This window comes from Aethalodelphis obliquidens, unplaced genomic scaffold (assembly GCF_003676395.1).
Source record: "Aethalodelphis obliquidens isolate GAN/ISIS:26980383/991018 unplaced genomic scaffold, ASM367639v1 scaffold5, whole genome shotgun sequence".
Classification (NCBI taxonomy): Eukaryota; Metazoa; Chordata; class Mammalia; order Artiodactyla; family Delphinidae; genus Aethalodelphis; species Aethalodelphis obliquidens.
In genome coordinates, this window is record NW_020837949.1 from 4,252,533 (window position 1) to 4,324,621 (window position 72,089).

Consider the following 72,089-nt stretch of genomic DNA (forward strand, 5'->3'; position numbering starts at 1 on the left):
CCCAAAAGATTCGTGTGAAGATTAAATGAGTTAAAACCTATAAGTAAAGCTGATGTTCAAAGTTCCTGGAACATAGGAAAGAATAGTTCGATTTTTATTACTTTATTATTAGTAACATCACGATAAGAAATTATCACTTTAAGAATCAATGTTGATGTTGACGGTGCATCGCTAAGGCCTCTCACTGTTTTGGCCTCTCCCGTTGCGGAGCACAGGCTCCGGACGCGCAGGCTCAGCGGCCATGGCTCACGGGCCCAGCCGCTCCGCGGCATGTGGGATCTTCCCGGACGGGGGCACGAACCCGTGTCCCCTGCATCGGCAGGCGGACTCCCAACCGCTGCGCCACCAGGGAAGCCCCATCGCTAAGATTTTAAAGGAATAAAGTAGACGCATGGGATTTGGCTGACATTAAACTCTATGTTAGTCAACAACCACAAAAGCTAATCTGACCTTAGATGGTCTCAGTAGAAGTGTTTCATTCAGATTGAAGAGGAATCATCCTCTATTCCTCTCATAAGATCGCAGTGCACCTGAGGGAGTACCTCTGTGATGCCTCAAAATTAAGGAGCATTAGCAAATGGGAGCATGATCCCATGAAAAGGACAATAATCCGGGTCCTAAACACTGGAAAACAAGACACATAAACGGTTGGAAAATCCGGAAATTTTCTTTTTCACCTCGAGAAAAGAGCAGATCAACAGCATATGGTTCAGAGTCACAGGCAGCGTGATGAGAGAAAAGGCCATTAAACTGCCCCATCCTGAGTCCTACTTGTGTCTCTTGCACGGACATGCTGTGTGACCTTGGGCAATTTACTTCATCCAGCTGAACTTCATTTTTCTCATCAGTATAATGACGCTCAATTCCTTCCAGCTCTGATATTCCAGGATGCTGAAGGGTAACATTGGCTTTGTGTCCCAACTCCTCCCATTTACTGGCCCCCTCTTCTTCTCCTGCTCCAGAGCTCTGGCTGCTCAAATATAAATACAAACAGCTGAGCCCAATGGGAAATATGATAGCAGCTATACTGATGGCCAAGTAGTTTGGAGAAAAAACTTGGCACTGGTATTGAAGCAAGGGTTATAACAACTCCTTTGCCCCCTGAACTGAAGCCAAGGGCACAGACCAGACCTGATCTTTCTACTGACCTATCCACAGGCTGACAAGCCTGAAAACTGGGAGAGTCCAAGGGCCCAACGAGAAAAAGCAGGCACATTTATAACCTCCCTCTCTTAACAGACTGTGTGCATTCTCACAAGAGGGAAGACAATCTCCTTCTGTTCCTTGGAACATTACAATGTCTTACTGTTCTGAGTCCTTTTGCTGGGAAAAGTGTGATGATGTAATGGTATTTTGACTTATTTCTGAGATTCAGCACCGCACTTGCCAAAGACTCCATCATTGCTTTATTAACTTCTTGATGATTTCTTATACACGGTGACATCACTGTGATCAGATCCAGTGCGTTAATTACGCACCCTTTATTCATGGGTGCGGTGTAACGTGAGGAGTAATTGGAAGAAATAACCTATTCTAGAGAATCCCTCTAGGAAGAGTGTAAAAACAACCTAGTAAGTTATTAAACCTTTAAATAGGTGCTTTTTCTCTTCTGTCTTCTTTACAGGAGAGCTTCCTGACTATTTAAAATTCTTCAGCCCAGGTAAATTTATCACAGTGCAGTGAAAGAAATCCAAAGCTTGGAATGCGAAATGAAGACTTATTGTCTTCTCACACTAGGTATTTTAATACAAGTTCTCCATCAATCTTTCCAACGATCTCATGATGTAAATAGCATTTCCCACATTTACAAATGAGACACAGCCGTAGCTCTCCCGTGGCCAGTAAGTCAAAGAGCTGCATCTGAATGTGGCTTTCCCTGATTCCAAAACCCATAGTCTGTCTCACCAGCGTTTCCCTGATTGCATCAATACGTATTTCACTACTCACAGCATAGCCGTGAAAGAAAAGTTGCAACTCAGGATAGAAGTGTGTATGAGGCACCAGAACACCTCAGAACACATGCACAAGTGCTGCTTTGAAAACATATCTCAGATGCAGTGCTTCAGTGCGTGCCCCTCGCTGGTCGAGTCATCAGAGGCACCCGATCTGTGTTCCAATCTTAAGTCTTTAGCACCGTGCCCAGCACCTTACAGGTCCTCCAAAAAAGGTTTGAAGGGTACAATTGTTAGACTGCCTTGATCCTCACAAATGTCACTGTGAGTTTCTCATGCTGCCAGCGTTGTCTCCCATGACTAACCAAAATCAATCTACTTGCTAGAGGGAAGATGGACAAAGTGCTTCTGTTGAAATACAAATGAAGTTTCTGTGATATATTACATGGCAGGATTATCCCATTAATTCAGAAAACTTAGAGAGCTGTTAGAGTCCTAGAGATGTGAGGAGTCACAGGCCAGGCTGAACAGCCTTGGCCGCATCGGAGCACGGATGGTGAGCTCTTCCCGTGAAGCCCTACATCTATCCGTGATCCGGGCAAGAACTTAAGCTGTCTTTATGAACCTCTCTGTTTCAGTTCTGTGCACAGGCCCCTGATTTGCTGTATAATAAGTGGTAAGACATTCTGGGCTGGAGGGAGAATTAAAGAGGAAGTGACAGTGACTTCCTTTCAAATTCTTAGACTTAAGAGCCTCCACTGCCATCTCCATTGCTGATCAGGATTTAGTGTCATTTCCCAAAAGAGTGAGTTTCATCCCTACCCTTCCCTGCCCCCAGTACTTAGCGGTACCCCTTTCCCTTCATAATCAGAATCAAATCACCCAACCACAAATCACCCTTGAACTCCCTTTTGCGTCATTTGCCCAACGACACAAAGATTCCAAAATTGCCAGGTATTAGTCTCAGCCTCCAAATGAAAAGAACCATAACTTTGTTTTTTGTTGAAACGTGTCTTACTTTCTAAAACCTCTAATTCAGCCAAGTTCACAGTAGTGGAGCAAGAAATACAAAATAGCTGCAAATGGGTCTTCAGAAATAAGTGTGTGAGGACCCACCTTAATGTTCATCATTTGATCCCTAGACCAGCATATTGTGGCTATGATGGAAAGATCACTACCTATTCGTCCCTGTTTCACTGTATCAGAGTTTGTGTGTCATTCTGAAGGACAGTACCTCAGACTTATACGGTAAAATCTCCTTGGCATCATGCCTAGGTCTTTTTTTAATTTAATTTTTATTTTCCATTGGAGTAGAGTTGATTTACAACGTTGTGTTAGTTTTAGGTGTACAGCACAGTGACTCAGATATATACATATTCTTTATCAGATTCTTTTCTCTTATAGGTTATTACAATATATTGAGTAAAGTTCCCTGTGCTGTACAGTGTGTCCTTGTTGGTTATCTATTTTATATATACTAGTGTGTATGTGTTAATCCCAACCTCCTAATTTACCCCTGCCCCCTCCTTTCCCTTTTGGTAACCATAAATTTGTTTTGTATGTCTGTGGGTCTATTTCTGTTTTGTAAATAAGTTCATTTGTATATTTTTTAAGATTCCATGTATAAGTGATATCCTATGATATCTGTCTTTCTCTGTCTGGCTTACTTCACTGAGTATGATAATCTCTAGGTTCATCCATGTTGCTGCAAATGGCATTATTTCATTCTTTTTTATGGCTGAGTAATATTCCATGGTATATATACACCACATCTTCTTTATCCATTCATCTGTCGATGGACATTCAGGTTGCTTCCATGTCTTGGCTACTGTAAATAGTGCTGCTATGAACATAGGGGTGCATGTATTTTTTTTTAATTATAGTTTTCTCCAGATATATGCCCAGGAGTGGGACTGCTAGATGATATGGAAACTCTATTTTTAGTTTTATAAGGAACCTCCGTGCTGTTCTCCATAGTGTCTGCACCCATTTACATTCTCACCAACAGTGTAAGGAGGGTTCCCTTTTCTCCACACCCTCTCCAGCATTTATTATTTGTAGTTTTTTTGGTGGTGGCCACTCTGACCGGACTGAGGTGTTCATTTATTCCATATATTTTTTCAGGCAGAACCACACTGGGTTTGTCACTCCATCCCCAAATGGTGCTTAGTAACACGCTTATTGAATGGCTCAACTCCCTGTGTTTTTTAGAAAATACATGGTCCATTGTAACCAGTATTTCTGGGTGGTGAAGGTTTTCCATGTAAGTTACTCCACTGTGTTCCCAGACACAGATGAACGCTCACTTTGCACACCCAAACCTTGAACTCCCTTTTGTGATTCCACTGGTGAGTCAATGCCTGCGTCGCTAAGAATAGACTTCTCAAATGGCTCTCATTAATACATAGGTGACAGATGATGAATCATCAACTCCATTATTTCATTTATCCCTGAAGAACAAAACCCACTTCCATCCCCTTCCACAGTGTTTCTGTGAAGGTATTTTGTAGACGTGGTTAATCATTAATCACTGAGTGTCCAGTCTGCCAGCACAGAGACCAACACTGAGCCATTAACATAGCACCATTCCCTGGGGTCGTCAGTCAGCAGGTTGACCGCACTGGACCACTTCCATCCTGGAAGAGGAAGTGCTTTGCCCTTACTGGAATAGACCTTTAACCTGGATACAGATGTGCCTTCCCCATGCAGTGCTTCTGACAAAGCTACCATCTGGAGTGCCCTATCCACTGTCATGGTACACCACACAGCACTGCTTCTGGTCAAGGAACTCACTTCGCAGAAGACAAAGCATGGCAACGGGCCCACGCCCGTGGAACTCACTGGTCTTACGATGTTCCCCACCATCCTGAAGCAGCTGGCTTGACAGAAAGATGGAATGGCATTTTGAAGACTCAATTACAGCACAAGCCAGACGGCTGATACCTTGCAGGGTGGGGCAGAGTTCTCCAGAAGACTGACTGTGCTGAATCACCGTCCAACATACGATGCTGTTTCCCCCAGAGCCGGGATTCACATGTCCTGTAATCAAGACACAGAAGTAGGAGTGGCTCTAGTCACTATTAACAGAGGTGACCCACTAGCAAAATTGTTGTTTCCCATCCTTGTGACCTTAGGCTCTACTCCTCTAGAGGTCTTAGTTCCAGATAAAAGATTGCTTCCATCAGGGGGAAGAAAACAATGATTCCATTGAAATAAAAGTTAAGATTGCATCCAGCCACTTTGATCTCCTCATCCCTCTGAATCAACAGGCAAAGAAAGGGTTTGCTATACTGATGGGGTGAATGACTTTGACTCCCAAAGGGAAGTTTGGTAGCTTCTACACAACGGAGGTAAAGAAGAGCACATCTGGAATACAGAATATCCCTTTGTGCCTCTTAGTACCATCATGTCCTTAAAGTCAATGGAAAACTACCACCGTCCAATTCTGTGGAGAGTGCTAATAGCCCAGATGCTTCTGCAATGCAGGTCTGGAGCACTTCACCAGGCAAAGGCAAAGAACCACAACCAGCTGAAGTGCTCGCTGAAGGCAAAGGGAATGTGGAACGGGTAGTAGAAGAATTAGTTATAAATACCAGCTACAACCATGGAAACTGTTGCAGATACAAGGCCTGTAATAGTTGTAAGAACTTCATTATTTTGTTCTCTTTGCATATACATTACCCAAATATTTTCTTTGCTTTCCTCTATTGTCCCCTTATCATCTCACACAAAATGTATTAATAGTAGTGAACGTTACAGCATAGTGTTTATGCTACAGGATGTCGAGGAATAAGAGTGGGCTTCACTCAAGGACTGACTCTGCATCCCCTTCTGGGGGAAGGGCTGGCCTGATTTTGTTGTACACAGAATAGTTGTGTCGTGTAGGGTCGAAGTATGACTTTGTTATTGTCTTTAGTTAGAAATTAAGTATGGTTTAAGGAATTTTGTATGGTACCAAGTTCACAAAGGGGTGCACTGGACAGTGACGGTCTATTGGTGTTGGCTTAGCTGCAGTCCCATCACGCAATGAGACACCAGTCTAGGTGCTCCTGGGAAGGTATTTTGGTCACACGGTTTTAGCTGGTGTTTATAACTACCTTCTTTTACCGTAAGAACTTTTTATTCCAACATGCTTTTCAAATGACTTTGATATTCACTATGGCAGTGTATCCTGGATACGTCCTGAGTTATCATCCTCAAGTGATGGGTAGGTAGACAGGAAGGAAAAACGAGTTTCTCAGAACTGCAGAGACTGAGACCTAAAAGCAATAAATATATCTCTATAATTTTGTTCATTCTGTTCATTGGCAACTTTAGCTAAACGTGAGGGAAGCGTGATGGCTCCCCTTCCCTCTCTGACCCTCCCTCGAGCCTGACAATCTCACCACAGAGGGTAGTTTGCCTTGACATTAACTATCCTTCAGGAAACATTTTTGTGTAATTAATAACCTTTAGTGCTTACTTTGTTAGCTACAAAACCAAATGACGGTCATTCGTAACACTTAACCTCATCAATTCTGACATTCTCTAAGGCTTTGATTTCTGTAAATGCCTGGTGACACAACGGTATTCGATAGAAAAAGTTGGCATAACAAAGTTGCCGAGTCTGGGACTGTGTTAAAACTGACAGTTCTGAATGTAAGAGTTTGATCCAAAAGTAGAATTAACAGAGAGCCGGCAGAAAGCAAGGGAAGTTGAACAAAAAATGGGAGATGACTGGTGAAGGATAATCAGTTGATTCTAATTTGAGGGAAAACTGACACAGAAAATCAGGCGACCACAGCAAGCCTTTGAAGACGGTAATAGTCACATAAACGTGGGCTCCTGTGAAGAAGAGGAAATTCAAAGTTCAGCCTGGGGCTCTCCCCACTCAAGAGGCAGCTCGTCACCCATGTGATGACTTGTCAACTCCACTACTTTTGCCTGAGAAAGTGAAATGAGCAATTAAATTTTCCCAGCATGTATACTCACACTTCCATCCATGTGCATAAATGGTACCTAATTTATCTCCCCACTAAAATTAACTAGAAAACTGGGCAAATATATATGAAATAGTAATTTTCAGCCACAGGACACTGACAGCACAGGAGTATGATTCCTGAAAGAAGGAAAAAAATAAGATGAGCCTGACAGGTATCCTGGATTACAACCTGAAGCAGTTTCCGGTTCACAGCACAAGAAGGGAAACTAAAGAGACCCCTGAATGAGGTGGTGGAGACCCTAGGGCTACAAATGTGATAAAATTTCGTAGAATTGTGTGCCCCCCAAAATGAGTGCGTGTAAAAACCAGTTGAGTTAATAGTATTTTTGTAATGTCAGTTTTCTGGCTTTGCTAAACCTGTTATATAATATAATGTAAGATGTTGTCATCGGGGAAAGCTGGGTAAACGGTATATGGAGCTCTCTGTATTAAATTTACAACTTCTGTGTGAGTTTAAAATTATATCCAAATAAAAATGTTCTTTTAAATAGAAGCTAAAGGTGTTTTAGAGGAAGAAACATTAAGTGAATTCTCATTGCTACCAGATTTTTGTTTGTTTTATTGAAGTATAATTGCTTTACAATGTTGTGTTAGTTTCTGCTGTACAATGAAGTGAATCAGCTCTATGTATACATATATATCCTCCCTCTTGGACCTCCCTCCCACCCCACCCCCCATGCCACCAATCTAGGTCATTACAGAGCACGGAGCTGAGCTTCCTCTGCTCTACAGCAGGTTCCCACTAACTAACTATTTTACACAAAGTAGTGTGTATATGTCAATGCTAACCTCCCAGTTCATCCCACCCTCCCCTTCCCCCACTGTGTCCACATGTCCATTCTCTACGTCTGCATCTCTATTCTTGCCCTGCAAATAGGTTCATCTGTACTATTTTTCTAGAGTCCACATATATGCGTTAATATACGATATTTGTTTTACTCTTTCTGACTTACTTCATTCTGTATGACACTCTCTAGGTCCATCCACGTCTCTACAAATGACCCAATTTTGTTCCTTTTTATGGACGAGTAATATTCCATTGTATATATGTACCACGTCTTCTTTATCCATTCATCTGTCGATGGGCATTTAGGTTGCTTCCATGACCGGGCTATTGTAAATAGTGCTCCAATGAACACTGGGGTGCGTGTGACCTTTTGAATTATGGTTTTCTCTGGGTAAATGCCCAGTAGTGGGATTGCTGGGTCATATGGTAGTTCTATTTTTAGTTTTTTAAGGAACCTCCATACTGTTCTCCATAGTGGCTGTATCAGTTTACATTCCCACCAACAGTGCAAGAGGCTTCCCTTTTCTCCACACCCTCTCCAGCATTTGTTGTTTGTAGATTTTCTGATGATGCCCATCCTAACTCGTGTGAGGTGATACCTCATTGTAGTTTTGATTTGCATTTCTGTAATAATCAGTGATGTTGAGCAGCTTTTCATGTGCCTCTTGGCCATCTGTATGTCCTCTTTGGAGAAATGTCTATTTGGTCTTCTGCCCATTTTTTAAGTGGATTGTTTGTTTTTTTGATATTGAGCTCCATGAGCTGTTTGTATATTTTGGAGTTTAATCCTTTGTCTGTTGTTTCATTTGCAAATATTTTCTCCCATTCTGAGGGTTGCCTTTTTGTTTTGTTTATAGTTTCCTTTGCTGTGCGAAGGCTTTTAAGTTTAATTAAGTCCCATTTCTTTATTTTTGTTTTTATTTCTGTTACTCTAGCAGGTGGGTCATAAAAGATCTTGCTGTGGTTTTTCAAAGAGTGTTTTTCCTGTGTTTTCCTCTAAGAGTTTTATAGTGTCTGGTCTTACATTTAAGTCTTTAATCGATTTGGAGTTTATTTTTGTGTACGATGTTAGGGAGTGTTCTAATTTCATTCTTTTACACGTAGCTGTCCAGTTTTCCCAGCACCACTTACTGAAGAGACTGTCTTTTCTCCATTGTATGTTCTTGCCTCCTTTGTCGTAAATTAGGTGCCCACATGTGCGTGGATTTATCTCTGGGCATTGTATCCTCTACCATTGAGCTATATTTCTGTTTTTGTACCAGTACCATACTGTCTGATTACTGTAGCTTTGTGGTATAGTTTGAAGGTCAGGGAGCCTGATTCCTCCACTCCGTTTTTCTTTCTCAAGATCGCTTTAGTTATTCAGGGTCTTTTGTGTTTCCATACGAACTGTAAAATTTTTTGTTCTAATTCTGGGAAGAATGACGTTAGTAATTTGATAGGGATTGCATTGAATCTGTAGATTGCTTTGGGTAGTAGAGTCATTTTCACAATATTGATTCTTCCAATCCAAGAACATGGTATATTTCTCCATCTGTTTATGTCATCTTTGATTTCTTTCATTAGTGTTTTATAGTTTTCTGAGTACAAGTCTTTCACCTCCTTAGGCAGGTTTATTCCTAGGTATTTTATTCTTTTTGTTGCAATGGTAAATGGGAGTGTTTCCTTAATTTCTCTTTCTGATTTTTCACTGTTGGTGTATAGGAATGACAGAGATTTCTGTGCATTAACTTTGTATCCTACAACCTTACCAGATTCATTGATTAGTTCTAGTAGTTTTCTGGTGGCATCTTGAGGATTTTCTATGTATAGTATCATGTCATCTGCAAACTTTTTCTTTTCCAATTTTGTTTTTGGTTTTGGTTTTTTTTTTTTTTTGGCGGTACACGGGCCTCTCACTGTTGTGGCCTCTCCCGTTGCGGAGCACAGGCTCTGGACGCGCAGGCTCAGCGGCCATGGCTCACGGGCCCAGCCGCTCCACGGCATGTGGGATCTTCCCAGACCGGGGCACGAACCCGTGTCCCCTGCATCGGCAGGCGGACTCTCAACCATTGCGCCACCAGGGAAGCCCTTCTTTTCCAATTTTTATTCCATTTATTTCTGTTTTCTTCTCTGATTGCTGTGGCTATCAGGACTTCCAAAACTATGTTGAATAAGAGTGGTGAGAGTGGACTTCCTTGTCTTGTTCCTGATCTTAGTGGAAATGGTTTCAGTTTTTCACCATTGACTGTGATTCTTGCTGTTTGTTTGTCATATATGGTCTTTATTATGTTGAGGTAGGTTCCGTCTGTGCCCATTTTCTGGGGAGTTTTTATCATAAATGGTGTTGAATTTTTTCAAAAGCTTTTTCTGCATCTATTGAGATGATCATATGGGTTTTATTCCTTAATTTTTTAATGTGGTGTATCACATTGATTGATTTGCATATATTGAAGAATACTTGCATCCCTGGGATAAGTCCCACTTGATACTTTTAATGTGTTGTTGGATTCTATTTGCTAGTATTTTGTTCAGTATGTTTGCATCTATGTTCATCAGTGATACTGGTCTATAATTTTCTTTTTTTGTGATATCTTTTTCTGGTTTTGGTATCAGGGTGATGGTGGCTTCATAGAATGAATTTGGGAATGTTTCTCCCTCTGCAATTTTTTGGAAGAGTTTGAGAAAGATAAGTGTTAGCTCTTCTCTAAATGTTTGATAGAATTTACATGTGAAACCATCTGGTCCTGGACCAGATAATGCTTGAACTTCACCTTGATGCCAACCAATGAAGGAATTGTGCATGAGCTGAGAACGCACCCTGCAGACCCCCCCGTCCCACTGCCTTAAAAACCCCTTCTCTGAAAGCCATCAGGCACTTCAGGTCTTTTGCAGATGAGCTGCCCATTCTTCTTTCTTGGCACTGGCAATAAACGCTGAACTTCTCTTCACCACAACCTGGTGACAGTAGACTGGCTTTACTACGCACGGGTGAGTGGACCTAAGTTTGGTTTGGTAACACGGCCTTCCTGCCCTCATCCTTCTTACGACCCTCCTTCTGACCCCCACTTCCACCCTGAGGTTTAACAGCACAAAGTCCACTTGGAATCTCTCTCAACCTTTCACTCAGCGCTCAGCTATGTCACCTGGTCTCTTCTCCTTCACGGCAAACTTTCCCATCTCCAGAGCCACTAGGAAGCCATGCAGACCCCTCTGGAGGGCTCGCACAGGAGGGCTGAAATGATTGCCCTTCATGGGGCCAGTGGGACCCGCGCCCCAGGTGGGGATGAGGTGTGAAGAAGAGCGAGTCTCTATGGGAGAGAAACGGAAGGGAAGGGAAGAAAGCAGGGACAGGAAGGGGGAAACGAGACCAAAAGGTGAGGCTGGAGGAGAGGAAGAGTGTGCCGTGACCTCAAGTTCAAGCTTTCAAATATTCATAAATTCTCTCCTCACCCTCTAAAATCAAACAGGTGCATTGGAACTTAACTTTGGAATTCAAGTAGGAGCTCAGGCTGAAAGAGGCAACATGTCAGAGTTAGTGGGATAATCGTTTAAATCGTAGGAGTAACCCAAACTCTACATTTTAAAAAGCAAAGAATTAAAACAAGAAAATGTCAAGGCTTCTCTTTTCTGAATTGTAGATTTAGAATAGTAGATACCTAAATTGTACCTTCATGCTTTTTTTAATCAGAGAAGTGAAAATAATCACTCTTTCCTAATAACAGGCTTTCCATGGGTAGGTAGAGGACATTTTCTGCTCCATTCAGTAAGTGGAAGAGGGAGTAAAGGGCGTTCTTGACAAGGGAAATAAAGCCTCTGGAAATTGTCTTAATAGCAGGCTGGGAGTTCAGGCAACAGGGGTGACCTCAGCTTTCCTGGGGCTGCCCTCACCCCCTCCCACCCCTGATCCGTTTCACCATGACTCAAGGCTCCCCAGATACTCCAGCTGCTGGTGCCTCTTCTCCAGATACAGAGGGTGAAGGTCATTACCAGCAGATGACACACTCGTGCCCACTCATCCTGTAGGTCCCACCCCAGTTGCCAACTTCTTCGCCAAGTTTCCCCAGGTGAAGGGCACACTTTCCACTTTCTATTACAGGTTTTTGCTTGCGTGTTTGTGTCCTCAGCGGACTCCTTTCCTGCAGTTACGGGAAACAGAGAACTCAGTTTTAACTCTCAGCCAGAACGGAAAAGAATCTAAGATTTCAAATGTCTCTGAAGCTGAGATGTTCCAGAGTCAAATGTATCCTTTGGGGAGGGTTTCTGATCTAAAATCAGAAATTGAGAGTGATTTTAAAGAAGTGATCCCTTGAAGCTGGAAGAAAAACAGGGTTAGTTTAGGCAATAACTTAAGGTGATTAAGGAAAAACGGGATACCTAAATCATACCTCTGTGCTTTTGTCTCCCTTTAAATAATCTTTTTTTTTTCTCAAAACAGTAATGTTTTATATTCGATGCTTAGTTACTTAAACAGATTACAATATCAGTCAGGGGCCCACCTGGAAAGAGAAGGCATGTTCCTATGGGATTCTGGAGAGAGCTGCCTATAGGGACTTATGAGGGGCTGCGGGGTTAAGCACATCATCTGAGAAGGTCGGCGCACCCAGAAGTAGCAGTCATGGGGAGGGGTTGGCATTCGCAGACCCCAAGGGTCAAGAAGAAGAAACAGAGCACCCTGGTGAGGGCTTGAGCTGTGTGGGAGGCGGAGGGGGTGGGGTGCAGGCGCCCAGGAGAGCTGAGCTTCTCCGAGAGATGAGCTGCTACTGGGACAGAAGCCAAAAGTGGGCGTAAATCCCCGCCCTCTCCCCAGCTGCGCCTCTGGCTGAAGCAGGGGGTACAGCCTCAGGGCAAACAAATACATCCCCAACAGGCTAGCGGAGAAGACCAAGAAGGAAGAAGAAGAAGGAGGGGGAGGGGGGGGGGAAGGCAGGGATGAAGAATAACCAGCATGAATATTTTATTTTATTTTTTTAGAAAGTATATTGGTAGGAAAGGCTGCTTAATCTCCCTCCTATTCTGTCTGCCACACTTATCACCTCAATTCAGATCAAAGGAAAAAGTCAAATGCAACAGCAGTTACCTAATCGGAGTTCACACCTGTACCAAGAACATAATCAGAGCCAAGCATTGATTTTTTCAATGGAAACCTACAAGACAACATCAAATATGCAAGGTGGGGGGAGAGAGAGAGAGAAAGAGAGAGAGAGAGAGAGAGAGAGAGAGAGAGAGAGAGGAAATGAGAGGAAGAGAGGAGTCTGTGATGGCCAACAGAGTATAACCAACAGTTTTCTCAGATCTGAACCTCGGTGCTGTAGTTTACTTGGCAAAGCCCTGAATTAGCAGGAGACCTGTATTTTAACACCCTCGCATGAGGAAAAACTAATTTGCATTTGGTTAAAGCTATTTAAATGAAACAGGTTAATTTTTTCTAACCGATGTTTGAATAAGTGCAGCAATCTTGATGGTTTCCCCTGGGAGGAGTACAGTCCTGGGAGGCTGACGTTCACTTCCTGCCCCAGAGAGGTGACTGCCTGATCCTGGATCACAAATATTCAGTCAACGGGATATGAGCTGCATCTCACGGTGAATCTCTACGGAGTCTCCAATCACACTAGATCACACATCCCTGTGTTGTTTTATTGGCCGTCTTCCCCCATAGAATGTGAGCCCCCCTAGGGCAGAGATGGCTGTCTCTTTCACTCCCTGCTGTTATCCACACCAAGAACAGCGTCCAGCACATAAAAGGTGTTCAAAATCTATTCATTCAGTGAATGAAGAAGTGAATGCATGACTAGTGAGCCCTCAGGTCTAAAGGAGACACATTGTCTGTAATATGTGTTACGTAGATTAGATGCAGCGTCCATTTCCCAGACCCCTGGTGCTGACTCCCCAGAATCCCATCTTTGGGTCCATGTCACCAGCAGCCTCTCCTCCTCATTAGACCCAATAAGCATGTGAAGAACCAACAGAATCAGGCAGTCAGGCTTTCTCTGGATGGGACTTCCTACCCCCACTAGACGGAGGACGATGGAAGACCCTCTGCTTGTTTACACGCTCATAACTTAGATTTCATAAAGAAGACATTGCGAACATTTTGGAATAGGAAACATGTTGGAGGAGGTCATCGAGAGGACGTGACCACCAGCTGACCCTCAAGGCGGACCCAGGCAGTGGAGGTTCCTCATCCCATCCCCACATTTGAAGGTGCATCTGCCCACCATTCCACAGCGAGAGCCCTTCCAAGGACGCAGCCTTGAGAGAGCGAGCTGGTGCTGAGACCACCTAGTGTGGACATCTAATCATCTGTGGCCCCCAAGACGAGCCTCATAGGTAAGTCCCCTCGCTTATTAGAACTGCCACCTGCCAATCTGGAGTGTCTGCCTCTTTCTTCGCTCTCTCTTTGCCCTCCATATATGGGGACCAGTTTGCAAACCAGCAAAACATTTATTCAGCAGTTTTTGAGCATCCGCTTCTAGTGAAGCTCTGTGGCCCTCCTGGACTGGCCACTGGCTTAACTGGAGAGAAAAAGCAAGTGCAAAAGCAGTTCTTATTCCACAGGATTGTAAGACTGTAATAAGGATCGTAATCCATGTGCAAATTTCTGCAAGTTCTATTCTGGTCTCCTAAAGCGCACACGTACACACGTGGTTCAGATTTTTACCCATCTCCCTTCTAATTTGTCTCATGTATTTCACATCAATAGGTCAACGAGAAAATAACAAGACACAACAATATGTTCCTTTGCAAATGTAATTAGGGAATCTTCCGGCAAACAAATAAACTCCTAGCTAATGCAAAACTTGTTTTCAAAATGCTTTTTCTCTTTTTCTGCCCGGAGCAGGCTTACAAATAAATATTGGGTGTGCCAGGAAGTTGTTCAATTATTCATGTACTGAACTTTGTAAGCGTAGCTAAGAAAGACAGTCTCCTTGAATTTACCTGCTTGCCTGAAAGCTGTGTGTTACTCATTGGCAGGGAAGAGGTTTCTCCATATTCATTTCATTTACCTGTCGGTAGCACGTCTTCAGGTGAAGTATCTCAAAAGCATTTTAAACCACTTAATTTTACCCCAGTTAGTGTCTGTCTTCCTTAAGCCTGAACTCAAAGGATTCTGCCCCATCAATTACTGGAGCGGTCAGAGATATCCATTGTAAGCATCCATGAGCAGATACCCATGCATCATTCACTCCACAGGTCATGAGGGAGGAGATACAATGAAGAAAGGGCACTGCGGTCAGGGCGGGGAGATCCTATTTCTTGCCAGACACAGTCATGACCTTGGCAATCACTTTACACCTCTGAGGCCCCATTTCTTCCTCTTACAACTTAAACCTCAGAAAAGCAATATTTGCTCTGCCTGCATCACCAGGCTGAGGTTATATATATTAAAATTTTCTATCATTTAAGAGATGATTCAATATGCCTATGAAAATCCCAACTTTCCCTAAAGTAGGAATTTGCATGCATCTCCCAGCAAAGCAGTAAACATCCCTGACTGAGAGAGTTTTCACGACTCAGAACGTATGGGCCATTCTTTTATCTGATCATTTCCCAAACGCTGATTTCAGGACTCCATATGGCCAACACCAGCGGAAGATACTGGGAATGCAAGACCCTCCCTGCCGTGGCTGAGCTCACAGAATGTTGAAGGAGCTGGACAGGAAGGAAAGAGGGTGGTAAGATGGTAAGTGACAAGCTATTCCAACATTGGCGACGCCAAAACGTGAAGATATGACATCATGAAGGTGATGGAATGGACGACGGAATAGGAAGTGGAGTGGAGTGGAAAAGGACCAGCTGTATTTGAGGGTGTTTCTGGCTTGGCTGGGATGACGCGTTGGATAGTGGCTGATCCTGGGTAATGTAAGAAAAGGTGTAGCTGAGGTGAAGGAAACATGCAGACCTAAGGTTCGTGTTGGGTGGTGCAAACCTATGGCTTTTATTGAGTATGGAGAGGTTGCCATGGGGACACACACACCCAGAGGACACAGTCTGAAGGACCCAAGAAGGCAAGTGGACGAGGAGTGTGTAGGGGATATTGAACGAGTTACTGGATGAATGAAGCATAGTTCTTTTTTTTTTTAACATCTTTATTGGGTTATAATTGCTTTACAATGGTGTGTTAGTTTCTGCTTTATAACAAAGTGAATCAGTTATACATATACATATGTTCCCATATGTCTTCCCTCTTGCGTCTCCCTCCCTCCCACCCTCCCTATCCCACCCCAAGCATAGTTCTTACTCCCGAGAACCTTACTATCTAGCGCCCCCTGACGGGGGTGGTCAGGGATAACTGGGGAGGGTCAACGTGAAACTAACCAGGCCACATCCCTGAAGCGTCCACAGACAAGCCTCCTCGTCCACGATGCAGGCCGCTGTCCAGGCTGTAAATCGAGTGGACGGGCTCTCCACCCATTTTGCACTCTCAGCTCAGACAATGTGTTACTATTATTTTTAATTTTTATTGGAGTATTGTTGATTTACAATGTTGTGTTGATTTCAGGTGTACAGCAAAGTGAATCTGTTATACATATACATACCTCCACTCTGTTTTTTTTTTTTGGCGGTACGCGGGCCTCTCACTGTTGTGGCCTCTCCCGCTGCGGAGCACAGGCTCCGGACGCGCAGGCTCAGCGGCCATGGCTCACAGGCCCAGCCGCTGCGCGGCATGTGGGATCTTCCCGGACCGGGGCACGAACCCGTGTCCCCTGCATCGGCAGGCAGACTCTCAACCACTGTGCCACCAGGGAAGCCCCCTCCACTCTTTTTTAAGATTCTTTTCCCATATAGGCCGTTACAGAGTATTGAGTAGAGTTCCCTGTGTTATACAATAGGTTCTTATTAGTTACCTATTTTATACACAGTAGTGTGTATATGTCAATCCCAATCTCCCAATTTATCCGTCTCTCCCTTACCCCCTGGTAATCATGCCTTGAGGGCCATGAGGCAAATCTCTAGGTGCCTTCACATAAGAAATTTACTCTACCCTATAAGGTCTAAAACAGTCAAGGAAGAAACGTGAATTTCACATTCACAACCATTTTTTCCTTTCAAAAACATGCATCCGTAACTGTGTCCCTGCCTTCAGCAGAGTTCAACTTTACATCTGCGAGTGAGTTACACACGGGGAGTGGAGGCTCAGACAGAAGTTATTTCTCAGCGACAGACCGGTAGGAGGGCCGACGTGGAAACCTGGTGCTTGCCTCCGAAAGCAGCGTCTTAACAAAGGTCAGATGCTTTATGTATTAAATCACTCACTGGACGACTTGTCAGTTAAGCACACGCCGGATGCTAGGAGAGAGATGAAGAGGCAGTAGCCCTGCCTTCAGGGAACTCATTGGACTAAAGCATTGAACGTCAGGTGTTTTCTGGTGAACCAGGCAAATACCTTCTGGAGGGAAACTTCAATCGCCACCTGCCGGGGTGGGGATCCTCTAGGCTCCGCTTAAATGCTTGCGATCAGAACACCCCAGGGTGGCGACAGGTTCCTCCCTACATCGGAGTGGGAGAGAAAAGCCCTCTTTGTCTCCACCTTTCTCTGTCTTCACACCTCCCACAGGTCACCCGAGAACTCACCTCCGATCCAGGCGGGACCTTCTACCCTTGCGTCTGAGAAGAGACAGCACTGCCTCCTGGTGGCCAACTCGAGGCTCTACAGAGTGGCAAGCCGGCCAGGGCCACCTTCTCTGGATCGATTCGGAGAGGGAAAGGGGACAGGCTTCCCCCTGTTCTTCAGCAAAAAGGTGAGCGTAACTGAGACCGAGTGTGGCTCTGGCGGCCAGCATCCTTGCCATGACCCTCACCTGCACCGGTGATGCTGCAGCACCCTCCTCCCACTCAGGGTTCATGCCTTCCAGCCCTCTTTCCCCCACGTAGGAAGCTTCTCCCAATGAGGACCTAGGAGCTGTCACTTCTGGTTGCTATTGAAGCCATAACCCATGCGGTTCACACCAGGAGAACTCTGTCACAGGGATTTTTTAAAAAACATTGTACAAACAGGAGGAAAACAGGAGTCTTTATTTGTTACAATATTGCTTCTGTTTTATGTTTTGTTTTTTTGGCTCTAAGGCTTGTGGGATCGTAGCTCCCCAAGCAGGGATTGAACCTGCACCCCATGCATTGGAAGGCGGAGTCTTAACCACTGGACCACCAGGGAAGTCACTCTGCCTTACCCGTTTGAATGGTACAAAACCCAGATGAGTCTTGGAGGAGGACTGTGGGTTATCGCACACTTAATCAGGGGCTCATGTCCATCATAACTGTAGTTCCACATGTGGTATCTTTACTGAAGCAAATCAACATTGCTCTACCACCGAGTATAGGGCTGTTGACCTGGCATATATTGATAATTTTCCCCATTTCTGTCAGTAAAGATGATCAGAAACAACTCAATCTCTTGTGGCAGGAGCATCAGCACCCCTACATCATCCATCGCTCCTGCTTTGGTCCTAAGACAGACTAGAGGGAATTGAATGTCTTAACATCACATCAGGTACCACATCACGTTGATGACGTTTTGCTCACTGGAGCTGATGAGAGGAAGTAGCAAGGGTGAGAGGGTAAGAGATAAGCCCCACAAGAGTTTGGAGACCTAAACTCTTTCACTTTCACTCTAAAGTGAAAATATACTGTGACACTTTGTAGCACCCATTTCAAAGAAATAGACATAACTGTTGATGGACTTTTTGCTTTCTGAAGGCTACATATAGGATATGTAAGCATGATCTTGTAATATGATTATTGAGTAACGCTTAAGATGGCCAGTTTGCACGGGGGAGCGGGTGGAAAGAGTAAAGAACAAGAAGGTCTACTGCTTAGACTTCCGTATCATGTCCAAGAAGTAGTTCAAGCTGTCTTGTCACTTATGCTGTGTGTCAAGATATGCTACGGTATTTCCTGTGTGAGAGGCAGATAATATATTTTAACAGCAACTGAAAAATCCCAAAGAAAGAATCACTGCATGGTCCCTTGGGTTTGGGAATGAAGCCATGCCGTCTTCTGCCAGTAACTAGCCTCAAGCTGGTAAGCAGTTCCTGGCCTCCTATTGACCCCGGTGGAAACTTAGTGCTTGACCCCCAAGTGATTGCCCATCATCACTGTTTTTTTTCCAAATCCACCATCCCTGTGTGGAGCTGTAATACATTTGGTTATCTATGTGTGTATTATGCAAATCCATCTGCAAACCAGACCTACCCTTTTTGTTAACTTTTCATAGGGAACCCTCATGAGGCCACAGGTGTGTGTTGAGGGCAAAGCGGTAGACACAGAAATAGGCACAGTTTCCAGGTGAGTAAATGACCCAGCTACCTGTGCAATTAACTTGTGCCTGTTCTGATATATACCATTTCCAAGGGATAATTTAATATTACTGTTAATATCCAATCTTATGATTTGGAATATCAGGAAAAAACATTCAGTTGATGGTGGGCAGCTCGGGGTGGCTAACATTTTATCTTTCAGGTATTGACATCACTCAATCTATACGGCAGCTCATGGAACTTTGTTGTCCCCAGCATTGAGAACACATTTATTTTACTTGAATGCCAAACAAACAGGTGAGTGAAGCTTTGGAGGGGACAGAAAGAATGAACAGTACTGGACACTTTCATTATACCATCCAAACCCACCCTCTGCCTTTCTTCCATCTGCCTCTACCCTGGGAGGCTGAACTGGCTGGACTTCGTCCATGGTTCCCTTTGCCATCTGGCTTCTGGTTGTTTCGCATAAATGGGAAGCATTGGTGGAGACTGGACTGGAGAACAGAGTGAGATCAGGGTACTTACTTATTTCCTGGTTTCCTCTGTGATGGGTCGTTATATGTTGAAGTAAGTTTCTCTACCAAGACCACAGCCCCTGTCAGGAAACCCTCTGCTACAACAACAGCTACTATCTCTGGGTTCTGGTCAACTTTGCCCCTCCTTAACCTTCAGTCCTGAGGGTAGTAATGGCTCCTCCATCTTGCTAGTTTAGAGCATTTCAACCATCGCTCTTGGTTTCCTGTAACCCTGCTTACATATTTATGAGCAGCCTCTTCATTAAACCTTCCTCCATTACCCACTTGAGTACGGCATCTGCTTCCTGCTAGAGTGTGAGTGATACACATTCAGATCAGATTCTCAGAGCAAAACTCCAAGTAATTAGAAATCAGCAACAAGCACAGACTTAAATGGACTCAAATTACTCAAGATAATAAGTTATTCACGTAGGAAACTAAGACATATTTAGAATCGAATACCAAAAAGTGTACTACATCATAGTCATCTATAGTAGGACCAAGAAAAAGGGAAATATGTGCATTAATAAAAGAAAAAGATTAAAAGTAAATGTCTGAAGAACTTAAAAGCTTAGAATAAGCTTTTAAAAATAGGGCAGACATAATAGGTAGGAAATCAATAAAATGGAAAAAGAAAAAAGCAAATGAGCTTCAACAAAAGAAAAATTTGCTTTTTAAAAACCTCTAAGAAGAAAGATCAAGACGAGAGAAGAAAAGGAACAAAACATTTCTTACTAGTTATCAAGACTTACAAAACTGTAGTAATGAAAACACTATGATATCAATGCCAACATATATAATAGAAAAGAATGCCTATTAATTATAGAACATTGATAAATGACATTGCAAATCAGAGAAGAAAAGCTAAGCTATTCAATAAATAGAGCTGGGAAAATTGTTTACGCATACATTAAAAAATCTGATACCTACCTCACACCACAAAAAGAAAACAATTTTAATGAATTAACTATCAATATATAAAAATCAAACCCCCAAATCTTACCAAAAAATAAAGACAGTGCCTTGGGGAAAAGAAGCAATTATTAAACAAGTGACAAAAATCACAATCAATGAAGAAAAAGATGGATAAGTTTAAATTTATATATGTACATGTAAAGCATGACTAATATATATAATGTTTACAGAACTGTACATGTATTATATAATCATCATAAAAAGGTATTTATTCATCCAGGAAAGTAAGCCACTACCGTGTGCCAATAACTCTCCAAACTGCTGTAGATACGACAGCAAAGCTGACGTGATCTCTGCCCCAGACCGTACGTTGGCAGGTAAGCAGACAGGTTGAACAACACTGCACTTAATAACACGATGAAAATATTACTTTTACTATCATCCACACCATCATAAAGGAGCTTCTTTCCAGGCAAATTATTAATCAATGTATCAATGTAGTCGTGGTGAGATATGGCAGACCGGGGGGTGACCGATTCTCCTAAGGCATTTATTTACCCTGTTTGTTTAGTCATTCAGTAGTATTTATTGACTGACCCTTGAATGCCACTGTAATAAGCCCTGGGATAAAAGATGAATACGAAATAATTTCTCCTCCAAGCAGAAAATCCCTGAGCTCACCGCTGGGTAGAAGCAGACGCATAAACTGGAAGGTCCAGTATCTTGTGATGGGCATTATGGTGGGGGATCTTATGGTGCTGTGGGGGCATATTGAAGCGCCTACCCCAGACTCTGGGGAAAGGGGTAGGTGGGTTTACGGGGGTACTTCAAAGCCCAACAGTGAAGGCAAGGAAAATATTTTAATTCAGATAACTGGGTGAATCATAAGTCAGAATTCTAAATGCATACACTGCTATAAAATGATAATCATGTGTTAAAGGCTGTCATTCCAATTTTGAGCCAAGAAAGTTCAGAGGTTCAGAACAAAACAGGTATTTCAGAGACCTCAACAACAAACGTTGCTACAGCAGGAGTTTTCTGAGGTAAGGACAGTGCAGCAGCAGAGTAACTATTGTTTCTTGGAAAAGCATAAACTAAGAGGCAACAATCTTGGGTCTCTGTCCTGATTTTGCTGCACACTCACTCTCTAAAGCCTAGAGTAAGCCAGTTATCCTCCAGAGTTTGGGAATAACATCACAAACGTAATGTGTTTATCATGAGAATTAGAGCGTAAAGGTTAAAGTGCTTAATAAAGCAGTGCATGAATATCATTATTAAGTGGCATGTGCTTATGAAGACTCTAGCAGCATTTCTCACTGATGGAAATTACATCATCTTCATAATTGCTTCATTTTGTCTTTACTGAGGTATAATTTTCATATAATAAACTGCACACATCGTTAGTGGATCATTCACTGAGTGTGGTAATTTTATACATCATATAACTACAAACTTCAAAACATCAAAATGTAGAACCTTACCCTACCCGTCTTCCCATAAATTAATTCTACCAAAAAAAAACCCGAAAAAAAACCCCACTACTGTCCTTATATGTAGAATCTAAAATAGGACACAAATGAACCTAGCTACGAAACAGAAACAGACTCACAGACATAGAGAACAGACTTGTGTTTGCCAAGGGGGGAAGGGGGAGGCAAGAATTGGGAGTTTGGGATTAGCAGATGCAAACTGTTACATATAGAATGGATAAACAACAAGGCCCTACTGTATAGCACAGGGAACAATATTCAATATCCAATATTCACAATGGAAAAAATATGAAAAAGAATGTATATATAACTGAATCACTTTGCTGTACAGCAGAAATCAACACAACATTGTAAATCAACTATACTTCAATAAAATAAATTTTTTTTTAAAAACTACTGTCCTGTTTATGTCACCATGCTTATGAAGGATTTTAATCTGTATTTTTCTTTTCTAGTAATATCCCTGTCAGATTTCTGGCCTCATGGTTATACTGGCCTCATAAAAATACTGAGAAGTGTTTTCTCCTCCTCCCCTTCCTGGAAAAAAAATGTGCAAAAATGGTAATATTTCTCTTTAAATGTTTGAAGGAATTCACTAGTGAAGTCATCCTGGGCTCAAACTGTCTTTGTTGATGTGTCTCTTTTAAAATTGTAAATATATTAGTATATATATGTTTCCAGGTTTCTTATTTCTTCTTGCGTTCATTTTAATCGAACTTATTTCACTTATATTGTTGACTTTATTGGCATATGTTCATAATATTTCATTTTTGTCTTTATTTTGTCTATATTTATTTATTTATTTTTATTTTTTTTGTGTGTGTGTGTTTTGTCTATATTTATTGATAGGTCCTTTTAAATTTTCTCATATTGATTACTTGTGCTTTCTTTCTTTTTTATTGATTAATCTAACATGGAGTTTATTAATTTTGTAAATCTTTTTTAACATAGCCACTTTGATTTTGTTGATTTTTGTCTAGTGTTTATTTCATTGATTTCTGCTCTTAATTATTTTCTCTCTTCTATTAATTTTGAGCTTGAGATGCTCTTCTTTTCCTAGCTTCTAAACATGGAAGTTTGTTGGAAATGGGGGAAAGTAAAAAAATCAATACTATAAATTTCCTTTCCTTATAAATTTATTGGAAAACTATGAATTTCATTCTCAGCACTGCTTTAGCTGAATATAAATTTTGTTATGTTGGGTTTTCATTATCATTCAACTCCAAATATTCTTAATTTCCGTTGTGATATCTTCTTTGACGCATAGGATTTTCTTGTTGTTGCATAATGTTCCATTTGAGTTTTTCTAGAGATTGTATTATTGTTGATTTCTAATCAACAATAATGTGTGGTCAGAGAATATACTTTCTATGATGTCACGCCTTTAAAACTAACTGAGACTTATCTTATGGCCTAGCATATGGTAATGTTCATGAATGTATCTGTTTTTGTACCCACTGTTCTATTCATGTTAGGTTAAGTTGGTTGAAGGTTATGTTCAAATCTCCCACATCTTTATAACTTTTGCCTAGTTGTCTTATTAATTACTGAGAGGGGTTTAAAACCTCCAACTCTGGTTATGGATTTATATATTTCTTCATTACTTCTGTCAGTATTTGTTTTACATATTTCGAAGCTCTGTTATTAAGTGCATTCAAATATAAAACTGCTATGTCTTATTTCAATCTTAGAATTTCCATCATTTTTTTATGGCTTTCATTTCTGATGAAATTCCTCATCTGCTTATGTATGTCGTTCACGTCTTCTAATATATACTTTAACACATTTATTAGGGTTATTTTATAGCCTCTGTCTGCTAATTCCATAATCTATATCTTTGGCTCTGAGTCTACTGACAAAAATTTTCTCTTGATAATGGATCACATTTTCTTGCCTCTTTGCTTGTCTCTTTAATTTTTAAAATTTCACTCTGTACATCCCACGTAAAAGAATAATTGAGAATTAAACAGGTAGTATTTGCCCCTGAAAATGGTAGGACGCTGAGTCAAACGTATCTGTAATTGGGCTGAGTCTGGGCTTTGTTGCAGCTTTAATTAGACTCATTCTACCCCTGGCTTCACATACTTTGAGGGCAGGGTCAAGACTGTCCCTTCAGCAAGGCTTAAAACCTGAGCACTGGAGAGACTCTGAGGCTCCAGACTTCACACGTGAGCAGCCACTCCCTGAGCCTTTGGAGATCGCTCTCCGTTCTTCTACCAGAGGAGCAGGCTTTGATTTGCTGCGGCCTCGCATCCAGGAGGAGCCTCCTGTGCCCTAGGAAGCTCCCTTGGCCATCCTGCACATCCCCAAGCCTCCAGAAGGGCCCGGCCACGTACTTGGTCCAGGTACCGCGCACATCGGGAGGGCTTACCGGCCTTGGTGCTGCTACCATGCACCCAGTGAAGGTCCCGTGAGAAGGATGTGGTGTGGATTCACTCCAAGCCTGGGAGTCCTCAGAATTCCAAACCTTCCTCTCAGCCCACACGCGGCTGATGAAGAGTTGCCTAAAAAGATGCACAACATGAGAGTTCTGAGTTAAGTTTTATTTGGGGCAAAATGAGGACTATAGCCTGGGAGACAGCCTCTCAGAGAGCTCTGAGAAACTGTCCCGAAGAGGCAGAGGGAGGTCAGTATAGATGTGATTTTAGTGAAGGGGGAACGTGCAGTCAAACATGCATTTTGGGGGCCTCCCTGGTGGCACAGTGGTTGAGAGTCCGCCTGCCGATGCAGGGGACGCGGGTTCGTGCCCCGGTCCGGGAAGATCCCACATGCCGCAGAGCAGCTGGGCCCGTGAGCCATGGCCGCTGAGCCTGAGTGTCCGGAGCCTGTGCTCCGCACCGGGAGGGGCCACAGCAGTGAGAGGCCCACGTACCGCAAAAAATAAATGAAAAAAAAAAAAACCCCATGCATTTTGGCAGAAGGTGGCTGCTCGTCACGAGGAGCAGATGTCTCCATTAATGATTTTAGTGCTTTTCTAGATACAAGGAGATGCAAGAATTGGGCTCATAATATCTCCTGAGAATATCTAACTATCTGAAGGCCTGTTCTGCCGGGTTTTCCCAGAGCACAGAGGGCCTCCTTCCTGCTCTCCACCCTGAGCTCCTTTCGGGGGGTGCGGAAGGTCAGCGGCTGCAGCAGTTCATGATTTAATCCTCGTAGAGGCAGATGGCAAGGGCCAATCTGTAGTTGGCAGACGTTTAAAAGACAGGTGGGTGCCACATCCCACACATACTGAGTAAAGAAAAATGCGGCAGGGATGAAAGTACCCATGGTCTCTGCTAGGAAGGGCTTGTCTCTTACTGGAATTCAGTTCAGTGGGATTTCCCTGTGTTCCCAGTTCTGGGTTGCCTTTAAACATGCATATGATTGTGTCACTTCTCTGAACTATTCTGATTTGTAAGGTGGGACCTCCTGCAACTCAGTACATCCCAGCTGCTGAAGTGTCCATTTGAAGCTGTGTTCGTGTCTGGGGTGTGGATGTGAATAAATCACCCTTGGGGTCAGAAAGAAATAAACGCCACTTTAAATAGTTCTCTGGGTTAATTTTGATTTCATCGGTTTTACACACACTGAAAATAAATGGTCTTTGCTACCGCCCATGTTTCCACATGAAGTGATGCAGACCGTGTACTGCCCGAAGCTTTCAAGCCTAGGAGACAAGTGGAGGTTGAAACACAACCTCAGCTTTTTTCTCCCAGTTTATCCTCTCAAAGGAAAATCTGTTCTTAATTCATCCATGGCTCCGTGTGCAAAGGCGAGCAGCGACCCCAGTATCGTTGCTCTGTCTACAGATCGATAAACTCGTCCCCCACATCTGGGTCCCCCACATTATGGCTACTTGCAAGAATATTGCCTAAATTATCTAGAATAACTTGTCATATTCCAAGGCCAGTGTTGAAAAGAAAAAAATTGACAAAGATAGAGAGAAGACCCCAGGTACTAATGGAGGAGTCGCTGACCTCTTTAGGAAGTTTCATGCAATGTAGCAGAAGCGACCTTTCTAAACAAGTTTCTTTTTCAGTTTGAACTTTTTGACAAATTCTTTGCAATCTCATTCCTCTGAATGAGTGTGAGTTTTTCCCTATTTATTATTTTTTGGAGCATACGTCCACATAACTATGAAATAAAACTTGATCCAAAATCTTCACTTAAATAAGATAAAAATGAACTTATTTAACAACAACAACAAAAAAAACCAGACTCACTGACATAGAAAATAACCTTATGGTTACCCGGGGTGATGTGGGGGGAGGGGGAAGGATAGATTGGGAGTTTGGGATTGACATGTACACACGGCTATGTTTAAAAACGATAACCAACAAGGACCTACCGTATAGCACAGGGAGCTCTGCTAAATACTTTGTAATAACCTAAATGGGAAAAGAATTTGAAAAAGAATAAATACATGTATGACTGAATCACTTTGCTGTACAGTTGAAACTAACACAACATTGTTAATCAACTGGACTCCAATATAAAATAAAAATTAAAAGAAACACGAACACAAAATCATCACTTCAGTTCGTTTATGTGTCTGTGCACAAACACATTACATGAAAGCCTGTCATTCGTTTTCTTTAACTGGTTCCATCAAAAAATATTGAATGAGTTCTCATAATCTCTATTCACTGTTGCTTCCCCGGTGCCTAAATAATTACCTGGCACAAAGTCCCTGTGCCTACTTTCTAGTGAAGAGACATCTACGAAGGATACGGAAAAATAAATAAACCTCATTTCTAGAAGTGATAACTATGATAATGTTATAGTTTCTATTTCAACCAGAACACTCGAGAGTAATTAATGATTACATGAGGAAAGCAAGTGTCCCCAGGGATGGCCTGGGTGTAAATAAGACATAAGGAACTTAGGGGAAAGTGCTGTGAAAAAAAGGACATTGGGGTTATGGCTTGGACTTGAGAGGGAGTCGAATGGAGTCTGAGTGGGTGGGGAGCAGACGTTAACAGGGGCTAAGGGAAGCCCCGTGGAGGGGTGGCATTCAGTCCTAATCAGAATGATGACAGTGAGTCACTAACCAAAGCCTGGAGGAAGGGCAAGTTCGGGCAGGGCCATGGCCAGTGCAAAGGGCCTGAGGAGGAAACAAACCTGGTGTGTTCAAGACAGAGACGGAGACAATGGGCTGCCACCAAGTGAAGGAGGCTGGAGGTGATGGGAGACGGATAGAGTCAGAGACTCGAGCTCTGCCGTCCTTACGGGCCCTGCTGGGAGCTGGCAACTCCACACAAAGGGGTGACTCGGCGAAGATCCAAATGAGAGGGATAAGTTCTCATCTAGTTGGGGGGAAATATTCATGAGAGTCACGTGCTAAGGTGATGCTCTTAAAGCAGTCTAAACTCAGCAGTCAGCTAACTTGCTATCTCAAGAAGTGTCAAGGTGAGGTTTTTTTCCCCCCACTAAAGTGAATTATTTTACAATGAGAATAATGCCTTACCTTTGCAAAAGTTTTCTCGCGGTGTTATACGGAACTACATTTTTATCTTCTGTGTGTAAAGCGTTCTGGAAGATGATAAGGCTTTGGAAGGGTTGTCTGGGTTTCCAGGTCCAGTCCGAGTTCAGCACAGAGTGCTGTGAATGCCTGGCGGGGAGAGGTAGTTACAAGGAAGAGGAATCAGGACAGGTGGACATTTCATAGGCCAGAAAGCATTTTGCCTATTAGTAGAAAGGCCCGCATGAAGTTAAAAAAATCAATTGCAAAACACAATAGAGGAGGTGAACCTTGACAACAGAATCAACTAAAACCTCCCCCGTTTTGGCGGTAAGTTCAGGATGTGATACCTTTCCTTAGATGTCAACGCTGCCTCAGAGGGCAGTCCTTCACTCGGACTCCAGTGAAAGGCCAAGCAGCCAGGTATCTTTTTCTGGGGTTGCAATATCTTCTCTCTAAGGCCAAAAAGGAATTTTTATCATTTTATATTTCTCACTAACAAGTAAATATAACAATTTCCCTCCAGAGAAATCCTCATGGATTTGGCCCGTAGATACTAGCTAGGGCTTAATTCAATCACAACAATCCTTAGAGAATTGTGCAGGCCAACTGAGAAGCAAAGATACTGCATTTATATGCGTGACATCTATCAAACCTATAGCTCTTAAGAGATTAAAAGCTCTATCCTCAGTAATACAGTCTCAGATGGATTTTAAATAAACATTAAAAATATATGTAGACAAACTTCCAGTTACAAGAGTAACAAGTCCTGGGGATCTCATGTACAGCACAGTGATTATAGTTAATATTGTAGCATATATTGAAAATTTCTAAGCGAGTAGACGGTAACTGTTTTCAACACAAAAAATGGTAATTATGTGACGGGATGGAAGTGTTAGCTAATGCTATGCTGGTAATCATTTTGCAATATGTAAATGTACCAGATCAACCCGCTATACACCTTAAACTTACCCAATGTTATGTGTCAATTATGTCTCAATAAAGCTGCGGGCAAACCTAGGGGCAAGATGGGAATAAAGAGGCAGACCTACTAGAGAACGGACTTGAGGATACGGAGAGGGGGAAGGGTAAGCTGGGACAAAGTGAGACAGTGGCATGGACATATATACACTACCAAACGTAAAATAGCTAGCTAGTGGGAAGCAGCCGCATAGCACGGGGAGATCAGCTCGGTGCTTTGTGACCGCCTGGAGGGGTGGGATAGGGAGGGTGGGAGGGAGGGAGACACAAGAGGGAAGAGATATGGGGATATAAGTATATGTGTAACTGATTCACTTTGTTATAAAGCAGAAACTAACACACCACTGTAAAGCAATTATACTCCAATAAAGATTTTTTTTTTAAAAAAAGCTGTGGGCAAATAATTTAAAATACAGAAATGATTTAAATATATATGTAGAAAAGAAAGCCTACAAGAAGTTATAAACAAAGAAGATTTGAGTAGGTGCTGATTATTTTTTAAATGGATAATAATCCCTATTCCAAGGCAACGATTAAGCATTAAAAATGGTAGCTTAGGTGGAAAGCATGTCTTTTCTAAAAATGGCCGAAAAAGTATCTCCTGTTTGAAATGCTCTTGTAAGAGAGGTAGAACCTGCTTCTGCTCCCCTTGAACCTGGGCAGGCTCGAGGCTCACCCGGAACCAGCAGACTCACTCAGAACCGAAGGCTGGCATGGAAGCTTCCGGGTGATTTTTTCTGCAGTGATGGATAACTGGGCCTGGAGGTGTTGTCCTCACTCCCCACAGAGAAATGAAATAACTTTCCCAAGGACACACAATTTTATTAAATGCCAGGTTAGAAACCAGATCTCTTGATACTTAAGCCAACGTTATTTCCACTACGGCCTCCCCTGCCACGAAAACCCTTTGCAACTGATTCCTCCGATGTTTACCACTGAATTAACTGGATGTTAAGTTGTTACCTGAGCGTTTGAGCAATACATTCTCTTGCCATACTTTGTTGGCCGTATGTAAATTTTATGCAATGATAATCCATTATAAATAGGGGGGATTAAAAAAATACATCATTGCCTTAGTTCTTCCATACATTTTTCCCCAAAAGAGTCCCATGTCCGTCATTCACAATAAAGCTCCGTTTTGCCTTTATCATAGTTCCAGTGAGTTGCTATTAATTTTTAAAAAGCAAGACATTAACCTCTCACCTTTTGAAATGAAAGAAATGGGAAGGAACTTCAAGATTGAAAATGACCTCGATGGAATACATTAAACAGAATATGAAACGGCCAGACTTTAACAAATGTAATTTAGAGAAAACTGCTGATCAAAACATATCATTTCTCCTATTGATTTCTTCCTTTCTTGATGCTCTGTTTAGGCAAAGGAAGGAAAACTGGAACAGGAGAAGCAGAGATTTCAAAGAAGGGCTAGCTTGAGGCAGAGGTGAGCTACAGTGTGTTATGACAGGTGAATGTCAACAGAGAAAAAGGAGAAAAATAGCCAAAAACTAAGAAGGAAAAGCAACAGACCCGGAACGAGAGATGAGAAATGTCAACTCTATGCTTTGTTTTCTTATTTACAATAATTACAGACATATATACGTATACACATATATACGTGCATATACACAGTCTATACACACACACAGACTGAAGTTTCCTTTATGTTTTTTCATTTTTACTGATTTTAATTTCACATACATGTACTGTATTTTATATACAGAAACCTGGAGTGAGTATTGCTTGTTTGTATCAACTGTATTTTTTTAAAAACTTCCTTGATTTTATTTTTTTTAATTTTATTGGAGTATAGTTGATTTACAATGTTCTGTTAGTTTCAGATGTACAGCAAAGTGATTCAGTTATACATATACATATATTCATTCTTTTTCAGATTATTTTCTCATATAGGTTTTTACAGAGTATTGAGTAGAGTTCCCTGTGCTATACAATAGGTCCTTGTTGGTTATCTATCTTATAATATAGTAGAGTGTGTATGTTAATCCCAAGCTCCTGATTTATCCCTCCCCCCCCCCCAAGTTTCCCCTTTGGTACCCATAAGTTTGTTTTTGATATCTGTGAGTCTGTTTCCGTTTTGTAAATAAGTTCATTTGTATCATTTTTTAAATTAGATTCTACATATAAGTGATATCATATATTTGTCTTTCTCTGTCTGACTTACTTCACTTAGTATGATGATTTTTAGGTCCATCCATGTTGCTGCAAATGGCATTATTTCATTCTTTTTTATGGCTGAGTAATATTCCATTGTATATACGTACCACATCTTCTCTATCCATTCATCTGTCAATGGACATTAAGTTGTGTCCGTGTCCTTGCTATTGTAAATGGTGCTGCAGTGAACATTGGGGTGCATGTATCTTTTTGAATTATGGTTTTCTCCTGATATATGCCCAGGAGTGGGGAAGTTTCCTCTAAATCCCTTCATTCAATGAATGAGGACACTGGGCCTGCAGGTGATTTGAGTCAGCGGCCCCCAATCACACTGCTATTCAGTGGCAGCTAGAGAAGATCCCATTCTCAGACTGGTGTGCTCTTGGCTTCACCGTGGTCTGGCCAAGTGTGTTATCTGTTACTAGAAAATGCTCCAGCCCTGCTTCCTCCACTGGCAAGGGTCTGTGGGCGCCCTGGGCACAGGACTCCATCCCTGAGGGGAGGCTGTATGTGCCTCAACCCTGTTGTTCTTACCCTCATCGGTGAGGGTCCGTCTGTGTGTTTCTTTTTCTGCACCAGGGCTACCACACCGTCCAGCATGGTAGGAGCTTGACAAGCATTTGCTTAATGGGCTAATAAAGTAAACAGCTCTTTCATCTACATTAGTGTTTGGCTGAATGTCTGACACCAAGTAATGGTGGAGGAATAGAGTTATGACCAAGACAGAGTTGCCCATAAATGTCGTCTTCTGCCTCTGGCCTTACAGTTTTTCCAGCTCAGAGCCTTTCCATGTGCATCCTGAGGGGAAGACTGAAATTCAGTGATAATGGAAATAAGAATATTACTTCGGAAAAGACAAAATCTCTAATTCAAAAAGATACATGCGGGGGGACCATGAAGATGGCGGAAGAGTAAGACGCGGAGATCGCCTTCCTCCCCACGGATACACCAGAAATACATCTACACGTGGAACAACTCCTACAGAACACCTACTGAAGGCTGGCAGAAGACCTCAGACCTCCCAAAAGGCAAGAAACTCCCCACGTACCTGGGTAGGGCAAAAGAAAAAAAAGAAAAAACAGAGACAAAAGAATAGGGACGGCACCTGCACCAGTGGGAGGGAGCCGTGAAGGAGGAAAGGTTCCCACACACTAGGAAGCCCCTTCGCGGGCGGAGACTGCGGGAGGCGGAGCGGGGAGCTTCGAAGCTGCGGAGGAGTGCACAGCAACGGGTGCGGAGGGCAAAGCGGGGATATTCCCGCACGGAGGATCGGTGCCGACCGGCACTCACCAGCCCGAGAGGCTTGTCTGCTCCCCCGCCGGGGCGGGCGGGGCTGCGAGCTGAGGCTCTGAGGCTCGGGTTTCGGTTTCGGACGGAGCGCAGGGAGAGGACTGGGGTTGGCGGCGTGAACACAGCCTGCAGGGGGTTAGTGCGCCACGGCTGGCCGGGAGGGAGTCCGGGGAAAAGTCTGCACCTGCCGAAGAGGCAAGAGACTTTTTCTTACCTCTTTGTTTCCTGGTGCGCGAGGAGAAGGGATTACGAGCGCTGCTTAAAGGAGCTCCAGAGACGGGCGCAAGCCGCGGCTAACAGCGCGGACCCCAGAGACGGGCGGGAGACGCCAAGGCTGCTGCTGCCGCCACCAAGGGGCCTGTGTGCGAGCACAGGCCACTCTCCACACCCCTCTTCCGGAGCCTGTGCAGCCCGCCACTGCCAGGGTCCCGGGATCCAGGGACAACTTCCCCGGGAGAACGCACGCCGGGCCTCAGGCTCGTGCAACGTCACGCCGGCGCAACGTCACGCCGGCCTCTGCCGCCGCAGGCCCGCCCCGCACTCCGGGCCCCTCCCTACCCGCCGGCCTGAGTGCGCCAGAGCCCCCGAATCAGCGGCTCCTTTAACCCCGTCCTGTCTGAGCAGAAAACAGACGCCCTCCAGCGACCTACACGCAGAGGCGGGGCCAAATCCAAAGCTGAGCCCCTGGGAGCTGTGAGAACAAAGAAGAGAAAGGGAAATCTCTCCCAGCAGCCTCAGGGGCAGCGGATTAAAGCTCCACAATCAACTTGATGTACCTGCACCTGTGGAATACATGAATAGACAACCAATCATCCCAAATTAAGGAGGTGGACTTTAGGAGCAAGATCTATGATTTTTTTCCCTATTCCTCTTTTTGTGAATGTGTATGTGTATGCTTCTGTGTGAGATCTTGTCTGTATAGTCTTGCTTCCACCATTTGTCCTAGGGTTCTATCCGTCCATGGTTTTTTTTAAAAATTTTTTTTGTTATAATTTTAATTTTAATAACGTTATTATACTTTACCTTCATTCTTTCTTTCTTTCCTTCCTTCCCTCCTTTAGAAAACGAATCATCCGAAATTGAGGAGGTGGTCTCTGACAGCAAGATTTATGATTTTTCCCCCGTTACCGCTTTTAGTGAGGGTGTATGTGTATGCTTCTGTGTAAGATTTTGCCTGTATAGCTTTGCTTCCAACATTTGTCCTAAGGTTCTATCCGTCCCTTCTTTTTTTCTAAATAAGAATTTTTTAATTCAATAACTTTATTATACTTTATTTTATTTTTACTGTATCTTCTTTCTTTCTGTCTTTTTTCCTTCTTTCCCTCCTTCCTTCCTTCCTCCCTCCCTCCCTGCCTCCTTCCTTTCCTTCTTGCCTTCTTTCCTTCTTTGCTTCTTTCTTTCTTTCTTTCTTTCTTCCTTCCTTCCCTCCCTCCTTTCCTTCTTTCTTTCCTCATACTTCTACTAATTCCCTCTACTTTTTCTCCCTTTTATTCTGAGCCGTGTGGATGAAAGGCTCTTGGTGCTCCAGCCAGGAGTCAGGGCTCTGCCTCTGAGGTAGGAGAGCCAACTTCAGGACACTGGTCAACAAGAGACCTCCCAGCTCCACATAATATCAAACGGCAAAAATCTCCCAGAGACCTCCATCTTAACACCAGCACCCAGCTTCACTCAACGACCAGCAAGCCACAGTGCTGGACAACCTATGCCAAACAACTAGCAAAACAGGAACACAACCCCACCCATTAGCAGAGAGGCTGCCTAAAATCATAATAAGGCCACAGACACCCCAAAACACACCACCAGACGTGAACCTGCCCACTAGAGAGACAAGATCCAGCCTCATCCACCACAACACAGGCACTAGTCCCCTCCACCAGGAAGCCCACACAACCCACTGAACCAACCTTAGCCACTGGAGACAGACATCAAAAACAGCGGGAACTACGAACCTGCAGTCTGCAAAAAGGAGACCCCAAACACAGTAAGATAAGCAAAATGAGAAGACAGAAAAACACACAGCAGATAAAGGAGCAAGATTAAAAATGCACCAGACCTAACAAATGAAGAGGAAATAGCCAGTCTACCTGAAAAAGAATTCAGAATGATAGTAAGGATGATCCGAAATCTTGGAAATAGAATGGACAAAATGCAAGAAACAGTTAACAAGGACCTAGAAGAAATAAAGATGAAACAAGCAACGATGAACAACACAATAAATGAAATTAAAAGTACTCTAGATGGGATCAATAGCAGAATAACTGAGGCAGAAGAACGGATAAGTGACCTGGAAGATAAAATAGTGGAAATAACTACTGCAGAGCAGAATACAGAAAAAAGAATGAAAAGAACTGAGGAGAGTCTCAGGGACCTCTGGGACAACATTAAACGCACCAACATTCGAATTATAGGGGTTCCAGAAGAAGAAGAGAAAAAGAAAGGGACTGAGAAAATATTTGAAGAGATTATAGTTGAAAACTTCCCTAATATGGGAAAGGAAATAGTTAATCAAGTCCAGGAAGCACAGAGAGTCCCATACAGGATAAATACAAGGAGAAATACGCCAAGACACATATTAATCAAACTGTCAAAAATTAAATACAAAGAAAGCATATTAAAAGCAGCAAGGGAAAAACAACAAATAACACATAAGGGAATCCCCATAAGGTTAACAGCTGATCTTTCAGCAGAAACCCTACAAGCCAGAAGGGAGTGGCAGGACATACTGAAAGTGATGAAGGAGAAAAACCTGCAGCCAAGACTACTCTACCCAGCAAGGATCTCATTCAGATTTGATGGAGAAATGAAAACCTTTACAGACAAGCAAAAGCTGAGAGAGTTCAGCACCACCAAACCAGCTTTACAACAAATGCTAAAGGATCTTCTCTAGGCAAGAAACACAAGAGAAGGAAAAGACCTATAACGAACCCAAAACAATTTAGAAAATGGGAATAGGAACATACATATCGATAATTACCTTAAATGTAAATGGACTAAATGCTCCCACCAAAAGACACAGATTAGCTGAATGGATACAAAAACAAGACCCTTATATATGCTGTCTACAAGAGACCCACTTCAGACCTAGAGACACATACAGACTGAAAGTAAGGGGATGGAAAAAGATATTCCATGCAAATGGAAACCAAAAGAAAGCTGGACATATCAGACAAAATAGACTTTAAAATAAGGACTATTAAAAGAGACAAAGAAGGACACTACATAATGATCAAGGGATCGATCCAAGAAGAAGATATAACAATTGTAAATATTTATGCACCCAACATAGGAGCACCTCAATACATAAGGCAAATACTAACAGCCATAAAAGGGGAAATCGACAGTAACACATTCATAGTAGGGGACTTTAACACCCCACTTTCACCAATGGACAGATCATCCAAAATGAAAATAAATAAGGAAACACAAGCTTTAAATGATACATTAAACAAGATGGACTTAATTGATATTTATAGGACACTCCATCCAAAAACAACAGAATACACATTTTTCTCAAGTGCTCATGGAACATTCTCCAGGATAGATCATATCTTGGGTCACAAATCAAGCCTTGGTAAATTTAAGAAAATTGAAATTGTATCAAGTATCTTTTCTGACCACAACGCCATGAGACTAGATATCAATTACAGGAAAAGATCTGTTAAAAAATACAAACACATGGAGGCTAAACAATACACTACTTAATAATGAAGTGATCACTGAAGAAATCAAAGAGGAAATCAAAAAATACCTAGAAACAAATGACAATGGAGACGCAACGACCCAAAACCTGTGGGATGCAGCAAAAGCAGTTCTAAGGGGGAAGTTTATAGCAATACAAGCCCACCTTAAGAAGCAGGAAACATCTCGAGTAAACAACCTAACCTTGCACCTCAAGCAATTAGAGAAAGAAGAACAAAAAAAACCCAAAGCTAGCAGAAGGAAAGAAATCATAAAAATCAGATCAGAAATAAATGAAAAAGAAATGAAGGAAACAATAGCAAAGATCAATAAAACTAAAAGCTGGTTCTTTGAGAAGATAAACAAAATAGATAAACCACTAGCCAGACTCATCAAGAAAAAAAGGGAGAAGACTGAAATCAATAGAATTAGAAATGAAAAAGGAGAGGTAACAACTGACACTGCAGAGATAAAAGAGATCGTGAGAGATTACTACAAGCAACTCTATGCCAATAAAATGGACAACCTGGAAGAAATGGACAAATTCTTAGAAATGCACAACCTGCCAAGACTGAATCAGGAAGAAATAGAAAATATGAACAGACCAATCACAAGCACTGAAATTGAAACTCTGATTAAAAATCTTCCAACAAACAAAAGCCCAGGACCAGATGGCTTCACAGGTGAATTCTATCAAACATTTAGAGAAGAGCTAACACCTATCCTTCTCAAACTCTTCCAAAATATAGCAGAGGGAGGAACACTCCCAAATTCCTTCTATGAGGCCACCATCACCTTGATACCAAAACTAGACAAGGATGTCACAAAGAAAGAAAACTACAGACCAATATCACTGATGAACATAGATGCAAAAATCCTCAACAAAATACTAGCAAACAGAATCCAACAGCACATTAAAAGGATCATACACCATGATCAAATGGGGTTTATTCCAGGAATGCAAGGATTCTTCAATATACGCAAATCTATCAATGTGATAAACCATATTAACGAACTGAAGGAGAAAAACCATATGATCATCTCAATAGATGCAGAGAAAGCTTTTGACAAAATTCAACACCCATTTATGATAAAAACCCTGCAGAAAGTAGGCATAGAGGGAACTTTCCTCAACATAATAAAGGCCATATATGACAAGCCCACAGCAAACATCATCCTCAATGGTGAAAAACTGAAAGCATTTCCACTAAGATCAGGAACAAGACAAGGTTGCCCACTCTCACCACTCTTATTCAACATAGTTTTGGAAGTTTTAGCCACAGCAATCAGAGAAGAAAAGGAAATAAAAGGAATCCAAATCGGAAAAGAAGAAGTAAAGCTGTCACTGTTTGCAGATGACATGATCCTATACATAGAGAATCCTAAAGATGCTACCAGAAAACTACTAGAGCTAATCAATGAATTTGGTAAAGTGGCAGGATACAAAATTAATGCACAGAAATCTCTGGCATTCCTACATACTTATGATGAAAAATCTGAAAGTGAAATCAAGAAAACACTCCCATTTACCATTGCAACAAAAAGAATAAAATATCTAGGAATAAACCTACCTAAGGAGACAAAAGACCTGTATGCAGAAAATTATAAGACACTGATGAAAGAAATTAAAGATGATACAAATAGATGGAGAGATATACCATGTTCTTGGATTGGAAGAATCAACATTGTGAAAATGACTCTACTACCCAAAGCAATCTATAGATTCAATGCAATCCCTATCAAACTACCACTGGCATTTGTCACAGAACTAGAACAAAAATTTTTGCAATTTGTATGGAAACACAAAAGACCCCGAATGGCCAAAGCAATCTTGAGAACGAAAAAAGGAACTGGAGGAATCAGGCTCCCTGACTTCAGACTATACTACAAAGCTACAGTTATCAAGACGGTATGGTACTGGCACAAAAACAGAAAGATAGATCAATGGAAGAGGATAGAAAGCCCAGAGATAACCCCAATGAAATTTAAGAAAAAAAAATGTCATGAAGAACCTAGGGGTAAGGCAGGAATAAAGATGCAGACCTCCTAGAAAACGGACTTGAGGTTATGGGGAGGGGGAAGGGTGAGCTGTGACAGGGCGAGAGAGAGTCATGGACATATACACACTAACAAACGTAGTAAGGTAGATAGCTAGTGGGAAGCAGCCGCATGGCACAGGGATATTGGCTCGGTGCTTTGTGACAGCCTGGAGGGGTGGGATAGGGAGGGTGGAAGGGAGGGAGACGCAAGAGGGAAGACATATGGGAACATATGTTTATGTATGACTGATTCACTTTGTTATAAAGCAGAAACTAACACACCATTGTAAAGCAATTATACCCCAATAAAGATGTTAAAAAAAAAAAAAAGATACATGCACCCCAATGTACATAGCAGCACTATTGACAATAGTCAAGACATGGAAACAACCTAAATGCCCATCAACAGATGAGTGGATAAAGAAGATGTGGTACATAGATACAGTGGAATATTACTCAGACATAATAAAGAATGAAATCTTGCCGTTTTCAGCAACATGGATGAACCTAGAGATTATCATACTAAGTGAAGTCAGAGAAAGACAAATATATGATATCACTTATAGGTGGAGTCTAAAAAATAATACAAATGAACTTATTTATAAAACAAAAATAGACTCACAGATAGAAAACAAACTTATGGTTCCCAAAGGGCAAAGGAGGGGGTGGGATAAATTAGGAGTTTGGGATTAACAGATACATACTACTGTATATAAAATAGATAAACAACAAAGACCTACTGTATAGCACAGGGAACTATGTTCAATATCTTGTAATAACCTATAATGGAAAAGAATATGAAAAAGAACATGTATATACAGATGCACACACGTACACACATAACTGAATCACTTTGCTGCACACCTGAAACTAACACAACCTCGTAAATCAACTGTACTTCAATTTTTTAAAAAAGAAGAATATTAGGCTGCTGCAGCTCTAGCATCAACAGGAAAATCTCCAAATACTTGAAAATAGCTTAAGGAATTTGTGGTCCCCTGATGACATATAAACACAATCACAATGTATGTAGAGTGTACGAAAAAATACGAAAACAGATACCCTGCTATTTCCTCCAGTTGGTTGTGTGTCAAAGAGACGGATATTAGGTAAAACCCATATCTACCATTTACAGCTCTCTGTTCCTTACCTACCTCTTTATTATACACCTACAGCAGGCAGTTCGGAGAAGCTCTGACCTTGGAAAAGAGACATCACGGAAACTACACACATACACACCAAAAACCCAACCACAAATAGATTCTGAATTTCCTTTTGAAAGTCATTGCATATTTTCCCTGAATCCCCTTGACATTATATTTACACTTATAATTAACATGTTATAATGTACAATTAACTGGAGAAGATGGGAAAATGGTTTCCCCAAATCCAATATATTAAATTGAGCATTTCTATCCAGTTAGTGCAGGAAGAAATGTTACTTATAACAACCGGCATCGTATCAAATAATGGATTCTGCAACATCTCCAAGTAGGAGAAAAAAGTTCTTTAGGGAGAAAGTAGAAGTTTAAAAGTGTGATGGAATAACCTCCATGATTACATTTCCAGGAGAAAACATTTCACTTTCTTTAGGTTGACAGAAGCAAGATGCATTTCTGGGAGTAATGAATCTCTCCTCCATCTGCCAGATGCTTGCCTAAACAGGGTTAATTTTCTTTCTTACCTGACAGTTACATGGCTGCATAATTAGGCAGAGATGCTCCCAAAGGATCAGAGACACTGCAGAAAGGGGGATTAGGGAGATATTACCAAGTCCCTGGCTCTGGAATGCCATGCCGGCCAGTTGGCTGCACTGTTTTGCCTTCACCCTGATTTCCACAATCCTCTTCTTGTCTTTTTCCAGCCCACCATTCCTGTTTTAGCCTTTATTTTGCAAGCTCAGGGTTATTCCTTATTACCTTGGTCATGAGCCCCTGGCTACCTACTTAAGCATCTCTAAGATGGCTGTAAGAGACCCTTTGTACAGGACACGTTTTTATTCCATAATATTCCACAATATCAACCTCATTCCTCAGCCATCCCTAGTTTCCCTTTCTTCTATTGAGGCAGATTTAATCTCCATGAACTCCTGACAACTCCAGCTATGACACCATGTTGCTCAGGTGACTTATAAGGCAGAAACTCCCTGGAACAGGAGCTATTAATAACATTGTGGCTAAGCTGCCACCTTTCAGGGGGCGTTCTAGAAAACTTCTAATAGTGGGAAGTACTTCGTAATACACGTCTCCTGAGATGGCCTACTTCTCACGCTTCAGTCCTAATTGTCTGTTATGAATCCATGGCTTTATCTAAATCCTACTTCTTCATTTACTTCGTTGCCACACTCAGAAAGCATCATATCCACGTCATTTCATGGTCGAGACGAAGAGTCTGACTCTTTGAGCTGAGAAAGGAATTAAGAATTTGGGAGACAGAGGGTATTCCCCTCTGAGAACACCATATCAAGAAGCTGGCTCAAAGACTATACCCCAGATTTCCAGGACCCCACCGCTTCCACACCCGACAGACCACCGTCATCTCCAAGGTTACAGCCCAAAGTTCTTCCGGAGGCAACATCACTGACCAGTGGACATGTCCAGCTTCAAGCAAGCAGCCTCTCTTGGCTGGGCCTCAGAGAAATTTTGTGGATCGGAAGGCAAAGGAGGAAGATAAGTCCTCCTCTAGCTCCCGTTGCTTTGATCGTAAGACAGTCTGTGACTAGTCTGGCTGGGATGTTCAAGCCCCAAACGTATTTGAGTGTTTTTCCTAAAGGTGCATCTCTGGAAGGCTCTTAGCATTATTACAATTCGAGGAGTTAGTTGGGTCATTAATTTCTGAAACTGTTTTGGTGCCTCAAGCCTCTCCTGATTCGCATTGCCCCTCTTTAGCTCATCCTTTCCATCCACACGGGAACGTCAGCTCATTCTTACCTGCTTCCGGGTACTGACGCACAAACCTTCAGGCAGACACAGTACTCGCCACCCTGGCAAGGCATCCGTTCTTTCCACACAGCCTTCCTATGTGCCCCCTCCAAAAGGCACTGTCTGGGTGCTGCATTAGAGAACAACATGCATAAGTCTTGTTTTCTGATTTTTAGGACCTCATGGTGCAGGAGGAGAGGCAAGTCACTGAGGAGAGACCCGCTAACACTATCAATCTTAAATGCCGTGGAAGAGTTAACCACCTGGTCACTCTGACATGAAACCAAGAACTACTTGTCCAGATTGTGAAACACAAGACGGAATTATTTTTAATTTTCAAATGAGACGGTTAGCCCCACTTTACTCTCCAGCTTCATTTCCTGTGGTGGCTTATTCCCATCAAGCAATGCTCATTTTTCTTACTCTGTTCCCTAGAAAACACCTGGAGCCCTCTCTCCCATCAATCAAGTAAAGTCTAGCCTCCTTTGGAATCTAGTTCAATATATTCTATAAATAACTTCTATAAATTTAGTCCTCATTACTTCAGCACATATCGTTTTTCCCTCCCTTTAATTTATACAGCACTGAGTAAATGCAGTATAACATTAAATTACAAAGGTTGCTTACAGCAAGAATATAAAATCTGGGGCTTCCCTGGTGGCGCAGTGGTTGAGGGTCCGCCTGCCGATGCGGGGGACGGGTTCGTGCCCCGGTCCGGGAAGATCCCACGTGCCACGGAGCGGCTGGGCCCGTGAGCCATGGCCGCTGAGCCTGCGCGTCCGGAGCCTGTGCTCTGCAATGGGAGGGGCCACGGCAGTGAGAGGCCTGCGTACCAGAAAAAAAAAAAAGAATATAAAATTTGGATCAAAAGTCCCAGGATATGGTCCCTACTGATTGTTAAGCTAAATTGTTTAATATCTGAACTCTAGTTTTCCCATCTTTAAAATGCTGATGGCTTTAGCCCCTTCAAAGGAGCATTTAATTTATTTACCCAATTAGTTTTGAATCTTACTTTCTCTCCAGTCAGCATCCTAGATCCTGAACTTGCAGTCTCTTCCTTCAACGAACTCAAGTAAACAACAATGAAAATATAGTGTGAAAGACTTCCAGACTCGGATCAAATATGTAAAGAGCTTGGAAGTCGTCACTTTTGTCCTTATAACCAGAAAAAGCTGGACATACTGAAAAATCAAAGATTTTTACTGGCCCCATTAGAGAACTGAAGTGGCAGAGAAAACGCCCCCTCCTCCAAATCTGTGGCTACAAAGAGTCACAGCTGAGATCGTTACCTGCAGCCATAAACTGGCAGAACACCTAAGTGATAATTCTGATGGATTGCTGGAGGCTGAGCGTTACTGGCATAAGCGTAAGAAACTCCTTTGGGCTGAAGCTTGGAGGGAGGTGCAGCCACACTTCCATGGGCTTTTCCTCCAGAAACTTCACCAGGTTCTCACAGAGAAGATTTGAGAAAGTTCCCCTCACAGCTCTGACGGGGGGAGAGGAGTAAACATTGCAAAATATGCCCAGACTGGTTTCACAACAAAAGCCTACTCTAGGGGAAAAAATTTTGTCAGAAATTTATCCCAGCAGGTGGAAGAGAATTCTTCCCACTCCAACCCCCTCCAGCCTTCTTTCTCACCTAATAGAGAAAAATAAATAAACATAATTGGAATGCTGGAAGAGGAGAAAAGGGAACAGGAGAAATATGGCAGAGAAATTTCCAAAATTAATGGCAGACACCAAACCACAGTTTCTGGAAACACACAAAACAAGATAAATACATTCAACCTGGTAATATGATGACTCCAATACAGGTGACAAGCTTTATATACATATATATATCTATATATATCTATATATATATACATATATATATATAATGCAATACCTAAAGCAACCAGTAAAAACCTATATAAATTGTTACACTCAAAAGCATCATAGATATATCACAATGAAATCCAAAAAAAAAAATTCAATAAACCCATTGGAAGGCAGGAAAATGAAAACAGAGAAATGAAAAACAAAGAGAACAAATGAAAAGCAAAAATAAAAGGGCAAAGCTTATGCCCTAACATATCAGTAATGACTCAAATGTAAATGCTCTAAATATAACAGTTTAAAGAAAGAAGTTGGCAGTGTGGATTAAAAAAACATTACCCAACTATATGTTGTCTGCAATAAACTCACCTCAAATATAAACATGCAGGCAATTTGAAAGTAAAAGAATGAAAAAAGATGTACTATGCAATCATTAATCAAAAGAAATCAGGAGTCTCTATATTAATATCAGATATTAGTAAACTTCAGACAAAACAAAATTAATAGACAGAAAGAGACATTATACAACAGTAAATGGGTCCATCTACCAAGAAGACATATCAATCCTAATTGTGTATGCACCAAACAACTGAGCTGCAAAACATGTGAAGCAAAAACTGATAGAACTAAAGGAGAAACAGATAAATCTCTACTTATAGTTGAAGACTGCAACACCCATCTCTCAACAATTGACATAACTAGACTGAAACTCAGGAAGGATACAGAAGAACTCAACAACACCATCAAGCAACAAGATCCAATCAACATTTATATAATACTCCATCCAATAACAGTAGAATACATATTCTTTTCAAGTGTCCATGAAAAAAATGTACTAAAATAGACCTTATCCGGGACTTCCCTGGTGGTCCAGTGGTTAAGAATCCACCTTCCAATGTAGGAGACGTGAGTTTGATCCCTGGTTGAGGAACTAGGATCCCACATGCCACGTGGCAACTAAGCCCCCGTGCCACAACTAATGAGACTGCGCACCACAACTAGAGAAGCCCACACGCCACACCAAAGAGTGCATGCACTGCAACTAAAGATCCCGTGTGCCACACTAAGACCTGATGCAGCCAAATAATAATAAATAAAAAAATAGACCTTGTCCTGAGCTGCAGCTAAATGGCACCCGTCTAAATAATCCTTGGGTGAAAAGGAAGCCTCAAGGAAATTATTTTAAAATACATGGAACTGAAAGAAAATGAAAAGGGAACAAATCAAAATTCGTGGGGCACAGCTAAAGTAGTAGTAGAGGGGACATTAACGGCACGAACGTCTGTATCAGAAAAGAGGAAAAGTCTCAAATCAATAATATAACCTCCCACTTCAAAAAGCTAGAAGAAGAAGAGCAAAATAAACCCAAAGGAAGGATAGAATGACTCTAAGAACAGAAATCAAGGCAATTCAAAACAGGAAAACGATAGAGAAAATAAATGAAACAAAAAACAAGGACGTGGAGCTGTTTCGGTTCCATTTACAATCTCTCTCCTGACGGTAACCACCAGACTCCAATTACTCGCAAAACACCAGGTGCCAGAAACTCTTGTTTCTGACCATGGACCTTGCCTTAGCCAAGGTGAAGGATATTACGCACACGAACCTGTCTGAACTATCACTCACCTGCTACACCTACTTTTAACAAACATTCAGACTTCAGGACAACAAGAGATGACTGAGGAGTCTCTGAGGCAGAGAGCTAGCTGGCAGGTGCAGGCAGCGGAAGGATGAGAGGGAAGCTTCTTAAGACAAGCCTCCATCCTGCCCATCCAAATACGGCTAACGACCCATAAGACAAACAAACAAGTGTCCTGAACGTGAGCCTGTTAGCAAACGTTGCTTCCAGAAAGAGAGGGTCTTGGCTAAAGCCAGGGGCTCCCCAGCATGTAAAATTGTGATGTCCAGGCCTGGGTCAGACAATGGTGTCCAGCAAGTAACATGACAGCAGGGAACTATGACAAGTGTTTTCTCTGTATAACACTTGGAGTTTAATCTTTGCTCAGCCTACTGAGACATCACCACGGTACCACGTCAAGATGCAATAATTCCAGTCTGGCTACCACTGATACTAGAACATAATCCCCGGATGTTTTCATAACCTACCACAAATCTTTTTGACCATAGGATGCCTACCTGTCACGGAGAGTCAGCAAGACTCCTCTGGTGAAGCTAAGTGGGAAGTAAATGAGGGGTGTTGATTCAGGCCACATTTGGCATGCTTTCTGAGTTTTCATCACTGGAGTCTATAGTCTCTGAAGGTGCCAGGGCCAAAAGAAGTCTTAATCACAGCAAGAGAACGGTACTGTTTAGACGACTTTTTATTCTATGTCTTATACTGTATGGATGCTTTGTTTTCCTTCAGCACCCGTCACACGCCTTCCTCTTTCACTGGACTTGTGTATCGCAGTCTTTGTTCTCCCTCTTTCCCGGTGTCATGGGCTGAGTTGTGTCCGCCCCCTCCAAATTCCTATGCTGAAGTTTTAACCCCCAGCGCCTCAGAACACGACTGTATTTGGAAATAGGGCCTTGAAAGAGGTGTTTAAGGCAAAATGATGTCCTTAGAGTGGTTGATAATCAAGTCTGACTGGCGTCCTTATAAGAAGAGGAAATTTGGACACACAGAAAGAGAGCCAGGAGTGCTGTGTAAAGAGGGACGGCTCTGTGAGGACCTGGTGAAGAGACGGCCATCTGCAAGCCAAGGAGGCCTCTGGGGGAACCGACCTGGCTGATACCTTCATTGTGGGCTTCCAGCCTCCAGAACCGTGAACAGATAAAGTTCTGGTGTTTAAGTCCTGTGCCATTAGTGATGGCAGCCCCAGCTGACGAATACCCCAGGGTTCATTCCCAGAGAGGACAGGCAGAGACATCCCCTTTGATAAGCTCAGTAAACTTGCCCTGACGCTCTCCCCACAAGTCTGAGCCCTTTCTCCCAAAACCATTTCAAGAGTAAATCCCAATTCCCAGTGGTACTGGGGGACGGGGCGGGGGGAGCTCACCTCGAGGGCCTCATTAGTTGGGTTTTCCATTAATCCGTTTCCCTCCGACGTAATTCCTTTCCCCTCCCCTGCCCTTGTTCCCATCTCTCTCGACTCTTCTACCCCTTCTCCACTGTACCTCTCACTTAGCATTTCTATTTGTGGCTGAAATTTGCAGTTCGGTTATGATGGGACATTTTCAATTTTCACCAAATGTCTCTAAAATGATTTGAGGATTCTTTTCACACGTTGTGCACCTTTAGCCTTCTGTAAGGGGTCTTTTCTCACGGACTCGTGAATATTGTTAACTGACTTTGTTCATCGCTTCCAATTACCGTTCTCATGGCCAAAATCAGAGGCACGGGTGACTTGCATCCTCTTCTACCAAAGTCCCAGAGGCTGGCACTCTGCTGAAATGACAGCCCTGGGCTTCCCTGGTGGCGCAGTGGTTGAGAGCCCGCCTGCCGATGCAGGGGACACGGGTTCATGCCCCAGTCCGGGAAGATCCCACATGCCGCGGAGCGGCTGGGCCCTGTGAGCCATGGCCGCTGAGCCTGCGCGTCTGGAGCCTGTGCTCTGCAACGGGAGAGGCCACAGCAGTGAGAGGCCCGCGTACCGCAAAAAACAAAAAAATAATAATAAAAAAATGAAATGACAGCCCTTTCCTCGCCAGGCTAAGGTGGTCCACCACCTGTCCACTCCCTGAGCTGCCACGTGAGTTCCCCATCGGAGCCTCCTCTCCCCGGCAAGAAGGGCCATGCTACCTTCCCCCCAACATGCATCTCTCTCTCACGCAGCTCCCATGCACGTGTCCCAACGTCAACCCAAAAACATAGTCATGTTCATTCAGAATAAGTCCATTTTCTAGAGTCTAGGCCAAAAAAATGCTATGACTTTGCCCACGTTCACATAGCCCAAGAGTGGCAGAGTGTGGGTTAAATCCCAGGTGAAACGTTTTAAAAAGACCCATTAACTCTCATTGTGTATTCACCTCGCCTTTTCATTAATAGTGCTGATTGACCCCTAAAGAACTATAGGATTTTTCAGACTGATTTCAGATAAACACTTACCTTCACTCCAACCTCAAATCAGATGACTCTCTTCACATCATTCCCCTCCATTCTATCACAAAATAGCTGAGAAAGCCAAAAAGAGCCAAAGTCTCTCGTGGCTTTGATATTTGCCCATAACACAGGAATCTTAGCAGGTGTGAGTCACCTTTGAGAATTATGTTTCTTGCTTTGCTTTCTACATCAAGGTGAAAAAAGAACTCTCCTGGCTGAGACTTGCATGGGAAAACAGCCTAGCTCTCTCTTCCCATAACCCTTTGAATAATTAGGACACCGAAGATAAACGTATTAACATTCCTTCGGCCCACAAGGCAACAATGAGGAGAAAGAAATGATTTTTTTTGAGATCCTCAAAGGATCTTAACATTGGAAAGAAAACCATTCCTGAAAAGTAACTTTCGAGCTGATACGTAGTCAAACCTTGATTTGATGTTGCCTGTTGAGCTAAGGTCTGTCTTTCCAGATGGAGATATTATATCTCAAGGGCCGACACCTATATACCTGCTTGTAGCGTGGAACGGTGGAGATGACAGAGCACGGGGGGCAGCTGGAGCACGGACTCTGGGGTAGAGCTGCTGTGTTCTCAGGGCACACAGCCTTTCACAAACTCTGACCTTGCAAGTCAGTAGCCTTTCTAGGGCTCCTCCTCTGTGGCATGGGGATAACAACAGCACGGATTGACTAGTGCTAATACTTGCTAACATTGGACCTGGTGCAAATGTTAGTGCTGACTGTATCTGCTTAATAGAATAATTAAGAATGTGCATCCCTGCCACGTGTGGGACGAAAGCAGAAGTGAGATCCGGGAGAGCCAGCTTCGAGACCCAGGTCTTCTGCAGGAAATGGAGTAGCTTTGCACCAGTCACTGTATCCTTGGGGGCCTCGCTTTTCCCATGTGTAAAATGAAGAACTTGAACTGGAAACTCTTGACTATTTCTTGTTCCTCATCCAAAGAGGCAACGCCAATGACTTTTATGGATGGTGTCCCGCGAATCTTTAAATGGCCTGTCTAAAAGGTTGCTGGTAGCTGAACAGCCCACAGACGTTATAACCTAGTAAAATTTCGACCCAGAGCTGAAGACTAATCAAACACAGTGGACACAGAGAAGAAAAGACACTAAGTTGTGATGTAGTTACTTATTTTTCATGCCTCTTGGAGAAATTCCACACATAAAGAAGTCGCTGGGACAGAGGCAGCTTCGGTTGCCATATTGATACAGAGTGTCTGCCGTGAGTCAAGGGCAGGCCTCTGTGGAGCTGGAGGGATTGGGTGTCCGGTAGGAACTTCTGCTTCAGGGAGAATGAGAGTGTTCTGTGCCTGCCTTCACCCCAAGTGTTCAAGTCTAAGCCCGTAGCTCATTTAAACATACCAGAAGCTTCTAGTGGGCAGGGAACCCATCACGTCATTCAGAGGAAATAGAGGGGTGGGGGCGGTTTCCCTCAGCACCACGAGTCAGGGAGCTCACTAGGTTTGACCGTCAGGACGATGAGTTACCATCCAATGTTCCATGGTAACCACTGTCCAACAGAAGATGTGTAAACACAGCTTAAAGATTTTTTTTTTTAATTTATTTTTGGCTGCGTTGGGTCTTCATTGCTGTGCATGGGCTTTCTCTAGTTGCGGCAAGCGGAGCTTCTCTTGTTGCGGAGCACGGGCTCTAGGTGCGCGGGCTTCAGTTGTTGTGGCTCGAGGGCTCTAGAGCGCAGGCTCAGTAGTTGTGGCGCATGGGCTTAGTTGCTCTGCAGCATGTGGGATCTTCCTGGACCAGGGCTCAAACCCATGTCCCCTGCATTGGCAGGTGGATTCTTAACCACTGCGCCACCAGGGGAGTCCCAAACACAGCTTAAAGATTTTTGTTTCAGCATGCTCTGAGTGATGGCTAAGGAAAAACATTAAAATTTTTGCTTTGAAAGGGTGTCAAATTATTAGCCCACTGGGGACGCACACATAACCAATCCAGTCCTTACCTGTTTCACTGGTTATATAGGTTACTTGGGTCGTTTTGTTGTAAATCTCAAGTTTTCAAACAACTTGAAGCCTCAAGTCCAAGCTTAATTAAACCTATTGAAGAGCAAAGGAAAACAAGCTTTAAAGATCGCCTGTTTGGCTCATAAAATCTCAGCACCACAAACGAGGAAACGTTCAACTATTCCTAGGATGCCATAAAATTTTATGGCTCAATCCTGGGATTCCTCTTAAGTCTCCCTAAGGCCCGGCTGTTTGGTCCGCAACCTCCTCTCCTCCCCCACCCTTGCATTTGATCTTTTTTATGTGCTTGTAAGGTGAGTTTGCTTTTCAATTTACCCTCATTCCCTTTGCTCCAGTGCTTTCGGGGAAGGGAGGCGGGGAGGGGAGGAAAGATGCTTGCAGAACTGGCCGTTGTTTGCCATGTTTGCGTGGCTTTCCCTTGTCTCCAAAGAAATAGAAAACATCGTGACTCCCTAAGTCCAACCCGAGATGATGGAGGAACTGACACAGGCCTGGCGGACTTGCACCGAGTGGCTCCCAGTGAGGGAGCATCGTTGCCCCTGGGAGAAGCGATAGTCTGAGACACACTCCACGCTCCAGCTGCTAAGTTGGGAGTTTTCTTCCCCCGCCACCACCACGCCCCCTGCCCACCTGCCTCTCCTCAAAGCCTTGGATCAAGTTCAACGTCGAAGCAGAGAGAACGAGTCCAACTGGCTGAAAACTTGGCCTGACCTCGGGCCTTGGTTCCAACGACTGGCCTTCTGCTTTGTCCTTAAGTGAAAATAGCAGCTAACATCTGTGTCTGTCACTGGTTAAACCTTAACTTGTGTTATGTCACCCTCCCAACGACCCTGTGGTGTGGCTGGTTCACGATCCCAGTTTGCAGAAGAGGTCGTGGAGGCACAGAGAGGTTACACCCTGTGCCCTAGATCACAGCCGTCGACAGAGGTGGAGCCCGAGCTCAAGGGCAGGAAGCCAGCCCCAGGCTTAACCACTGTGCCATCTTACCAGCTTACCCGGGTCCCACTTCCGGTAACCGGGTCTTGTTACATTCCCATCTCCTAATCTGAGTTCCTTTTTTTTTTTAATTGAAGTGTAGTTGATTTACAGTGTTGTGTTAGTTTCAGGTAAACAGCAAAGTGATTCATATATATATATATAAATTCTTTTCCCTTACAGATTATTACAAGATATTGAATACAGTTCCCTGTGCTACATAGTATGTTCTTGTTGGTTATCTATTTTATATACAGTAGTGTGTATATATTAATCCCAAACTCCTAATTTATCCCCCCCTTTCCCCTTTGGTAAACATAATTTTGTTTTCTGTGTCTGTGAGTCAATTTCTATTTTGTATATAAGTTCGTTTGTATCATTTTTTTTTTTAGATTCCACACATAAGCGATACCATATGATATTTGTCTTTCTCTGTCTGGTTTACTTCACTTAGTATGATAATCTCTAGGTCCATCCAAGTTGCTGCAAATGGCATTATTTCATTCTTTTTTATGGCTGAGTAGTACTCCATTGTGTATATATATCAATACCACACCTTCTTTATCCATTCAGCTGTCGATGGACATTCTTTTCTTAACAATCCCAAGACCTCTTGCCTCTCTGAGGTCTACTCCTCCCATTGTTTCCCTCCTGGGGAAGAAGTCTCTGTCTTTAGTTTCCCCCAGCCATCTGGGCCCCACTGGACCTGATACCAGCTCTTTTCCTGTCTCCAAATGTTGAATGATCCTGGGTCACTAACAGCTGCACCCAGGCATCTTCCAGAACAATCACATCTCCCACTGTTAAATGTTCAGATGCCCACGATCCCCCCCACCACTGGCAAGGTCCCTAGCGATGTGTTCCACTTCCTGACACGCTAAGGAGGATTTCATTAGAAACAGTCCCCATATGAGGAAAGCTTTCCACTTACTATTCCAGGTCTTACTAAGCACCTACATAGACCCCAAGAGACTCCCCCCACACCCATGCCAGCTAAGCCTGGGCTCAGTGTGGTGGTAGGAAAATTGATTGACTGTATGGGGCCCATGAAGATTCTTCAGGTAGACAAGCCTCTGCCTTCCCTGTGAGCCTGCCATTTGAGACTCCCCACAGTCAACTGAGGAGTGCTGGCTGTCACCAGGTATAAACACCCTGTGGATGTGGCTCATCTCAAATTAAAGTTTAAAGAGAAAAACTAACAGACATTTAACTTCTCACTGTGTCACCTGGGTGGTGGGAGCTGTGACCTCCCATTAGAGCTGAGCACACCTAGTGCCCAGATCTTGGTGTCTCAGTATCATCCTCCACTGTAAGAAGTCAGCGATGCTTGGAGATATGGCGGATTTCAGGTTTGGAGCAGAATCATTGTAACAGAAATAGGAAGTAAGGGATAGGAAATACACAAAAACGACGGGACACATCAAAAGATAACAGTCAGGTTAAAGAGGCCAAATTTGGAACAATTTGAACATGAAAATAAATATCATTAATAAGAGATTGTAACACCTTGAATGAAAAAGGAAGCCATGAGTCTATACTGATACAGTTAGTAAATTGAAAATCTGATGGGAAATTAGATATTTTCATAGTTTCAAAGTCTCTCACCACAAAGAACTTATTAATTATAAAGGGAAAAAGAGCAAACTTACATGGAGAAATACCACCTTCATCAAGTGCTTAAAGTGACCATAATTCACAAAAGGACTAATTGGAATTACACAACACCTGATAGGATACCAAGAACGAAACACATGGCATTTCTGTGGTATGATTAGATTCAGGGTGTGCATCTTTAACAGGAATTAGGAAACACTGGATGAAGCGGAACTGAGGGGCATTCTACAGAATAACTGGCCTAAAATCTTCGAAAGAGCCAAGGACGTAAAATCAAGGAAAAAACGAAGAACCTTTCCAGATTAAGGAAAGGTGACAATTTAAGCTATTGGTGGTTCTGAATCGGATCCTTTAACTCTAAAGGAAATTATTGGCACACTAAGGAAAATGAGAATGAGGTCTTTGCATCAACTGGTAAGAATGCAGGTATACTACTTTCAAAATGTTCATGGTTGTATTGCAGTTATATAGGAGAATGCCCTTGTTTGTAGGAAATACACATTAAGTATTACATAAAGATGTTGCATCAGTATTCTTTGTGCTGTAATTGCAACTTTTCTGTAAGTTTGAGATTTTTTTCAAAGTGTTTTTTAATTAAAAATTAAGCTTGGGCTTCCCTGGTGGCGCAGGGGTTGAGAGTCCGCCTGCCGATGCAGGGGACGCGGGTTTGTGCCCCGGTCCGGGAGGATCCCACATGCCGCGGAGCGGCTGGGCCCATGAGCCATGGCCACTGAGCCTGCGCGTCCGGAGCCTGTGCTCCGCAACGGGAGAGGCCACAGCAGTGAGAGGCCCGCGTACCGCAAAAAAAAAAAAAAAAAAATTAAGCTTAACCACCACAAAGAATAGGTATAAGATGTATAACTTCCCAACCAGTAGAGAAAAAATAGAAACTATAAAACAGCTTGATTTGTTTTCAAGAAGATAGTATAGGGATGAGGGTAGGAAAACAAGCAAAAGTCTAGCAAACATAAGGCACAAAGTAAGGGTGTAGATTCAGGCCTATTTGAATGAACATACACAGGAAATGTAATTGGATAAAACCTCCCAGATAAAAGATACATTTTCATTTGGTCTGAAACAAGTGCTGAAAATAATGTAAGAGAAGAAAACGGGACAAATACTAACCAAAGGAAAGTTGATGTTTCATCATTAGTATCAGGCAAAGTTTACTTGATGCAGTGCATATAACTAATGAATTATAAAAGGGACAAATCACCAGGAAACTGTAACAATTTGGAACAGCTTTGAACCCCATATAGCTACAAACTGAATAAATTCAGAATTGAGAGAATAACATGGAAATGTGATAAATCTAAAATAATAGTGATGTTTATACCTCTTTCAATGACTAATCAACCAAGAAATTTAAAGTATTAAGGATACAGGACCAGATGGCTTCACAGGCGAATTCTATAAAATATTTAGAAAAGAGCTAACACCGATCCTTCTCAAACTCTTCCAAAAAATTTCAGAGGGAGGAACACTCCCAAATTCATTCTGTGAAGCCACCATCACCCTAATACCAAAACCAGAGAAAGATATCACACAAAAAGAAAATTACAGACCAATATCACTGATGAACATGGATGCAAAAATCCTGAACAAAATACTAGCAAACAGAATCCAACAATATATTAAAAGGAGCATACACCATGATCAAGTGGGATTTATCCCAGGGATGCAAAGAGTCATCAATATATGCAAATCAATCAATGTGATACACCACATTAACAAATTAAGGAATAAAAACCATATGATCATCCCAGTAGATGCAGAAAAAGCTTTTGACAAAATTCAACACCCATTTATGATAAAAACTCTCTAGAAAATGGGCCTACTGAGAACCTACCTCAACATAATAAAGGGCATATATGACAAACCCACAGCAAACATCATACTCAATGGTGAAAAACTGAAAACATTTCCACTAAGATCAGGAACTAGACAAGGATGTCCACTCTCACCACTCTTATTCAACGTAGTATTGGAAGTCCTAGCCACGGCAATCAGAGAAGAAAAAGAAATAAAAGGAATAAAAATTGGAAAATAAGAAGTAAAACTGTCACTGTTTGCAGATGACATGATACCACCAGAAAATCCTAAAGGTGCCACCAGAAAACTACTAGAACTAATCAATGAATTTGGTGAGGTTGCAGGATATAAAATTAATGCACAGAAATATCTGGCATTCCTATACACTAACAATGAAAACTCAGAAAGAGAAATTAAGGAAACAATCCCATTTACCATTGCAACAAAAAGAATAAAATACCTAGGAATAAACCTACCTAAGGAGGTGAAAGACTTGTACTCAGAAAACTATAAAACACTGATGAAAGAAATCAAAGATGACATAAACAGATGGAGAAATACACCATGTTCTTGGATTGGAAGAATTAATATTGTGAAAATGACAATACTACCCAAAGCAATCTACAGATTCAATGCCATCCCTATCAAACTACCAATGTCATCCTTTACAGAATTAGAGCAAAAAATTTTACAATTCGTATGGAAACATAAAAGACCCCGAATGGCCAAAGCAATCTTGAGAAAGAAAAACAGAGCTGGAGGAATCAGGCTTCCTGACTTCAAACTATAATACAAAGCTACAGTAATCAAGACAGTATGGTACTGGCACAAAAACAGAAATATAGTTCAATTGTACAGGATAGAAAGCCCAAAGATAAACCCATGCACATATGGTCACCTAATTTATGACAAAGGATACCAGAACATACAATGGAAAAAAGACAGTCTCTTCAATAAGTGGTGCTGGGAAAACTGGACAGCTACATGTAAAAGAATGAGATTAGAACACTACTTAACACTATATACAAAAATAAACTCCAAATGGATTAAAGACCTAAATGTAAGACCACACAGTATAAAACTCTTAGAGGAAAACACTCTTTGACATAAACCACAGCAAGATCTTTTTTTGACCCACTGCCTAGAGTAATGGAAATAAAAACAAAAATAAACAAATGGGACCTAATTAAACTTCAAAGCTTTTGCACAACAAAGGAGGCCATAAACAAGATGAAAAGACAGCCCTCAGAATGGGAGAAAATATTTGCAAATGAAACAACAGACAAAGGATTAATCTCCAAAATATACAAACAGCTCATGGAGCTCAATATCAAAAAGATAAACAATTCAATGAAAAAAATGGGTGGAAGACCTAAATAGACATTTCACCAAAGAAGACATACAGATGGCCAAGAGGCACATGAAAAGCTGCTCAACATCACTAATTATTAGAGAAATGCAAATCAAAACTACAATGGGGTATCACCTCACACTGGTCAGAATGGCCATTATCAAAAAATCTAGAAACAATAAATGCTGGAAAGGGTGTGGTGAAAAAGGAACCCTCCTGCATTGTTGGTGGGAATGCAAATTGATACAACCACTATGGAGAACAGTATGGAGGTTCCTTAAAACACTAAAAATAGAACTACCATATGTCCCAGCATCCCACTACTGGGCATATACCCTGAGAAAACCATAATTCAAAAAGAGACATGTACCACAATGTTCATTACAGCACTATTTACAATAGCCAAGTCATGGAAGCAACTTAAGTGTCCATCAAAGATGAATGGATAAAGAAGATCTGGCATATATATGCAATGGAATATTACTCAGCCATAAAAAGAAACGAAACTGAGTTAGTTGTAGTGAGGTGGATGGACACAGAGTCTGTCATACAGAGTAAAGTAAGTCAGAAAGAGAAAATCAAATACCGAATGCTAAGACATATATCTGGAACCTTAAAAAAAAAAATGGTACTGATGAACCTAGTGGCAAGGCAGGAATAAAGACATAGACATAGAGAATGAATTGGAGGAAGTTAGAGTAGTGACATGTATGCACTACCGAATGTAAAACAGTTAGCTAGTAGGAAGCAGCCACATAGCATAGGAAGATCAGCTCGGTGCTTTGCGATGACCTAGAGGGGTGAGATAGGGAGGGTGGAAGGGAGGCTCAAGAGGGAGGGGATATGGGGATATATGTATATGTATAGTTGATTCACTTTGTTATAAAGCAGAAACTAACAAAACACTGTAAAACAATTACACTCCAGTAAAGATGTTAAAAATTTTTTTTAAAAAGCAGATCTTAGTAAACACCAAATAATAAATATTATACAGAACCATGAATTTTGAATCCAGTGATGTATTGCCCTTCCCTCCAATCCAGGGCTAAGAGCAGGCAGAGTAGGAGCCTTAACATTCAGTGAGATGGGGCTTCCCTGGTGGCGCAGTGGTTGAGAGTCCGCCTGCCGATGCAGGGGACGCGGGTTCGTGCCCCTGTCTGGGAAGATCCCACATGCCGTGGAGCGGCCGGGCCCGTGAGCCATGGCCGCTGAGCCTGCGCGTCCGGAGCCTGTGCTCCGCAACGGGAGAGGCCACAGCAGTGAGAGGCCCGCGTACCGCAAAAAAAAAAAAAAAAAAAATTCAGTGAGATGAACCTTTCTGATGCTAAGTCAATCACATCAAAGTATCTGCCTTGCATCCTCTAAAATAACTTGCCCTGTCTCGGTGGTAGAAAAAGCCCAGGTCTCTGAACAGCCCTCAGATCTTTCTGTCATCCTGTGCTTTGCAGTGAAGTCCACGACTTGTTATCCCAATCAGTCAAAATCCTTGAAGACCACAGCACCATGCCCACCCCTCACGTGCCCTGCGACTCCTCAGACCACTGGGGCCCCCCCGATGCCTCACACATTTGGACTTATCCATCACTCAAGCTAATACGTATCCTCTAAATACGAGAATAACCTTAAGTGAAGATGTTTGATTGTTTTGTTCTCCATCCTGAGTTGTGGTTTTTAGAGAGAAGTAATTAGCAAGAGAGAGCTGAGGGGTGTGTGTGAGTGTGTGTGAGAGAGTGTGTGCGTGCACGCGAGGGTGCAGCCTGGGGCTGTGCGTATCAGGACTGGGAAAATGGTTTTCCGGCAGGTGTGAAAGAAACACAAAAATGGAAAGAGCAGGGCCCTGGACTTCCGTTGCTTCACAACCTTCCTCAGTAACAGAGAGATGAACAGAATAGAGCTTACCCTGACTGTATCTTCAATTCCGTGGTGATGATCTCCTTTACAAAGCTCCGTGAGGCAGGAGTTTGGGAAGGGGCAGGCCTGTGGGCTTGGTACCTGCTGTGTTCCCTGCACATCTGTTGCGATGCCTGGAGAGCCTGCGGGATGCTCAGAGCTCCAGGCTGGAAGCCGGTCACATCCCAGCTGGATGTGAAAGCAGGCCCTTCACTCCTCATCCCCTCATCATCTTCAGGAGATGATGGTGGACGTGAATCCTGAAGGCGCCTCCTTCTCCCACTTCTCTGAGGTCAAAGTCTCCAATGGCCCAAGAGTTGAACATGAAGACAGCAATGTTTCAACATCCTTAAAAGAAAATATCAACATCCTTAAAAACATCCTTAAAAGAAAACATCCTTAAAAAGAAACTCTATAAGCTTTTCAGCCCATAAATAGGGGTTTGCAAGTTTCCGAGAGACTTTCACCCCACTGGGCACCATGAGAACCCTTGTCCTGCTACCAATCTGTTGATCTCTCTTACAATTTGCGGGAGAGGCATTTTTATTTTGAGATGGGTATATTATAAACTCCTGGCAACCCATGAGTTGGCTGCTAAAATAGGATGTAAGCAGATATTTAGGAGATGGTGCCAATTTGTTGACACTATTTTTAGAAGATGCAGAACACAAGCAGAATTGTTCATTAGATCATTTTCGAATCCAGAGACACCTTCTGATAAACCCTGCCGTGCCGCCAGAGGCCCTGATTTCCCCCAGACAGTGGTTGGGCACACTAAATTGAGCGCCAAAAGAATAGCCTTTCCAATTTATCTTCCAAGTACACAGAAGATTACAGTTTGATTTTTACCTGTACTGCGTTTTCAAGGTAACACAAGCCAATGCTCACTTAATTTGCTCTCGGCTTGAAAAGGGTAGATCAATATGGTGAATGAATCACATTGCACAAGGACTTTATTGGCATTTGACTGAATATTAATAGGCTTATTTGAGCCTCCCCATCATGTCTGCCAGGGGGCAACAGGCAGCCCCCGCTGACAGGGAGCCGTCGGGCAAAGACAGGGAGCTCATCACTCGTGGGGGCAACTGAGTCAATACGCTCCCAAAGTTCTCGTGGGCAGACGATGCTGAGCGTGGTGTATGACTGGAGGATAAACTGCAGCACGGATTTCCAATACATGAACGAGGCTTAAATTGGACTTCTTCCGTAGATAACTAATAAGGACCTACTTTATAGCACAGGGAGCTCTATTCAATGCTCTGTAATGACCTATATGGGAAAAAAGAATCTAAAACAAAGAGTGGATCTATGTATATGTATAACTGACTCACTCTGCTGTACACCTGAAACTAACACGACATTGTAAATCAACTCTACTCCAATAAAAATTTTTTTAAAAATAGGACCTCTTCCATTTTCATTAGCTCGCCCCCACTTTTCCACATCACTGGTGGTCCTCAGCATTGGGCTGCCCGTGTTCCACGGTCACGGCTCAGCACGGCTCCACGGGCAGCGGGTGGCCGGGAGGGGTGACGCGTTGCTGGACAAGTATATCCGTGAAATGCGATCCTTCTGCCCACTGCGGTTCCTGCACTCCTCCTCAAGGATTCTGTAAAGCAGGGGAATTCCGAGGCTAGTGATGCTGATAATAATTATCACCACAAATATATCTTTGTCATTTTAAAAGAATATTCTTCTTGAAATCACAATTATCGGAGGGTTTTTTCTTGGCCCTCAGCAGAATCTTGTAAGAGGAAGTAAGGCAGCTATTATCTGTACGCCGTAGAGATAAGGAAGGTGGAGCTCTGAGAAGTGAAGAACAACGATACAGAAAGTGGTGGGACAGTGCCTGGCACCCCCAGTGCTACGTACAGGGCTCCCTGTTTATTCTATTCTTTTTATTCAGCTTTTTTTTTTTTTTTAAGATGTTGGGGGTAGGAGTTTATTACTTAATTAATTTATTTTTGCTGCATTGGGTCTTCCTTTCTGTGCGAGGGCTTTCTCTCGTTGTGGAGAGCGGGGCCCACTCTTCATCGCAGTGCGCGGGCCTCTCACTATCACGGCCTCTCTCGTTGCGGAGCACAGGCTCCAGATGCGCAGGCTCAGTACTCGTGGCTCACGGGCCCAGCTGCTCCGCGGCATGTGGGATCCTCCCAGACCAGGGCTCGAACCCGTGTCCCCTGCATCGGCAGGCGGACTCTCAACCACTGCGCCCCCAGGGAAGCCCTCTCTGTTTGATTTTCAGCTTCTTTGAGCCTCACCATCACCTGTGAGCTGGGCTCTGACGGTGCCCCCATTGCAGAGATGAGGCAACCGAGGCCTGGGTTGATAAAGGAAGGCGATGGAGGTTACGCCAGGCACAGCTGAGGCGAGGCTTACACGAGGCGTTCTCGTGGGATCCTAACCAGTTTGTCCTGCCATTCAATTCAAGTGGCCTCCCCAAAGGCTCCCCAGGTTGGCAATGTGATGGCGATCAGAGCTCAGGCCTCCTCGTGTAGAGCGCAGTGGTTCTCTCACCCAATTCTGTCTCGTTGCTCCACAAACAAAATATTTAGAGGCAAATAACTGACGTAAGTTCCTAGGATATCTTCACATAGGCTGTAGAGAGAACATGGTCTGAGGACATTTGGATTTCCATTCTGTCCATTCTGCTCTTCAATAAATCCCCTGATCGACATGTACACATACTATACATGAAGCAGACGACCAACAAGGACTACTGTATAGTGCAGGGAACGATACTCAGTATTCTGTACTATAAGGGACAAGAATCTGAAAAAGGATATATATATTTTTATATATACACACATATACATGTATGTATGAATAACTGAAACTAACACGATATTGTAAATCAACTATACTTGAATAAAAAATAAACTAAGTCCCCTGAGAACTGGCCCGCTGGACACCATGGGAGGCACTTCCGCAGCTGCGGCTGGCGCTCTCCGTGGCGTCTTCCTAATTCCGCGTGGTCTGGGAGGGGACAAGTGTCGTCCATCTTGGTGGCCTTCAGTACAGTCCTGCCCTGTAAAGCACTCAGTCAAGTTCATTGAACACGTTGGTGAGACTGGAGGGAAATTTTTCCAGTTCCTGTAATTTCTAAATGCTATGCCTGGATCCTCCACATACACGGCCACAGTATTCTTATTCATTGCCTATAAATGCCTGCATTAATCCTTCCAAGGTAGGGGTTACCCTCACTGACCCAGAAAATAGCTCTCTGTTTATTTCTCACATTTTCTAAACAATCAACTCTGCTTAAATACGGAGATGGACTGTGGTACTAACACCCAACAAATGTGTATGATTAGTCTTTTACTACATGTGATTTTCAATATCTAAGAGATGTAGTAATTGCAGACTACAGTCACTACAATGGTAGCGATTTTGTAGTCTGCAATAACTTGAATTCAGTTCTTCCTTTATCCTCCAAGTGAAAGAGACATCACTGAGGATTTGGGTAGGGAAGCCTGGCACCTTGTGACCAGCAGAGTCAACTCGGACAAGTCACTTCGCACGTCTCAACCTCAATTTCTTCATCTGTAAAATGGAAATAATTAAACAAATATAGTACAATGTTTCACTAAACTTTAAGCACAAATCATTGGCTCTCACTGATGTGACTACAACCACCACAAAGGACATCTGACTGCTTCAACGAGCTAAACTAACCGCAACAATGTATCCATTCACCATGTCTGCCCCCCTCTTTTCTGATTTCAGAAATTAAGCCCAGATGTCTTAAGCAAATCAGACTCACTTGGGTGGCATCTTCAGAAAAGCCACAGGGGTGGCAGGGTCCATGCTGGTTCAGGAGGCCTGGGTCCTACACTCTGTTATTATTGGTTTCGCTTCCCCCAACTGTCAAATGAGAAAAGTACCTTCCTTTACCATTTGGGGGATCAAATGCAAAATATTCAGCTAGGAGAGTGCTTTCAAAAGTGTGACACTAAGGGAAAGTCTATACAGTCCGGCAGCCCCAGGCAGGTCTGGAGGTGCGGGGAGAGCCTTCCAGGAAGAGACCTTACAAGGCCTGTGAAAGCATGTCATTCCCTGAATGGGGAGCTCCCACCCACGTGCTAAGATGTGAAGGGTCCCAGAGAGTTCCTCTCCTCACCTTCCCTGTGGATGGTCAAGGCACCTGACCTGGAGCATCTTCATTGGCTGAAGGCACTATGTTCCCAGGAAGGGGTAACTTATTAATAGTATATTAATTGTTTTATATGCATTATTTTCATCCCATTATCATCTAGTAGACAGGAGCCTGAAAAAATAGAACAAAAATAGGTGCTTTCAAAGGCGAAGGGGAGAGAGTTTGAGATGGGACGATGATGTGGTGGGGCGAGGGGTGAAGAACCATCTGGTGAGGAACCCAGGGCAGGAGGGAGCTGAAGGTCACTGAGCCCTGGGGATGAGGGAGAAGCTGTGTAAAGAGATTATGATGCCGCAGACATTGCGGGGGGGTGCTGATAAGGACTGACCTTGTCAAACGGAAGAGCCGAGACACAGATCTCTACCTGGGCATCCTTGTCAAACAGAAGAGATGAGACACAGGTCTCTACCTGGACGTGTCCTTCAAGCTCGATGGCTCTGGGAGGGCCCCTCAGACACCTCCCACCCCCCTGACCCTCATCCCGGTCCCGTGTCGCCCTTCAGTGTTACTGACACTTTCGTGAATGTATCAGTCTTGTCCCTGGTCTGGACTGTACGCTTATGGAAACTGTCTTCTGGAAATGCCCTGCTTCCCAGGTCTTCGGACTTGGCCTGCATGACATGACCACCTGTCCTGTGACCGTCAACTCACTGAGCGGATCAAAGGTTTTCTCTCCTCAGAAGCCAAACCATTAGTGGGATCAATGCCACACAGCTGAAGAGCAAAGACTCCTTTATTCCGGCATCTCACATTCATTAACAGACTCTTCATGTTTTCATTTCTTTTTCACACTTGGCCTTAAAAAGAGTGAGAGAGAGACACACACAGAGGATGCATTAATCTCCCATTTTCATGAAGCTCAGCCCTACATGTCAACAGAAGAAAAGCCAATCACTACTGTACGAAACACAGAAAAGTAACATTTATTTACTCATAACTGCATTCCTAATATATCAGTTACCCAAAATGTTTGTCTTGCTGAACTGTAACACATCCAGGGAGTGAAAAACCCACAGGATATATAGCAAAGTGGCAGGCATGACAATGTGAATTAAGTAAGCATAATTTACCAGCTCTAATAAAATGATTCTTATTTATGGGTGAGCCCTAATGCAGCTCTGACATGCTCCTAATTTCTATTTTGTTATTTATGAAATAGAATCCTGACAATTCACTAAATCACCACGAGCAATTCCTTTTAAAATCGGTTCCATTTGCTGGGCACATATTTTTTATTTAAGAACTGCGCTGGGCTTCAACAATTCGAAGTTGGCAATAAGAAGTAAATAAGTCAGACGATTGCCTAATGACATAAATGAAGGAGTCCTCACCAAAATATGGGTCCGCCACGAGGGACCACGGGGCCTGAAGTTCCCCTCCTTATGTCCCTCCACTAGTTCAAGAGTTTAACAAGGAGGTCCTTCAACCTGTCAGTGTCTCTGTCAAAAAACAGAACACTGAATTGTGGGAAATTCAAGAAAGGTTTATTTGCAAAGGTGAGGACAGAGTGTAGGGACCAGACTGGAGAATGCAGGGCTGGTACAAGCTGGGGAAGCGGTTACCAAGCCCCAGAAGGCAAGGAACCCTGCAGGACGGCTTTCCTGGAGAGGGGCAGCTTCTTTTAGCCGAGGGAGACAGCTGGACCCCGCAGAGAGAAAGCCAAAGGAATGAGGACCCCGGCCCGCCCTCTTCCTACCCCGACCTCCGTCCGGGGCTTTCCACTGAGAACAAATCAGCAGATAACATGAAGCACAGAGAGCTAGAAACAACGAGAGACCAGAGAAAAAGACTGGGCAGGCCCTGGAGGAGGGAAGGAGGCCAGGACCCCTGAGTAATGATCCCAGGTCAATCTCACAGACCTCAGGGCAGATGGAAGAGCCCTGGGCTGGAAACCACGTGATTTGAACTTGTTTATTTACTGGACTGGGAGGGAATTAACTGTTATTTACAATCCTCATTCCTCCTAAGGAGGGTGGCACGAGAGCACGATTTTCTCTTTCCTGTCTCATGGCGAGGGCCACATTCCACATGTAAACACGAATGAGGTTCCGGTGCTTTGTGACCGCCTGGAGGGGTGGGATAGGGAGGGTGGGAGGGAGGAGACGCAAGAGGGAGGAGATAGGGGAACATATGTATATGTATAACTGATTCACTTTGCTATAAAGCAGAAACTAACACACCACTGTAAAGCAATTATACCCCAATAAAGATGTTTAAAAAAAAAAAAATGAGGCTCAATTTCCTCCGCCCTATATCAATCTGCTTCAGGACAGACGGGCCCCCTCCCACCTCCCTGTGTTCTCCTGGAGGGTGCATCTGGTGCAGAATTTCATCTCCGTAAATACTGGCTCATTGACTGAGGGGTGAAGGACAAGTCTCATTCCAAGTGACAAAAAAAAAAAAAAAAAAAAATGCACTATTTTAAAGGAGAGGTAGTGTTATTACTTTTTACCATGTAGAGTAAGGTAACCCAACATCAATGCCAGTTACGACTCAGACGGTTCTTTTAACCTGCTTTTGGAAGGAGATAAGAGGTTTGTCGTTGTTTTTTAAAATAATGCGTGAGCATTTTTCATGCACCAAAGGGAGAGCTTAAAAGATTTAAAGTGAACTTCTTAATTTAGTCTCTTAAAAAGACTAAGCATTGTCTTTGCGTTCTCAATTTGAGTATTAACTGGTTTATAATACTCTCCTTTTCCAAAGGAATAAAGATAACCCTCAATCTATCTCCTAGTCTATGCACCACGAATTAGAGGATGCTGAAGAAGGAAGGAACACACTTGCTTCCAAAAAGGGATTTAAAGCAGCAGGCCTGAACTGATGCGTTTTTACTGTCATCTTTAACACAAGGAATTAAGCCAAACGGTGAAGAATAAAGTTTTTATAATCAGCTTTACTCTACAAAAATAGTAGTAGGAGTTGTTCTGTGAGTGAAATAAAAGTTGGAATTCAGCGAAATGAGGGCGATTGGATAGGGATTATAAATATAGCCCAAATGTGCCAAACTCAGGAGTCCGAACCTTGTCACCCTCCTAGACACGGAGGACTCCCAGGGCTTTCCACGTCCCCCCTCCTGCATGTTGTTTTGGAGCGACATAAAAACAGTTTCTGCTCATTATTTATTTCAGCCCATCATCTTTTCCCACAGGCAAGAAAACCTTCCAGCCTCTCTCTTCCAATATTATGAGACATCTTTCTCTCCCTCGATCGAAGGAGTAGATGGAACTCAGGCTGATTTATCTCCACCTCCTCCGGATATTCAGGATATAAAGCAAGCCCATTAAGATAGCAGACATGCAGCAGCTGCATTAGGAGAGCAACTGAAGTTTTCCATTAAATGTCTAGATAGAATCATAGAAAGCTTAGAGGTACAAGGATCCTTAGACACCATCTCATTAAACGATGTACCAGAAGCATAAAAAGCAGTCATTCCAAGCATTCACAGTCCTGCCAAGATCATTCTTCTCTCATTCATTTTATGGCTTCATCTCCTAGCACCGTCCCTTGAGGTCACTGTCCTGCCACCATCTGTGACCTTGTTTCCATTCTAGGTCACAGATATTTAGAGTTTTGCAAAACTCGGGTCATCTCGGTATCGCCCTTCACTCTCAGAACCATCCAGGTCTACAGTATATCCCATATGTCCTTGGGATTCAACGCAGGAGTTTCCTGCTAAGGAAGTGTCTTTGATTCCCTGAGCTGACTCAGAATACATTAGGCCATCCAATATCTCTCCCATAGCGCTTCTATCTCTTCCTTGTTTTAATATTGATTATTCCAGGCCATCAAATCTCCATCAGCCGTAGTGTCACCTTCCACGACAGAAAAACAAGATGTGTGCAAATCCCAGCGTGGCTGGGACTCCAGCTTGGGGTGACTCCAGTGTCCCTAAGGGATGACTAGAGGCTGGTGAGGCAGCCTACCAGAGCAACAGTTAACACAAGTACTAAGGAGAGTCCTAGCAAAGAACTCATCTCGAGAAGAAAGTCAAAATGCTCAAGTAGAGTTTGCAAAGAGCAGGCCGTGCCAGAGACTGAGAAGAGGAATCCAACTGCAATGCAGCGCCTGCCTCTAGGATTGTTTAGCCCGGCCCTGATTGACATGAACAAATCCTGGGATGCGATGGTTGCCATGAACACTCGAGTGAGAATCGGAAGAGGCGCGATGTCTGCCGAATTGGCTCCAGCAGCTTTGGCAATGACAAGAGACAGTGCCCTCTGGTTAGACACGAGCCCCTTGACCACTGGCGCTGGCAGCCTCCGTTCCAATTATGGCAGTAGCACAGCCAGAGAGCATTCGTGGCTCAGGTGCTGACTTGGCAACGGCAACAGTGGCAGGGATCACCCCAAGAGCTGGCAAGGGAGCAAGAAATGGGTAATGACTGTGACAGCCAAGGAAAATACTTGGTAAAACACATGAGAATTCCAAGGAGAGTTAACTAAAGCTGGTCGTCCTATTTCTTGGGCTGGAGAAACTTGCCTCTTCGGAGAATTTTTTTTGTCCCTATATGATTTTTTTTCAGCTAGAGCAGGCTTTTAAATAGTTTCAAAACTAAAGTTACTGTTGTTGTTCATTAAGACAAATAGTGCATCATCTAGAAACTGGTCCAAAAACTTTATCTTTTTTATATTATACCCACCATTCAATTAATTTTCATTTAACTTTAAAAATTATATTAGCTGCACTAAAGCTGTGTAACAAACCATTGCAAAAGTCAGCTGCTTAGAGCTTTTGCATTTGTACTTTTTCATTCCTCATGAGACTGCTAACCACCTGAAGCAGCCCTGTGTTGGGCTGTGAGTCAGCTGAGGTTGGCTTTAGCCTTTGATTCAAGTTCAGTTCTCTTCTACGTGTCTCCACATTCTCTTTGGACCAGCAGCTATGCAGGGCACATCCCTCTCATGACGGACCCCAGCAGAGCAAGAGACCAAGCCAAACCACACAAGCACCTTCAAGATCATTGGTCACATCAAGTTCACTAAAGTTCCATCGGCCAAAGCAAGTGGTCAAGCCCAAGGACTATGGGGCTAAGAGATATACCCTCCCCACTCGACACGCTGGGCGATCAGTTGCCAGAAATGAGGGCAAGGACGCATCTAGCACAAAAGATTGAATTAACAGTTACTACTGCAGTGGAAACACGAGCTACCTTTTCCCTTACCCTCTTCTCTAAAGCATTGCTTGCTTGGTGTAGATCCAACTTAGCAAATGCTTATTGGATAAATGCAAACATTAGAGGGAAACGCCGTCACAGATTTTATTTCCTCCAGTGTTTCTTTTTCCCCATTTGGTTTCCTTATTTCAAAAATACCCTCGTGCATTTTCAAGCTTCACCCTAACTTTGGTCCTACAGCCTTGAGGAAAAGAATAGTTTACTTATAAATAATATTATTTCCACTTAACACCTGAATTACATCCAAGGTCAGATTCCAAGTGGCTGGCTTCTGCTTTTCAAATCCATCATGCCCTTTTACTTTTTAATATTAGGACAAGTCTATCAAAAGGCTTCACTGATCTTAGCTGACTCTCAGCTCTCACCTTAGGAAACCAAGCCACTTACGTGAATGTTGCTAGATGGGCTCTCAAGACCTAGGAACACTATGAAATGTACGTGAAACTAATAGGTCCAGTAGCCGCCCTCCAGCACCAAAGATTCTCATCGTCCACATAGGAAAAACAGCAGAAGCAGCAGAGAGGCTTAGCCTCTATAAAGCAATTGCACGGCACTCTCCTCACGAACTACCTAGTCCCTCCCTTGTGGAAAAGAAGACAGATCCGGGGAAAGACAGAAAATCTTCATCCACTATCGTTCTAAATGGCTTATTATATCCGAATGGTACGTCTGTATTATATTAGCCGCCTTCACCTCTTGTCCTATCAACATCACACCAGGGCAGTGTTTGCATTTGCTTATCCGGCGCAGAGGAGATGATTGCTTCTGACTTGTTTGAGTGCAGAGGGGAGCTAATGTGACTAGACAGGGAGCTGGGGCCGCCACCACTGCTGTGGGAAGGACGTGTCACTCGTCAGCTCTCCTGCAATCAAGTGTCCCGACAGTTCCCCGAAAGGACGCCCAGCAATACGGGCCACACGGCGAGACGTCTTGGTCCGGAATACAACTCACCACGATTAAGCAGTGATTACTGCAAGCGTTTCGTCTTGTTACTCATATTCCCAACATATGGCATTCATTTGTCCTGGAATCCTAGAAAGCCCGGGAAGGAAAGGGAGGTTGGAAGCGGGGGCCAAAAGGAGAGAGAATACCTAGACACAACTTTAACAGCTCATGAGACAAAACCCAGCAGGGTCCAGCCTCTGCCATTGTGAAGCCATTGGACACTGGTCATTGGGTCACCTACCTAATGCCCTTCTTCTGGAGCCCGTTCTCTCCCTCCAGGTCACAAGGTTTTCCAACTCAGCCTCTTTTTCTCTATCTTGGCCTCAAACAGGTATCCAAACCTTTGGCCTGAAAAGATTAGTGGTCAGAGAAGTTAACTGTAATGCTGCGTGCACACACACACACGCAGGTGGGGCAAGGCAGAGGGATCTTTTCACCTGGTGAAGGATCAGGTGAGGAAAACGGATCTTGGTTCCATATGTGTGGAATAAGGAGAGGTTTGCTATGGAAATAAGATGACATGTAATCTGACTTCTGACCTCCATAAACATTTGTGCCAATCTGTGATGCACTCTAGCTTGCAGGGGCTTTGCTCACGTTTTACAACCATCTCTTAGAAATTGCCTTCGGTGGTGCAGCCGTTGCCGAAACTTCCATGGCAACACACGACTGTGTGCCCTGTGCTGGCTCGTGTTCCCTTCACAGCAAGCCTCGCCACTCCATCTTCATTTGTTACCAGAGAGAATGCATTTCGCCTGCAGAAGAGTAAAATCCATTAGGGAAAGGTGGATTTGGGGTTGGCATTCGCGCATTGTGAGAACATTTTAAACTGTGACTAAAAAACATCTAACTGGGAAATTATGAAACCCACGTGGCCTAACAAAGTGTAATGATGGCCTCTGAACACTCTCTGATGGTCATCTCAAAGGAAAAATAAGTCCAAAGCCACGAAACATCGATAACAGTGAAGGAAAGCACAGGAAGGCAAGCCCTGCATCGGGGACGTTGCCATGTGTGTTTGCACCACAAAAACAATTGCGTGGGAACGCTTGTCTGAAAAGGACCAAATTTCTTTATTTTCTACAATTAAATTAACTTCATGGTGAGCTCCCTTCTTTCTGAAACGGTGTGAATTACAATTCGACTTCGACCATTCTTGCCCTTCTCTGCCCCGGGAAAATTTTTAAGTTCCGTGATCTGACTCAGCACCAAGGCATGAGACAGTCATCACCTGTGCATGTGGTCCCACCCGCCCTGCCTCGCTGGTGCCTCCAGGCCTGTGGTCCTGCTTGGAGCTAAGCCTACAGTCTCTCAGTATGTGTTTGTCATATATCTCTGATGGATGCATTTTAAATAATGCCTCCTGACCCCCCACTGAGATATTAGCTCGCTTTCCTTTTCATTTGCTCTACATCACCCCCTTGCTCTTTCCCCTAATTTTTATCATATTATAAGTTTCAGTTCTACTACTGATTACTCTATAGCTTAAAAGTACTTAAATCTCTGTTTTTGCATCTCTCAACTTTATTACCTCTGGATTCTCTATTTTATAAAATAAGGAACTTGATACCTCTATGGTTTCTTTTGGCTTCCCCTCTTTCTTTTTTCCACCAAATATATATATATATTTACTATATATAATTTAAGTGTAAAGATGAGCAACTGAACATATAGAATAGCATGTAGACCTAAAGAGACATTTCTCCAAAGAATAAATACAGATGGCCAACAGGCACATGAAAAGACGCTCAACATCACTAATTATTAGAGAAAAGCAGATCAAAACTGCAATGAGGTACCACCTCGCACTGGTCAGAATGGCTAGCATCAAAAACTCTATAAATAAAAAAATGCTGGAGAGGGTGTGGAGAAAAGGGAACCCTCCTACACTGTTGGTGGGAATGTTAAGTTGGTGCAGCCACTATGGAGAACGGTATGGAGGGTCCTCAGAAAACTAAAAATAGAGCTACCATAGGATCCAGCAATCCCGCTCCTGAGCATATATCCAGAGAAAACTCTAATTCGAAAGGATACACGCACCCCTGTGTTCGTAGCAGCACTCTTCACAATAGCCAAGACGTGGAAACAACCTAAATGTCCATCGACAGATGAATGGATAAAGAAGATGTGGCATAAATAAATAAGTATATATATATGTATTTCATTCTACAGAGAATGAAATGTAATTTGTGCTATTAAAAGAGTGCCACACAAAATAAACGGTTCCAAGAATCTAGATCAAATAAATTTTCTTTTCTTTCTCTCATGACTGCCCCAAATCTGGTCACATTTAAGTTTGCTTCACCGAGGGTGTGACTTCCTTAGAAAGCTGTAGAGTTTTCCTGGAGTTTCTTAAGTACAGAGCACATGATGTCACACGTCTATAAATTACCAACTTCTTAACCATCCTCCTTGCTTCACTCCTCAACCCCCTCAGAGGCCCGGGTCTTCAAACTCCAATGTGGATTCCACGTCCTCCAGGACCACCGGCCCCCTGAATCCTGGGAAGTCACCCTCCTGCACTGAGCTGCAGCCACTATTATGTGAATTACTTGCATTTCGCTGGAACGCATTCTTGGTAGTTTTTTGTGTGTCCAGGAGGAGTGCACAAGAAAAATTTTTCTGAGACTTTCTGTGACTTGAAATGCACTTATTTTGCCTCATCACGTGCCATTTTGACTGGTGAAAAATTTTGTATTTTAAATCACTTCCCTCCAGCTTAAAAGTATTTGTCTATTGTTTTCTCACTACAGTGCTGACGATGAGAAGTCTAATACTAATACCGTCATATTCTCATTCTTTGTGGAAAAACTGTTGCTGCTTGGTTTTGTTCTCTCTGAAGTTTTAGAAATTTTTCCTTAGACCTGGTTGCTTACATTTTAATGAGGCTATGTCTCGCTATTGGGTTTTTTCCATTCATATTGGTTAGTATTCGTGGACCCTTTCAACGGAAGGATTCGATCTTTTTTTTTAACTCGGGGAAATCTTGCTCTATCTTTTCTTATTTCCCCTCCTCTGTTTCTTCTCATCTCTCTTTTGTGATAGATCCCGTACTTTGATTCTTCCAGGCTTCATCTACTTCTCTGCCACACCCTGGTCCACCTCATTGCCTTTTGGCTCTATGCTTGGGAATACTTGCATAACATTTTCTTTCACCCCTTGCACTGAACTGCTCATTTCAGCGATCATCTTCTTAAAGTATAAGAGCTTGACGCTTGTTCACAGGGCGTTCTTTGTGTTGAATGCAATATTGCCTCAAAGCAAATTTAGGCAATGAAAACATTAAAACTATTTTTCCCACAGTATCCATCAAGAGATCCACTTCCTCTGCAGTTAATTTTTCTCTTTAAGTAAAATAACATCACCAAAAAGAAACCAAGATAAACAAATGTGCGGTGATCCTTGGTTATCTATTCGCATGTATGAACAAACGATTTGATTAGTTAGCACCGGCAACTGCGGTGGGTTTCACCTGCAGCTGATTCCTGCCTTAAAGAGAGAGTGACAGTGAGCTTTCTGTGTTACATGAACACATCTGTATCATTTATTTCATATACAGGTGCAAGGGCTCCACTTCAGGGCATCAGGCAGTCAGGGAAACCGTACTTTCAATGACAAAATGAGGAGAGTTTGCAGAGAGATACCAACACCGATCCCAGGAGCCCCAAGGACCAGGTGTGTTCAGCAGCATTAGCAACGGTGTCACTGGTTTGTGCCTGGGTCTAAATGCTTATATCAGGGCATCAACTGGCTCAAGGCAGACCAATGGCACAGCTGCTCTGCAGGGAGAAGTTCAACACTTCAATGTGAATTGCATCCCCACCCACTCAGCTGTACACACCTGTTGATTCCTTGCTTGGAGCTTTTCCGGAGTCCTACCAGTGAGATCGGCTTCCTCCTTGTCTATAATTTCCCCTCAGCTGATGCACACTGAAGGTTCCTCTGCTCTGTTTACCTGTCAGCATTGTCCCAGCTTCTTCCCACCCTTCAGAAATTCTCCCCAAATCTCTGTTCCACTGATGCGGCTCTCACAAGAAATTCCTTTTGTATTTCCTTATAATAACTTGAATGGGATTTGAACAGGGAAGAGAGATAAACATCTGAACTCAGTGACCATCTTGAATGGGAAACACTAAAGAATATTTTTATCTTCAAGAACTTCTGACCCCAAATGCAAATTTATCTTGGAGTCACAACCCCTTGGGGCTCTTTCCTGCTGGCAACTTAATTAATACCTGAGCCGGTAATGAAAGGGACACAGGACAGGACCCCTTTTAGGGGTTGGGAACTGAGAGGACAAAGGAAGTCAGTGGTGTTTGGAGAAAAAGAAAGTCAAAGAAGACCCTAAGACCAGGTTCAATACAGAAGACTAGGAAGTGCATCAGTTTGGGGCAAGATGGAATTTAAACAGAAATTCAGGTCATAGAACTCATCTGTGTGACATCTCCTTTTCGGACCTCTTATCTATGAAATGGACAGGATGTGATAATAAAATGAGATTATGAATGTCAAATGTTTTTAAAAGCAACAATAGAGTTGTAGATGTTTCACAAAGTCCATTTTGTTATCTGTCCCTTTAACTAAAATGATAAAGTTTCTGTCTCATTGGAAAACTACAGAAGATGTCACTCAGAAAAAAATCTTAGCCCTTTCAAAAGATTTAGGATTAAGTATAGAATAATTGGGTTAAGCAAACCGCTTAAATGAATGAGCTGTTCTGTGATATGGTTCATAGCACAGAGAAGAATAGCATTGCATACAGTAAGACAATTAAAATAACTGCCTTGGGCTTCCCTGGTGGCGCAGTGGCTGAGGGTCCGCCTGCCGATGCAGGGGACACGGGTTCGTGCCCCGGTCCCGGAGGATCCCACATGCCGTGGAGCGGCTGGGCCCGTGAGCCATGGCCGCTGAGCCTGCGCGTCCGGAGCCTGTGCTCCGCAACCGGAGAGGCCACAGCAGGGAGAGGCCCGCGTACCGCAAAAAAATAACCAAAATAACTGCCTTCATTAAGATCCTACACATCTGGGAAGAAAAGGCAAACAGAAGCTAATAGGTGTGTGGAAAGGGATTTCATTCCTTATTCCCACTCTGTTCTTAGCCAGGAGGCAGAAATTCAAATCCTTACTGTGGAAACTCATTTTGAGTCCAGCCCTTGGTTTGTTTTTACATTCCATTCTCATTGCCATTCTTCGATTTGGATTTTCAATTGCCTTATGTAAAAATTCGAAGTTGTTCCTCATTTTGATATTTGATGGGATGTTTTTTTACTCTCTTGATGATGTCATATTATACTTTTTATTAGTCTGAAATCAATAATTCTTACTCTGTGTCCATAAAGGTAACGCTCATTTCGGTAAGTTTTCCTCTGCTTAGGTCTCCTGATATAATTATCCTTCAGACTTCTCCTTTACTAGTTGATTCTTGGATAAATGTTAAGTTATTTTCTGTGTCTGTTTTGAAGCCCCGCAGCTATTTCTTGGGAGCAAGTTCTTTACTCCACCCGACTCCACTTATCAAGCACCTCCTAGGATCAGACATGGATGGTGCCAGGGGCTTTGCATATATTATCGTTCATCCTCACACCAAATCCAGCAGGTGTCATCACCCTTGCCTAGCAGGTGTGGAGCGTGTGACCCAAGAAGTTAGGCAACTCGCCTGGGGTCCTACAGCTGCCAATGGTAGGGCCAGGATTCAAATCCAGTTTGTCCGACTTCAGGGTTCTCGCTCTTCCTGCCGTATTGGAGAATCGCTCCAGCACACGGCACTGTCCAACGGATGCTTCACCACCACAAGATCGTCACTTCATCCAAGAGGGTCTTCGTAACTTACCAAGCCATGGATTAGTCTTTCACGCCCATTTTAGCTCTAAACTTTGATACACATTCCTCTTGGGTTAGCGCTGGTGTAGAAATGCTTCACAGGGGAATGATCTCCCATAACCATTCTGTCTTAGGACTAGAAAACTGTAATTTTCAT

General features: G+C 43.0%; 2 long non-coding RNA genes across 4 annotated transcripts; both read right to left on the bottom strand.

Annotated features, from left to right (window-relative positions):
* Positions 1 to 16,472: 16,472 nt before the first annotated feature.
* On the bottom strand, positions 16,473 to 41,010 carry LOC113617893 (uncharacterized). The gene is made up of 8 exons (XR_003431812.1): positions 40,969 to 41,010; positions 40,351 to 40,471; positions 27,611 to 27,715; positions 27,267 to 27,410; positions 26,148 to 26,187; positions 24,189 to 24,321; positions 17,216 to 18,168; positions 16,473 to 17,131 (listed from the first exon to the last, which is right to left on the bottom strand). It is a non-coding gene; the product is annotated as an uncharacterized LOC113617893 (long non-coding RNA).
* Positions 41,011 to 41,088: 78 nt separating this feature from the next.
* Positions 41,089 to 57,815, bottom strand: LOC113617894 (uncharacterized). Of its 3 annotated transcripts, none has more exons than XR_003431815.1 (4): positions 55,849 to 57,138; positions 48,176 to 48,269; positions 46,208 to 46,385; positions 41,089 to 41,134 (listed from the first exon to the last, which is right to left on the bottom strand). It is a non-coding gene; the product is annotated as an uncharacterized LOC113617894 (long non-coding RNA). The 3 variants fall into 3 exon arrangements; XR_003431814.1 differs by lacking the exons at positions 41,089 to 41,134; positions 46,208 to 46,385 and adding exons at positions 47,948 to 48,087; positions 57,246 to 57,815 and having other exon boundaries at positions 55,849 to 56,187; XR_003431813.1 differs by lacking the exons at positions 41,089 to 41,134; positions 46,208 to 46,385 and adding an exon at positions 47,948 to 48,087.
* Between the last annotated feature and the right edge of the window lie 14,274 nt (positions 57,816 to 72,089).